This window comes from Natrix helvetica (genome assembly GCF_964273705.1).
Source record: "Natrix helvetica genome assembly, chromosome: 2".
NCBI classification, from domain to species: domain Eukaryota; kingdom Metazoa; phylum Chordata; class Lepidosauria; order Squamata; family Natricidae; genus Natrix; species Natrix helvetica.
The window spans coordinates 184,136,471-184,197,606 of NC_138552.1; the positions used below are offsets into that span (position 1 = coordinate 184,136,471).

Consider the following 61,136-nt stretch of genomic DNA (forward strand, 5'->3'; position numbering starts at 1 on the left):
TTCCAGCTCCCTCCCCCCGCCCGTCCGCACCACGCTTGCCCCACCCGCCGCTCACTGATTGGCTGGCTCACCAATCGCCCCACCCGCCTCTAGGAGTTATATCTAAACCTTAAAGTCTTAAAACTGTCGTTTGAACATCCCTAAGGTTTTTTTTTCTAAAGGGTTAGGGGTGCAAGGGTCTTGTAACTTGACAGCTTTAAGACTTGCACATTTCAATGCCAGAGTTCCTGAGCCAACATGACTGGAGGAGGAATTCTGGGAGTTGAAGTCCACAAGTCTCAAAGCTGTCAACTTTGAACACCCCTGGGGTTTTTTTTTCTAAAGGTTTAGGGGTGCAAGGGTCTTGTAACTTGACAGCTTTAAGACTTGCACATTTCAATGCCAGAGTTCCTGAGCCAACATGACTGGAGGAGGAATTCTGGGAGTTGAAGTCCACAAGTCTTAAAGCTGTCAAGTTTGAACACCCCTGGGGGTTTTTTTCTAAAGGTTTAGGGGTGCAAGGGTCTTGTAACTTGACAGCTTTAACACTTGCGTGCTTCAAATGCCAGTTTCTGAGCCAACATTTTGGTTGCTAAGCAAGAGTGTTGTTAAGTGAGTTTCACCACATTTTACAAGTTGGCCACGCCCACCCAGTCACATGGCTGGCAAGCCACTCCCACCCGGTCACATGGCCAGAAAGCCACTCCCACAAAGCAGGCCACACCTACAGAAGAGGTTCTAAAAAAAATTGAAACCCACCACTGTCCTTACAGTACCATCTACAAAGTTATTTACAACAAAGCAAGCGTCACTGTTATGTGATTTCTCACTTAGTGACCAATTGCAGTCACTAAACAAAGATTACCTGTAAGTGTTCCTTTGGGTTGTACTGCAATAGGCATTTTCAATCTTCCTGCTGTTTCCTACTATCCTTGCTTCCTTCCCTAATATTTCATGCTACAGCAAAAATTCTCCAATAATTAAGGCATCCCAATTTTGCCCTACAGTGAATTTCTCTGGGGAGTAGCTTTTTAAATTTATGGAGTAAGAGGGAGGCTTTCCTCCTTTACTATGTACAGACATTCAGAACAGCCTGGTCCAGATTTTGAAGGGGAATACAAGTAGTAGGAAATATTTGCTTAGTGACCATTGGGGACTGGAAATACATTTGTTTAGTAAAGTCACTAAGAGAAATAATGACACTGCTTCCTATCTCACCACCTTTCCTTTGCTTTTATAGACCTACAAAGGTTGCAGATGTGAAGAATGATTGCAAAGTGACTTTTTCATCGTAGCCATGAACAGAATAGAATAGAATAGAATAGAATTCTTTATTGGCCGAGTGTGACTGGACACACAAGGAATTTGTCTTTGGTGAAAGGTAGCTAAATGAGGCCGTTGCTAAATGAGGATTATTGTAGCAGGCAAAAAAAGAACCTTTTGCTCCAGTGTAGCATTTCTCAAATCTTAGCAACACTAAGATGTGTGGACTTCAACTCCCTAAATTCCGCAGCCAGCCAAATCACAAGATGATTTAATCACTCTTAATTAATTTGGGATAATCACAGATGCACAGTATATGGTGTATGTGTATGCTTACATTTATAGATTCTGAAGTGAATTCCAAGATCCACAGCTCCACATAAAAAACAACCCACAAATCAATATTGGTTGAAAAGATGTCATTCAAGGGCTAACATTGCATGGAAGAAAGCTGCATTTCCAGCATTTCAAGCCTTTGTTTAATAAAGTCTGCATTGCATTCTACATCCCATTTGAATCTTCTGGCTTTTGCCTTGAAATGTTGATCGTTTGGAGCTTATTATTATAGGAAATTTCTGTACTCTTCAACCAAGACTGATAGGAAAACTATGTCATCATTGGGCAGCGGTTAATGTTTTGTTTTGCTTTTCTAAACAAAATAGAAACCAACACTAAACTTGCAGTCTTAATTCTAGTTTATTTCACCAAGCTGAATAAAGAATATCTGAATTGTTAATTTGTGATAAGAATTAAATGTTTTTAGAAGAAGCTTCTGCTTCTCCAGCTTATTGATTACTCATAATACACCAAAAAGCTTTCTAGAAGAAAATATTGCTATATGTCACTGTTTCACAGTAGAAAAATGGTAGAAATTATATATGAAAACTTAAGTTATTCAAGGGTAAGTAACAAATGCATTAAAAAATTACACAGACACTAATTAATTATTGGGTGTTACTGTTCAATGTTTTCTTTGCATCTCAAAATCATTTCACAGAATATTCTATAAACTAAACCTTTTAGGGGTCTTTTTCCTTCCCCTGAAGTGTTTAAAATTCAAGTAGACAGTAGCAATTTTCTTTTAATCTAAGCAAACTGATGTGTCAAAGGCAATCAGAATACCAAAGCTATCTCCAGAGAATCCTAATAATCTTGATGAATAGCTGTGCTCTCTGGAAAACTCATCCACTGAACTCTTGACATCGAATGTCACAAATACTTACAGTTGTGATAGGTAGAGCAGCAGAGGTCTCATACCCATAATCTGAAAGACTCACTATGTATTTTTTAAAAAAATAAAGAGATTTGCAAGAGTTCTGCACCAGTCCAACATCAGCTTGTTTGGGGAATTCTTGCCATCATGTTTTGTGAAATGAAGATGCACAAATATTAGTTTATTTTTCCATGCCTTATTATGAGTGTGTCCAAAACATCTTTTTCTGCACTATATAGGTAGCAGTAAAAAACAAATAAACCCTGGGCTATGTGGCAAGAACACACATTTTAGAACTAACATCTATTATCTGGAGAGCTAAATCACAATAACCAGAGAAAGAAACCTGGTGTTATTAGGTTAATTTCATGCAGCCAAGATGTCACATCCTATCCTCTGAACAGGCACATGGTACAATATAGTTTCTCTTGAACCAAAAAGCTTATACGAGGGGCCCTATTAACACATTTGTAGTGTCCAGAAATACATGTAACCTAATTCAAGGGGTTTTGTACATATTCCCCAACCATGCAAATTAGCTAATGACTGAATGTGGTGGCTCGGTGACTAAGACGCTGAGCTTGTCGATCAGAAAGTTTGGCAGTTTGTGCCATGTAACGGAGTGAGTTCCCATTACTTGTCCCAGCTTCTGCCAACCTAGACGGAGATGAGCACCGCCCCCTAGAGTCAGGAACAACTAGCACATATGTGCGAGAGGAACCTTTATCTTTTACCTTATTTATAATTATGTAACATGCTATTCAATTAATACATTATTTTTCTTCGTTCAAGTTTTTACTACTGGTCCCTTAATCGGTTTAAAATTTTCTTACATTTGAGTTCTTATTCAGCCTTTTGCCACTTGTTTTATATTCTTTCAGTTCTTCAAACTGCTAATTAATTTTTCTTCTATTTTGTGATGTTTTACTCACCAGGTGTTTCAAATTGTGGTTTTCCAAAAGGCAATTGGACTTCCTTTGGTTTTTTTTTTTTTTTTTGTCCTTGAAAATGTTTTGTTTCTCATCCAAGAAGCTTCTTCAGTTCAGAACTTTTTCAAGGAAAAAAATCAAGAAAGTCCAGTTGGAAAAGCACCTTTGGGACAACCCTATCCTGGATGATTGAGAATCTCCATGGATATTTGGATACTCATCAGCTATTTTTCAAACTTCTTGTTTCAAAGATTTCTTTTAACTGTAAAATAATTGTAAATCCAAAGTTGATTAGAAAATGAAGTTGAGTGACCCAGTGTTCTGAAAATCCTGTGGTTGAGAGCTTGATGGCTTCCCTTGTCTCCTGATGCTCAGATCAGAAGGATGAGCCCTTTCCAGCTATTTCTCATGAAAAGCAGCCATCCAGAGCACAAGTGGGCAATCTTTCACCCTCTCCTTATCCAAAAAGGTACCACTGGACCAAAATTGCTGCTAATCCATTGGATATTGGCCCAACAGCATCTCTGCACATTTCAGAGACATCTAGTTGATCATTTTCCTCTTACATACCTTATTTTTCGGAATATAGGACGCAGCAAGGTTTTGAAGAGGAAAATTTTTAAAAAGAGGTTTTTGCACTCTGCAAACCTCCCCAAAACAAACCGTTTTTCACAAAAACAAGGCCGTTTTCTTCAAAGGGCAAATCTTAGGAGGTTGAAGAATGGTCCCGGGAGGGGGGGGGCAAAAACAAGCAAAAAAAGGGCATGGATGGCCTTTTGGAAGCTGAGGGCTAAAATAGTTTCTAACCTACAAGAATTCCAAAACACACCAAAGCAAGCATGTTTCAATGGACATTGGCCATTATATTAACTCAACGGGTGTCAAACTCAATTGCGTCACTTGACATATTGACATTTTTTGCCTTTGCAGAGCCAGGGTGGGTGAAGCCTGCACATGACACATCTGGCCCAAGGGTTAGCAATTTGACAGGTCTGTCTTAACTGAAAAGGGGCTTTCATGTATTTGTTTTTATTATTTATTTTTATTACGCATATATGGTTTAGTGCATTTCTTTGTGGACAGTTGTACATTTTACATTGATGATGAGCTATAAATATTGTAAAATTGAATGAATGAATAAATAAAACGGGGAAAATGTATCAAACCTGTTCTACCATATAACCCATTCACATCTTCTTGATTAATGAGGTAAATGTTTGTAATGTGCTATTAGAACAAGCCCAAAAACACTGATCAACGCTAGTATTGATAAACACAACTAACCAATGGTAATTTACAAATAAAATATTTCACTTTAATGAATATTTTTCTCAAAGTTCAGGCACCAAAAAATGACTCCTTCTCCACTAAAGGAAAACGCTCCTTTAAAATAAATGTACATGTTTTTCAAAGGTCATGAAATTGTAAATAGTTCAGTTGTGACTATGTTGTGCATTTTAAATGTGCAATACAGGTTTTTTTTTTAATTTCCAGAAATTTATTTATTTTTTGGCCAATAAACCTTTTAAATGTTTAGATATTAAATAACTACAAAAATAAAAAAGTATTTAAACTGAGCAGGAAAAAAATAAATCACATTTGCTATTTTGCTCTCTAATTTTGTTCAATGTCCCCTGAAGAAAAAAATAAATAAATATGTGTCACTTTTTTGCATGCAAGAAAATACGTGGTCCAAAGTATACATTATTTCTAACATGCTCAGTATTTATGTCATCTTACAGCAATGAACAAACAAGCCCTTGGAAGTTAAAGACAGAGTTTCTCAGATCTCACACTAATCATGGAGCAGAATAGCATCTCTTTGCCTATATAACACGGTCAACTAGTGTTACAGTGCTTGACCGCAACCCTTACTAATGGCGAAGTTAGGGTGGAAAGGCAAACACATTTCACATCTGTTACAACTAGAACAGCTTCAGGGTGTCCCGATAAAAAATGCAGGTTAGAGAGATGCACTGGGATATCTGCTGTGTTCAATGGAGAAATATCATTTAAAAACTGAGTCTCAGAACAATGTGTAAAAATGCTTAACGGCATAGAAGAAGGAGATGCCCTGTATCTTTTGCAACTTGTAAAAACCGATGCTATCTATGGACTACAAACCAAGACTTCTTCCTAACTGCCACCATCTCCCTCCTGCTGACAGGTTGCTCAATTATTTTGGCCACGAAGAATTGTGCCTCAGCCTTCAGAGGCGTTGTCCCGCTTCATTATGCCATTGTATACCCATAGCTTCCACAATGCAAAGCCACAAGAAGTCTGTCCTTAAGGATTTCTTTCTTAGGATATTCAGGCAACTTCAGCATATTGATACTGAAACAGAAAAAAAGAAGAATTCCCCATTAAAACATGCCATCTGAAAGGAGAAATTTGTTTTGCATGAGGTAATTAATGTGACACCACACTTTCAAATCAGCATCCAAATTCCTTCTCGCCTGAAATAAAGTAGAAAAGAACGAATGCACTGCATTGCAGTTCCCTTTAGTATTCCAATGTTATCTAGCCAAACCAAAAAAAAAATAAAAAAAAATCTTTTACGAAATGAAAAAGCAACAGAGCAATTTTAAATGAAGGATCCTTTAGTGATTCTGTACTGCTGCCCATTAATACTCCATTGCAAGAGGTACGTTTTTCCCAACAAAGTGGAAGACATAATTTAAATACCTATATTTTTTGACAAGAATAAATTCTACATAAAAATGATCAGAAGCGACTGTTTTATTAAGTTATGCAAGAGGGTACCTAGGCAAATAAATTCTTTTCTGGGATCCCAAAGAGAAAGAATTTAAGGAAAACCTTCTGTCTTTAATGTATTTCAATAACCTACCATGTACTTGATGTGGGTAGCAGATTTGGTGTATATGGCACAGCAGCAATTGTGAAATTTTGCAATCCACTCCCACCCATTATATGGGCAAAGCCACCATGGGGTACTCTAGAACTGAAAAACATTGAGGATAAGAAGTTTAAGGAAAAACAACAAGCATCCTTAATACATGAACCCTGCAATGACTTTTTAGAGAAGATCTAGAACTGAAAACAAGTTGAACTGATTTTTTTTAAAAAAACATGCAATACCGTGCCAATTTCCCCTCAAAGCTTTCACTGGAAGACCCACGGAATAGAAGTGTTACATACTTTCATCAGCTGTTCAGAGAGGAGAAGGGAAAAATATACAAGATTAATTACTTCTATTATTATCCCTATGTTCTTTATTACATTTAGGTTAAATACGGATTTTTTTTTACATTACAGCAATGATATTTTCAGTTCTAAATCATCTAAGCAGTACATCTTTGTTTTTATGAAACTAACATTTTCATTTAGGCAATGAAGCTATTGCAGTATATGAATGTGAAGCTAACCAATGCAAACCAACCTAAAATGCACTAGTATGCTGCAAGGTGAAATAGTAACTTAAAAGCCATATAATATACAAATTCTTTATGAATAACAGAAATAAATTGTTAAGATTTCTACATTTCTGATATAAAGAGTAACTGCTAAAAGTTCCAACTTCTTTTAAGTAATTATAGAACAAAAGTAATGGCTTTAGGGTAAAAAAATGAAGTTGCCTTCCTTTTAATATTGTTTTGTGAAATAGTATCCTTTGCAGAACTGTATTTCATTACATAACACTCTAAATAACAATATTAGACACTTGTTTTGCTTCAGAAATGTTTTATCTTAATTGGGCCAGAAATACCACAACAAAGGAAAATCCTTCATTAAGTATTTTACAAGCTTCTATTAAAAAGGCTTAAAAGTAACAACGCCATGTTCATATTTCTTCAGAAGCCAGACAGATTTAGATTTTTATTGTGAGCCAACCTAAATTTCTGCAAAGGTCCAGCCTTCTTCCAGAGGAGACATTCCTAGATTTCCAAAACAATTTTTAGTGGAGCATGAAGAATGAGAGAAAGGAGCCATAAAAGTTGGATTTCCCATCTTGTATAGCCATTGAAAGAAACAACTCAACATGTCTACACTACTTTTCCAAAAGTCAAGTAATCACTTTCCCATTTCACATCACAAGAATTACAGCATAAAAGGCCATGTAATTAATGATCTTATTGATTTTCCAAAAGCTTTTCTTATCTCATCTATTCTGCTTTTAACGTTTCAGTTTTGTCAGAAGAAAGCAATGGCTCCATTATAATTGTAGTGGAAATATACTTTGCAAAAAGAATACCAGGGCAAAAAACCCCACTCTATCCATGGTTTCAGTCTGTGGTAGGGTACATTGCAAGGTAATTTTAATCTGACGAGGAAGAGTCCACTGCATTGGATTAATCCACATTGCATTAAATCTGGGCCAGCATCAGCATCCAATCTATTTCCCCTTGACAGAAGAAAGAATTTTGCCTGTCTGTCATTTGTCAGAGGCCAACACAGTGCTACTTGGTTTGGGATTCGCTTCCAGACTGGCTCAAACTACCTGGCCCATCATGAACAAACCCCACCACCTGAGGTAAGAGGTTCCTGATTACCTCCACTCAACAGGTCAGCAGAATTGCCTTCTGTATACTGACATGTCCAGGTCATTTTGTAAATTCTATGTCAAGATTGAATTCATTTATGCTTCCTGTGAATATCATCGCTTTGCAACTTGCCAAAGAATTGGGGGGGGGGAGGGGAAGATGGCTGCAGACTTCAACTATGACAACCCAGGCCCCACCAAGGACATTTCTAAAGGTTATGAGCCAAAACATGAACTGTTCTCAGAACAAAATAACAATTCATAATTGGACAATATGACCTGTCCAGTGGGAGAAGGGGAGAACTCTATTCTACAACTATGCAATATTGTGTGGAAAAGTTAGAGCTGGTTTTGCTTTCTTCAGTCCCGAAATGATGTAGTTAATAAAGTTTTGTTTTTGGAATTTCAAAGTTCCTGAGAGTGTCTATGTTTGTTAGGGCTGTTAGTCAAACTGATGACACTCTATGGAAAACAAGCCACAGGACTGGCACAGATCTCAGATGACAACTAAGCTTCATCAGAAGCAGAAATTGCCCAATGTGATCTCTTCAAAAACGTTTACTGAATGCTACTTTCAGCTGCTGCCTGCTGGCAAAAATTCCACAAAGGACATTTATTTTCTGCTGGGAGACACACCTAAAGCATCGCAACCCTATTATTATTTTCTTGACTCCTTGTCAGCATGTAAAAACAGCAACATGGAAGAAGATTCAGTCAGCAAGCTTCTATCCACACTGCCTTGTTCTCATGTTTTTGTGTTTCTGGTGGGACCTGGTCATCTGTACAATACAATGGTTAGGGGGGGGGGGAACCCTGAATTATAGCATTATGTAATGATTCTATAATTATGTAATTATGGTTGCAATCTTTTATATTTGCTTCTATTTCAAGCATCAAGCATCGCTGTCCCCAAGAATTGTAAAATGCTCTAATTCATTAAGAATATATTTATCCAAACTTTTAAAACTTAACATTTTCAGAAATTTCTCTCAAGAGCAAAATAAAATAGTAAACAAACAACTTACTGTATCTAGAACTAGCAACAATTAAATAAAATCTGATTTGTTAATGCTTTAAAGCAGGGGTGTCAAACTGGATTTCTTCGAGGGCTGGATCAGCATTGTAGTTTTCCTCTGTGGGCCAGCCAAGGAGTGGGGGAGATGGGACAGAGGCCTCCTGCAGCACCCTGCCAGCCAAAACTGGGTGCAGGTGTTAGGGTTACCACCACCACCACGTGCCCCGTTTTGGCTGCCAGGGGAAACCTTTGCTATTTCCAGGCCAGCCCCACGGGCCAGATTTAAGTACCCAGCACGCCGGATCTGGCCCATGGATCTTGAGTTTGACACCCCTGCTTTAAAGATTAGAAAAAAAGCATTATTAACTTTTACTAAAGGTAATCCTTGATTTATTACCACAATTAAGAACATAATTTCTGTTGCTAAGTGAGATAGTTGCCCAGGTTTGTGACCTTTTTTGCAACAGTTAAGTGAATCTCCGAAGTTGCTAAGTGAAGTACATGATCATTAAATGAATTTGGCTTCCCCCGTTGACTTTGCTTGTCGAAAGCCAGCTTGGGAAGTCGCAAATGGTGACCCCAGGATGCTACAAACATTATAAATATATGTCTTTATTTATTCATTAAATTTATTTGCCAGCCACCTCAAAGTGACTCTGGGCAGCTGACAAGGTTAAAAAGAGCAAGACTATACAAAAAATGTGTACACAATAAGAATAAAATACTATAAAAATACAAATTATCAGATATAACTAAAAGATGAGTAGGTTGAGTGGGGGAGGGGGGTCTGTTGTTAATCTATCTACTACCATCAGTGTGATACTCCCCCAGGCCAAATATATGCCGATTGCCAAGGGCCTGAATTCAGATCATGTGACTATTGGGCTGCCATGACAGTTGTTGTTAGTGTGTGTACTAGTCCTCAGTCACTTCTCAGTGCTGTTGTAACTTAAAATGGTTGCTAAATGAATGGTTGTAAGTCAAGAACTAGTTGTTCTACATAACAACAAAAACGATGTCTTTCACCAAGACTAAAGCTTCCCATTTTGTACCATGCATCTGCTACACTCTCGGTCCATCTGCTGAACAGCTCAATTCAGTATTCTGTAATGGCTATATAAATGCTTAATTATTATACACACTGGCAAAATCAAATTACCAGGTGATGTCCCTCCTGGTACATTACTACTTGAGAGTTTTATATAAATTTTCCCTCTGGAAATCTGTACACTTATCCCCTGCCCCCCCCCCCCCCCATTATATACATACATTATCTAATGTTTAATAAATGGGCTAGAGAAAGAGAATGGCATGGGGAAATGAAAGCATCAATCAGTTTGTCTCTGCACCCATATCACAGAAATCTTTCCTTAGCCTTTCCTCAGTCATTAACATTTCTAATTAAAAACACAACTGTGAAGTTAGAAGAAAACTGCAAGAGATGGGAATGAAAAAGCAAACAAGGTTGGCAAGAGAATGAAAACAAAGAGGTGGCTATTATGCTGCATAGATTTTACCTATAGGGCAGCTACTGCATTTAAGTTCCATTCAGGTTGAGGGATCAAAATACCCCATCATAATTCAATCAATGAAAAAAAAAATCCAGTTGGTGAAACAAGTTGGCTAAATTCAGTTGGAACAAGCTGGCCAAAACCGGTTCCAAAAATTTGAACTACATCATATCAAAAACAAAACAACTCCTTTCAGTTTTTATGAATGTATAATTAAAATATCAATTAGTAATTAATGTTAGCCAAAAATTCTCACATTTTATACCCACTAGATGACATGGTATGTGTAGTTGAAAGTAACAAGTTTGCAGCCAAGTTTAACAGGGAAATCAAATAATAATCTTTAAAATCACAGTTATATACATAAGACTCTTAATTTGGGGGGAAAATCCATACTCAGAATAATGAATGATAGTAATTCAAGGAAGCCTTCTTCATTTGTTCTAAACATAACACTAAATTATATCAGTTAAGAATTAGCATAAATATATGGTTAAATAGCCATTGACCTTATGCAGAAGGATAAATATCACAAAAGTGAATACAAAACATATACTCACATAAAATAGGAGAATATATATGAAAATTATTTTTAAGTCAACACAGCTACAGTTATAGATGAGACTGATATAAATATATAAAGAAAAATCCCTACATTTTCTTTCTTTCTCTAAGATATGGCTATATTATAATAGGGAGGTTTAATTTTCACAGATTTTTTAGCTTTATAATTGGGGATATGCATTCACTTTAATTTCTCCATGGAATACAGTGATCAATTTTTTTAAAAAATGATCTGATTTTTTTAAAAAGAAAAAGAAATACAATTGTTAGATATCCAAAAATGACAAACTACAAATCTTCTAAAATTCATAGATTTGCTGAAAATGTCTTGTTCTTATCTGGAACAGCACATTTTCTGAATATTTTTCTACAAGTAAAAACAAAATATATTCACCTGCCCGTGACAAACTGCAATAGTAGCACCCTTTCTTCTTGAGTCAATTCTTCTACAATGTCCCAAAACCACTAGATTAAAAAAAATCCAATCAATTTGGTTTCTTTAAATCAATTTTCTTCAATTTTAGCGGCTAGATGCAACTTAAAGGTGAATGTGTTTCAAATTATAAACAAGAGTCTTCAAAACAAAACTTAATACCTAGTTTGTCGATGTAACTCAATGGTGTTTATCCTATCCTATTTCCCCCAAAATAAGACCTCCCCGGATAATAAGTCCAATTGGGCTTTTGAAAGGGCGCTAAAATAAGCCCTCCCCCGAAAATAAGTCCTCCCCAAAAATTTTGCAACACAGGAGCAGCCATGAGGTGACCACGCTCGCCGCCTCCTGCACCTCAAAAATAATAAGACCTCCCCGAAAATAAAACCAAACCCTTACTTCCGGGGTCAAAAGAAAATAAGACTCTGTCTTATTTTGGGGGAAACACAGTATTCTTGAGGAGATATTACTTTCTTACATGATGACATAATTAATTACAATACAACTATATATCATATGCTACATAACTATATAAACTTTATATATTATAATTATATAGTGATCTTAATATAATTAAGACAACATTCTTCAGGGGCATGAATGCAGCTTGGAGTGCTCCTAGACATCTTCCATTATCATTGGAAGAACAGCATTCTCAATTTTTAGGAACTCTTAATCAGTTCAACTGCAATTCTTTCTGGGCAAGCAGAACTGGCAGTTTCTTTATATGAAGCATGATAGTTTTGTACCTAGCTTGAAAATGTCATGTAATCATATATAGCTTCTAAGGTACTTATTTCAGTAACCAATACAAATATGTGATACCATGTTTTTGTAAAGCAGCCCAGTTTTTTAATGCAATTCAGGCCAAATTCATTGTACTGCATATGGCTTTTCAAATCCTGAACTACTTGCAAAATGAAAATATGTAAGTGAGAGGGCTCTCTCTACTATAATGCTAAAATATTATTTGGGGGAATTTTTATTCTTAATATTTGATTGTAATTGTCCGTATTACACTAAGAAAGTAACGATGTAGATATATGCACACATAGACAGACATATTTCATTTTTCATTTTTTCACTGTGCTAATATGAGTTTCTTTCTATGTTTTACTCCTCTAAAACAGTTTTGAATTCTGTCCTACAAATTCTCATTAATAAGCAGATACAAATATAACTTACATTATGATAATTGGTAAATTCAAACCAATCTGACTATGCCTCATTTCCAAAAAACTTAAAACAGCCTGGAAAGACTGGTAATATATTAAAAGCAGGGGGGGGGGAGCAACTGGTTGCAATACATAGCAATTAGACACAGACATACACCGCTTCATAGTACTTTACAGCCCTCTCTAAACAGTTTACAGAGTCAGCATACTGCCCCCAACAATCTGGGTCCTCATTTTACTGACCTCAGAAGGATGGAAGGCTGAGTCAACCTTGAGCCAGTCAGAATCGAGTCAGCAGAGTTGGCCTGAAATACTGCAATTTAACCACTGCACCATCATAGCTCTAGCAATCCATCCCATGTGTGTGTGTGTGTGTGTGTGTGTGTGTGTGTGTGTGTGTATACTCTACCTGAACAACTGGATCATCTCTTTCATAGCCACTTGTATATTCTGTATTTTTAATCCAGTCATTCACATCAATTTCTGGCATGCCTGAAAGCAACAATTCCTTTTAAAAAAGGGAGAAACCAAATTTTGATTATGAATATGACAGGTTAAACTGGTCACATTTTTAATTGTAAAATGGTTTGTTTTCCAGAAGAATATTCATTTTTGAAAAGATATCACCTTCTATATTGTGACAGAGAATAATAGGATTTCTAAATCAACATGGGATCATTCAACAAACGGAGAACTACAGTACCAGCATGTGCCTGGTTCCTTGGCATTTAGACTACAAAATAAAATTAAAGCACATAAAATATTCTACCCACTTTCAACACAATAAAGTGAAACTCTTGTGCAAATTAATACCTTGAGTGTTCCAAAGTTGCTACATTCTGTACCACTAACTATAAAAATCATAGGTTGCTCAACCACACAATATAATTTTACTTACCAATTCATATTCATCAAAGAGTTGTACCAAAGAAGGAGGGATGAACATATGGAAGCCTTGAAGAAAAGCATTTATCTGAGGCTGAATGGCTCTCGTCATTCGAAGCTCAGTAACAAGTTGGACATATTCAGCCTGAAAATTGTGAAAGTATTTTTTAAAATTACTATGTTTAATCTAATTAAATCAAATTTTATCTTTGTCCTGGTTCCATTTACCTCCACATTGGGTGCCATCCTTTGGAAATGCCTTCCCTACTTATACCTTTATATTAAACAGTTCTGGTAAAGGTTCAGTGTCTAAGAAAAAAATTATTAGAGAACATTCTTAGTATCAATTTTGAAAGCCGTTGGGTAAGGACTTCTAATGGCCCTGAACAATGCAGGGTTATTTGCAATCTACAGTTCTCTTGCAGATTATTCCTTGACTGAAAGAAGCATTTCATTCATTTTTTGGAATGAATGTACATAGAAAACTATTTTCTAATGTGCTGTAAGTCTTTAAAATATATAAGTTATAATAAGGAGAGATTTTCCTTGGGCACACTTTGCTCAAACATCAATTTCACTTGTCAAAAGAAAAATAAACTTCACATTCTTATTTATTTTTGCACCATATAGCCTTAACACTTTTAACATTCATTCACATGTATATTTTTTTTAATTCACATAAAATATTTATATAAAATGAAGCTAAATTAACACTTCTCTCCAGTATGGCTTCTTGTAGAAAAGGAAGCTTATTTGTCAATTACAAAATCATGTTTCTACAATCAGAAGGATCACATTATGATTTGCTTGATGTACAGAGTAAGATGAGGAAATCACAGCTGCCCAAATTTGTGGCAAGGATCTAAAGTTTGCCAGAATATCACTGCTAAAATTTGGCAAAGTAGTGATTTTACGCTGTACAATTTCTTCATCTTTCTGAAAAAAAATCATGCAAGCTTTCAAATATGTAAGTTAAATTCACCTTAACACATATTCAGATAAAAAGAAAAAAAAATCTCCCAAAACAAAAAACTTCTCATTTTAATGCTACATCACGATTGCCTGCAGTATTTAGAGGCAAAGAATAGCTTTTATTTAAAAAAAAAGGAAGAAGGAAGTGCCCCCTACTCAAAAATGTGGCACAGTAATTCTTGTACAGCTGAGAGGGAGGTAATTCAACCAGGCTGAACTATATATACATGAACTATATACTGCCTCAATAATTTGAGGAATGTCTAGATTGAAAACTGTAACAGTAGACACTTTCTGGAATTCAAACTACTAAGGAAAAGAAATCCTCAGATAAGCTTATATTAACTTACAAATATAATATAGTTGATTAAAAACAAAATAAACTAATATATTTAGTTTCAGGCCCCAACATCTCCAGTGATTTTTTGGGGGCAAGCGATTGTAAGGACTATAAATCAGCACCTGTGAATGTTATAAACTATCTATTCTGGTATTAATTATACTCATATCTTAAACCATAGAGTTTAAGGCCCTAGAGGCTAACCTCCTGCTCAGTACTGAAATCTAAATTAAAGCATCCCAGACAGATGGCTGTCTAGCAATAAAATAAAGCCAAAATAGCATTTGGCTTTCTTTTTGCAGCCATATCATATTGTGGAATCATATTCAGTTGGTAATCAAATGCTATTCCAAAATCTCTTCCACAAATACCATTACCAAGCCAAATGTAACACATTAACCGCTAATTGATTTTGCTTTCTGTCAAACTGAGGAATTGATGCAATGATCCTCTTTTCTCCTCTACTTTCCCAAGGTCTTTTAGATGTCCCATCACATTTTTTGTATTTGTCTCTTTTAAGTTTCATTCGTTGAGATGAGTAAAATAAAAATAGCATATAGAAAGGAGGCTGAACCCTTGTCCTTTAGACATGGTCAGTGTCAAACACAGCTTCTTTATTTGCCTAATCTCATAAAGCTCAAACTGACCCTCCTTGCCCTCAGATAAAAACCCCTGCAATCACATCTAGACCAAAAACTAGGAGCCCCATCACCAACTTCCAGTACATTTGCAAGGCCTAAGAAGAGACCTACAACTATCCATCCTCCATCAGCTGATGACCTCAACATTCCATCACATTTAATAATGGACTTAACTCAGCTCCGCTGCACTCCTTAAAAACCTACTTGGCCGTAAAAATTGAAATAACTCCAGTTACACTGACAAGGATCTGCCTAGCTTCCCCAAACTGACCAGCAAATCAGACTGTTAGGATTTCCCATCTTCTAGTCCCCAATATCTATAAAACTCTTTGTTTTGATCCCTTTTTCTTGCAAAGCAGGCACTCAACCAATAAACATGGTTTCTCTTCCTTGTTGTTGTACTCTTTTACTTCTGGATTCTCCATGGCAAATTGTTTTTCAACCCACTTCTCTAATCTATCAAGCACATTCTGCTTTTTATTTCTGTCTTCTAGGATATTTGTCATTCCACACAATGTTGTGCTATTAGTAAGTGTGGTGAATATACCTTCCACTTCCTCATTCAAATAATTGAACCTTGGTTAGTACAGGTACTAGTATTGAAACTGAGGCACTCCACTTAACAACACACACTTCACAACAGGAACAACTGATAAAGCATTTACAATACATTGTCAAGCTTAATGATCATGACATCCAGCCCACACTTCACTGGCTTGTTATTCAGAACATTGTGGGGTATTTTTTCAAATGCATTGCTGAAACAAAGATACATAGATTCAATATTTAAAGATATTGAAATCAGTTACATGGACGAGGTCATTGCAAGAGTCTCAAAAATATTTTCTTTGACTTATTAGTAATCAAATATTGCAATCTATATGGATCATTTCTCCACTGAGCAAAGTTACTTTTGCTGTTCTCAACATGAAAATAAACATTTAATAAGTGTTAAATATATTAAAAAGCAAGAGGGAATAAATCTAGAGTGATTCTTTTTCTGTATTAACCCCACTTTCAATATGCTCTTCTTATCACACACTCTTCTTATAAACTGTTTATGTCAATGCAGATATATTTATCTAGACCATCTGGATGTTCCTTACTTTCTCCATAAAGGTGTCTGAGCCATAAGGCAATAAGATCATTCTGATCCAAGTCAAGTTCCTAGATTGGTAATACAATTCACAGTTTGGAGCTGCCAATCCACCTACCTGTTTTTGAGCAATGAAGAATATTAAAATCAATGCTTGGTTTTACACCATATGTGATTTGTTACTTGTTTATGTCAATCATTTAATCATTTGTTCTCAATATTTATTGGAATTGTTCAGAACAGAAAGTTAAGTCTTAATAGAATTTTAACAGCTGCTATCAATTCCTCCAAACCAAAACAACTTAAATTGCCTCCACTCTTAAAAGTCTACCATTATATTTGTGTAAATACCAGACCCACACTTGAAGAGTTCAATTAGCTAGTTAATTGCTCCAGCTATACACAGGAATCTTCTCCGACTGATAGTTTGCACCTGAAACTAGATAAGGTTCAATCAAGGGGAATCAGACTTCACCCTCTTGTCTCCACATAAGGATTCTAGAACAAGTCCCCATTTGATTCCTCCCTCTAGGTCAGTCAGTTTCTCTCCTATATTATTCTTCTAAATATGTAAATAATTATTTTTATAACAGTTTTATCAAACCAATTCATAAATTGTTTCATCTGTTTTGCAGTGATGTTTTAGGTATAAATGTTGTCTTTTTCCCGTTTTTAATTCAGCATTTGAATTTTATTGTTGTTGATCTGAAAATCTGATATATGTATGTGTATGTGTGCGTGTATATATGTGTATACATGTAAAAAAAAATAGAGCCATGATTCATCTTTTTTAAAACCGAAAGCATGAAAGATCATTCCAAATTATCAGAATCGTTCTCTGAATCAAGAAGAATTATAGTCACATTCTGATTTGAAAATTCATGTTTTGGTAGTATCAGATATCAGATTTTCTTATGTATCTCTTATGTAACAAATCTAGCCTGATCAGAGTATATCACCATTTCAAAAAAACATTTATGCTCTTTGTAAGCATTGCCATAAAAAGCTTATAATCTACATTCAATCAAGAAATAAGACATATGACTCTGGATGGATCAAAAAATTTCATTATGTTTAATCAAAAACATGAAAAGTTCTCTCTGACTCTCATTGCCTAATTGTTTAACCAAATATTCTTGAAAGATTTCATAATATATTGCAGAAATACCAATAAGTTCTAGAACATTATTCAGTTTCATTTTTTATTGCTTCTTTCAGTTATATATTGATTATGAGCTGCTTGTTGTTGATATGTAAATCTTGTAAGCAATGTTTTGTTCAGATATTTTCAACCTTTCCCAGATGATACTTTACAATATAATCTAAAATAATAAATGTTCCACATCTCCTTTGTTATATAAACATGTCAGGTTTAATCCCAGATAGTTCTGAAATCATTTTAGTATTTTCTCTAGAAACTTTTGTGAGTGATGTACAATTCACTAGGTTTCCCCCCCCCCCCCAGCCTTCACTATTTTGATGACAGGCACAGCAACCCTTTCACTTCAGTTGATACCTCATATATTCTCCAGAAACTATCAAAAATAACACATAAAGGCATCCTCTCACACCTTAAGTGTAATTTATATGGCCAAGTAAGCAGATGTTTCCTGAACATCAGACCTCAAACTGCAAGTCTTGCTCCCTTCATCGTGCTCTTCAGAGTTGCCTGATAAACACAGACTCTCTTCTCAGAGAAGGTTAAACCAGAGTAGGATTTTTCAAAGTCAACACCTACATCTCCTCTGATATAAGCAGAGCAATTGCTTATGTCTAATGAATATGTACTCTCATTCTACCTGCAAAGTTGTTTTCAGTGAAAATTTTCCAGTAGTAAGCAGGATTATGCGACATGAAAAAAAAATTTCACTGCGCTTTCAAATATTCTTTCATGATGAAATCACTTGCTACATACATAAAATGGTAACACTGCTATTGTATAATCAGAAAATGTGGAAGCTTCATAGAATAACCTATGTATAAATGCCAAAAACCTTATTATTCAAGTTCTAAATGAAACAGAAAGAAAAGGAAGAAATAAAAGAATTCAGAAGAAGGTATTAATATGTTCAAGGTGGCCTTTTCAATACATTCACAATATTCAACTGAGCTGTGCTAGTAAGGGAAGATAAGAGTTTCTGCTTCTGTAGTCTAAAAGTAAATCTCCATAATTAACTTCTACAATTGTAATCGATCCTCTTTTTTTCTGACAGATAGGATATGTAGGCAGTAGCACAAGGATAAATTTATTGCCACAAGTCACATTTAAATTTTATCCAAGGCTAGGAAAAGAATGTAAATTCAGAATTAGGAAATACTGTTGCACCATTTGAGGGTACACGGATAATGTGTTTTGTGCAATAGCACAATAATGTTGATTTGGGAATGAGATAAAGTAAGTTTAATTATTTTTCTCTGTTATTGGTATATAAATATCCAGATCCTGTACAGGTAGTAACCAATAAGCCTGACAAACAATTGGAAAATTGGAGATGGGCATCTTAGTGATAGCGTATTTAAAATTCTAATTTATCAGCCGACCTCCTCCTTGTGTGTGTCTCGGTATATGTCTCTGTTATATGTTTGTTTTGTCCACAAATTTATTTCATATGTTTCATTGTACGCCGCCCCGAGTCCTTCGGGAGAGGGTGCGGCTAAGAAATATTTATTATTATTATTATTATTATTATTATTATTATTATTATTATTATTATTATTATTATTATTATTATTATTATTATTATTATTATTATTATTATTATTATTAATTATTATTATTATTATTATTATTATTATTATTATTATTATTATTATTATTATTATTATTATTAATTTTAGAAAAAGCATTATGTGCCAATACGTTTTGATTTACTGCAGAATTAAATCATGTTTCTGGGGAAAGGATTTAACATCTTTCCTCCAAAGCTCTCTTCCATTGAAGAGGTCATAACAGACTACTCTGCAATCTCCACATTCCTCCCCAGTTTGAAGCAGCTTTCTGCACTGCTCAAAAATACTCACAAAATATTGTTTCAGTTTCATTACATGGACATGCCACAAAATGGGAGGATTTAACCTGAACATCAAATCTAAATAGATTTGAGTCTCAAGTTGAGAAAAACCATACTGCATGTATGGAATCATGTAATACCTTTTTACCCTTTCTTTTTCAAGATCTCATCAACTCCATCCAATAACAACTTTCTTTATCTCCCCTTCCTCTCAGCCCATTCACTTGTGCCTCCTCCTCATTCTCACCTGATTCTCATTCCTTCTCTCTATATAATAAATCTTCATTCATTTCTTTGATATTCAGTGTAGATTCATTCAACAGTCATATCTTCTTGCCCTCTCCTTGCTTTACAACACACTCAACTTAAAGATATAATTCAGGTGGCTACTTTTGTTGTTCCTGACATTCTCAACTCACACTTCCAAGTGAAGCTGGCCCAAATTCCTATGTACTGTTGTTTTTGCTTCTTTCAGCAAACATTTATCCCTTTTAAAACATTACTCACAACATTCTACCAACATTTGCCAACATCATAAAAGTTCACTTTCCTCATTTTAGTAAATATTTAGTAAAAATTCATCTACTTGCTCTAGTTTTTCTATTAGTATGATTTGAGATTTTTCAACCAGGGTGAAAATTGCTAGCTCCCCACCACGAGACAACAGCTACAATACTAAAGATGGAACATCTCTACACAGATGTCCCCAATTTGCAGGGGAAACTGCATTTTATAGCTGTGTGTTGCAATGAAAATGTTTGAAATCTCTCTATATCTCTCTAGCCACATAAATCATTGAGTAACTTTTCTCTCAGAATCAAACTGGCACTAAAGATATTTCAAAGTTCCCTCAATAACTTAAACTAATAAAGAAAGGGAAAGTCAAGAGACATGAGATAAGGAAGAGGGGATTTTTATTTTCAAATCCATAGTTTAATGAAATCATGCAGGGATAAAAGGCATGTCTACTCATCTTTCAATGTAGAATTCCAGGTTTTTTGCATATTTTAGTAATTGCAAATAATTATTAGTATATAAGGACAACTATGAATTCTAGTTGTGGCTGAGGTTTTCTTTTATAATTTCTCACAAACCTCCACATAAACAATCAAGATGCAACTTCAGGGTGTATTTATTCTCCTATATGCCTACTCCAACACATTTCTTCAAACACCTGAATCTATACTTCTGCATCACCTGCAGAATATGGAACTAGCTCCCATAAATCACTCTCGCTAATCAAGATCAACTTACAAAATAAACGAAAAATAAATGCTTCTGAAGTTATGAAAGTGCTAAAAGTGAGGACACCAAGTGGTCACCAACTAACATGGCAGCTGCTTATTTTAACAAGATGCAGTATTACACAAAAGACAAAATGGAAAAGAAACGTCAGATTGTGAAAGATCCCTTTGCAAATACTTGATAATAGTGCCAAATGTATTGGCCTAAAAACTTTACAGAAATAGAACTGTGTTACTTATATTTAATCTATACCAGGGGTGTCCAAACTTGGGAACTTTAAGACTTGTGGACTTCAATTCCCAGAATTCCCCAGCCAGCATGGCTGGCTGGGGAATTCTGGGAGTTGAAGTCCACAAGTCTTAAAGTTCCCAAGTTTGGACACCCCTGATCTATACTATGGTAATCCAGACTGTTCAAAAACATACTAATAATTTTATTTGAATAATAATAATTTTATTTGATTAGCCGCAACCCTCTCCCGAAGGACTCGGGGCGGCGTACAATCAAAACGGATAAAAATGCACATAAGACAAACATATATACAAAAAGAACAGAGACATATACATATGTGCATGGAGGAGAGTTGACTTATAAGTGAAAGACAATTAAAAACACAATTTAAAATCCCCTAAATAAAATTACTAAATTAAAAAACCCATCAGGAGCGTTACGAAGTTATGGTTGAGCCAGGCCAGCTATTTGGAAAAGGTGGGTCTTGAGCTTAACACGGAAGGAGCGGAGGTCAGTAGTGGTCCTAATATCCGGGGGAAGGTCATTCCACAGGGCTGGGCCCGCCACAGAGAAGGCTCTGCTCCTAGGCACCGCCCCATGGCACTGTCTGGTGGACGGCACCTGGAGAAGTCCCTCTCTGTGCGAGCGGAAGGGTCGTAGGGATGTATGGGGCAGAATACGATCACGCAGGTAACTAGGTCCTGAGCCATGGAGCGCTTTAAAGATCGTAATCAAGACCTTGAAACGCACTCGATAGACCACAGGAAGCCAGTGCAGCTCGCGCAGGAGAGGTGTCACATGGGAGTACTTAGTACTCCCCATAATCACCCGCGCGGCCGTATTCTGGACCAACTGCAGTCTCCGAGTGCATTTCAAGGGAAGCCCCATGTAGAGAGCGTTACAGTAGTCCAGGCGAGACGTCACCAGCGCATGGGTGACTGTGCGTAGGGCGTCCCGGTCCAATAGGGGGCGCAATTGGCGCACCAGGCGAACCTGGTGGAACGCCCCCCTGGCCACGGCTGTCACATGTTCATCCATGGACAGCCTGGCATCCAGGAGGACGCCCAAATTGCGCGCCTGCTCCACGGGGGCGAGTTGAATGCCCCCAATGGCCAGAGATGGAATTATCTGGTTGAACCGGGGAGCCGGAACCCACAGCCACTCCGTCTTGGAAGGGTTGAGCCTGAGTCGGTTGTCATCCATCCAGACCCGTACGGCTTCCACACACCGGGACATCACTTCGACGGCCTCGTTGGGGTGGTTCGGGGTGGAAATGTACAGCTGAGTATCATCAGCGTACAGATGATATCCCACCCCAAAACCACGGATGATCTCACCCAGCGGCTTCATGTATGTGTTGAACAGGAGTGGCGAGAGGACCGACCCCTGTGGCACCCCACAAGTAAGGGGGCTTAGGGTCGACCTCTGCTCCCCTGCCAACACACGTTGCGTCCAGCCGGAGAGGTAGGAGCCGAACCACCGCAAAACGGTGCCCCGGACCCCCAACCCCTCCAGTCGGTGCAACAGGATACCATGGTCGATGGTATCAAAAGCCGCCGAGAGGTCTAATAGGACCAGGATAGAGGAACAGCCCCTATCTCTGGCCCTCCAGAGATCATCTACCAACGCGACCAAGGCCGTCTCTGTGCTGTGCCCAGGGCGAAAGCCGGACTGGCGCGGGTCTAGATAATCATTCTCCTCCAGATGTCGTGGAAACTGAGAAGCCACCACACTCTCTACAACCTTCGCCAAAAAGGGAAGGTTGGAGACAGGACGATAATTGGCCAGCTCCGTAGGGTCCAGGGAAGGCTTCTTGAGCAAGGGTCTCACCACCGCCTCTTTCAAGGCGGCCGGGAGAGACCCCTCACCCAACGAAGCGTTCACTAGGCCCAGGAGCCAGTCGCGTGTAACCTCCCAGAATGCCAGTACAATCCAGGAGGGACACGGGTCCAGCAAACATGTGGTAGGTCGTAGTCGTCCACGCAATCTGTCCAAATCCTCGATGACAACCAAGTCAAACTCCTCCCAAAAAGGTTTCTCAAGACTCACCACTGGCGTCTCGACTGGGCCACTGAAGGGGACCCAATCCTTCCGGATTTGAGCGACTTTATCCTGCAGATATTTCCCAAACTCCTCTGCCCTACCCTGTAAAGGGGCCTCCCGCGGCCTCTGAAACAGAAGGGAGCCGGACACCCGAAACAGGGCGGCAGGACGGTTCTCTGCGGATGCAATGAGAGCGGCACAATATTGACGTTTGGCCGTTCTCAATGCCACTAGGTACGTCCTTAAATGGGCTCGTACCTGTGCTCGGTCAAATTCGGATCGGGAGGATCTCCAACGACTCTCTAGGCATCTCTTGCGGCGCTTCATCACCCTTAGCTCCTCGGTGAACCAAGGAGCCAGGGTGGATCGTTGCCGCCAGAGAGGCCGCAAAGGCGCCACCCGGTTCAAGGCCCCGGTAGTCGCATTATTCCACGCGGCCACCAGGTCCTCTACCCGAGGGCGGGTCAGGGCTGCAGGAGGTGGCCCAAGCTCCGTCTGGAACCTGTCTGGTTCCATCAAGCGCCTGGGGCGGAACCATCTAGTGTTTTCCGGTTCCGCCTCCCCGCAGCGGGGGGTAGCACCAGGGAAGTCAAGACGGAGGAGTGAGTGATCTGACCATGACAGAGGAGTGATGGTTAAATTCACTCCTCCCAGATCACTCAACCACTGGCGAGAGACAAAAACAAGGTCCAAGGTGTGACCTCCCTCGTGTGTCGGGCCCTGAATCATTTGAGTCAGGTCCATGGCTATCATGGAAGCCATGAACTCCCGAACCCCCTCTGATGCTTCTCCCACCGACAGCAGGTTAAAATCCCCCATCACTAAAAGTTTGGGGGTCTCAACCGCCACCGATGAGATCAGCTCGAGAAGCTCAGGCAGGGTCGCTGATGTATGGCGGGGAGCCAGGTATACTATCAGCAGGCCCAACTGCCTCCCAGGGCCCCATTTCATAACAAGGGATTCACATCCGGACGTCTGTGGCACAGTGGACTCCCTCGGCTCTAAGTCCTCCCGAATAATCACTGCTACCCCACCGCCCCTTCCCTGGGCCCGGGGCTAGTGAAATGCTTGGTAACCTGGTGGGCACATTTCCACGAGCGGTAACCCTCCCTCGTGGCCCAACCAGGTTTCCGTTATTCCCGCGAGGTCCGGCTCCCCCTCCAAAATTAGATCATGAATGAGGGGGGCCTTATTGACAATGGACCTCGCATTGCATAACAACAGCCTCAGGCCCTGGGCCTGCAGATCCTGACCACCTAGAACGCGGGGGTTGGTACAAGCGACCGGGTGTAACCAGCATCCCCGGTCTCCCAACCGACTGCGAAACCATACCTTTTCTATACATCCTTAATAAAATAAAAATGAAATGTCTGTTTTATTATATGTTGCATTCATCAAGGCTAAGGTTGGATCCAGATCAGTCAATCTTGGATTAGACTCCCGAAAAGCTACAGGAGTTTAAATTAGCTATTATGCACTTATTCCACATCATTGCATGGATTTAATCTAAGCAAAACTCATTCTAATTTTGACCCACTGGACTCATATTGTATTATATGCGTCTTCCTGACAGACATACAACGAGATCTGGCAACCTGCAGAAATGTACATAGGGATTTTTAGTTTTATATCTGATAAATCTATTGAAAATGGAATATGATCAAAACTTTTCAGCAATGCCTTTGCCATTGAAATCAATGGAAATAAGATTACTACGCACTGAATCCTAGGAAGCAGACAATGGCAAACCACTTCTGAAATCTTGCCAAGAAAACTGTAGCACATGTCCACGCAGTCACCAGAAGTCAACATTGACTTAAAGGCACAAATAAATAAAAAAACTACACTATAAAAGTTTCTAAAGGCTTTAAAAAGGCTAACAATATTGCATGAAAATAAAAGTTGCATGAAGCAGTTCCATGTAAACAGAAATCTAGGAGTGAATTGCTTCTCAAAAGCATAGTTAAGAAAGGGGAATCGGAGTACTGTTAAATAAGTGCCGTAGAAGAAAGCTATATATGTTTTATGATTTTATTATACCATTGCTCCTTCAGAACTGGTGAAGGAATATGCCTGATGTTTCAAACAGACTCTGTATGGTACCTAATAATAACTGATAGCCATGGCTGCTTATTTCTGATATAATTTCTCAATGCACTAGTAAATGCTGCCCATTAGACCCAATTTTGCAGATAGGAGGTGGGGGGGGGGGTAATTTTCAGAATCGCCCCAGAAAAACATAATCCCAAGTGACTCACTTTGTTCTCCTGTGTGACAATTATGCCTGCACCACCCGGCTTCAAAGGCACCTCTTCCATTGCTCCAAATACATCCGTTTCCACAGAGAAGGTCAGCTCTAACCCCAAGTCATTGATATCATTGTCTAGAATCCATTGCAAGTTCTTTGCATACTCTGGATCAATAGATGCCACATCCTGATAGTTTACAGGAATACCTTGGAGACAATGCAAACAAAATTCAGTTCCGTCTAAGACCCACTCTGCAGAAATGGTTTCATTCATGGTCAACGTCTGCCCTCTGCAGACTTTCTGAAATAACACAGGGCGAAAGAAGAAAGGGAACTGGATACGGCTGCTTAAAAAACACAGATTACCTTCAGGAAAGTGATTTATTACAAGCACTTCTGTTGCCATGAAATTATTGTTAACTGGTTGACAACTAAAGCTACATTATATGTGCTACTGCTGTGGCTAAGAGCGAGAATACAGGAAAATGCCTCTTGTAAATCTTTCCTAAAGGATTCACTGAAGACAGAGCTTTTGCAGCTAGCCTGTCACTTTCAACTTCCAAGCCCATTTGTAAATATGTCCATGACATTAGCTAACTAGCCCTAATTGCTGTAATATCTACATAAATATTTTTACATGAAAAGTTTTTATAAAAGCACTACATTAATGCTAATTGGTATCATCAGATGTTTAGCTATTATTATACTCATATGGGAAGCTTAGAGATATATATCTATATCTATATATCTATGTAAAGGTAAAGGTTCCCCTTGTACATACAGTATGTGCTAATCGTTCCTGACTCTAGGGGGCGGTGCTCATCTCCGTTTCAAACCCGAAGAGCCAGCGCTGTCCAAAGACATCTCCATGGTCATGTGGCCAGCATGACTAAATGCTGAAGGCACATGGAACGCTGTTGCCTTCCCACCAAAGGCGATTCCTATTTTTCTACTTGCATTTTTACATGCTTTCGAACTGCTAGGTTGGCAGAAGCTGGGACAAGTAACAGGAGCTCACTCTATTACACAGTCCTAGGGATTCAAACCACTGAACCGCCGACCTTACTGATCGAAAAGTTCAGCGTCTTAGCCACTGAGCCCTATTTATTTATACACACATACAAATACATACACTGTTGTTTTTGTAGTAATGCTGCAGCTCTCATTAAGTACAGTAATAGAGCAGGAAAGAAGCTTAAATAACATAATACAATTAACTTTTAGAGGGCTTTATTATCCACTAGACATCTCAACAAAATCGTTAACACCTTAATAGAATCATACCAAGAATATGTTTGTAAAACGATCTTGTGAAGTAGATGTTGACTAGTTGTCTGTGATTAAGAGCTAAACCCAAGATTTGTCCAGCAAATCTAAAATAGTTCAAGTGATCAGGATTCACAGAAGAGTTGCTATTGGGCTGGAAAGTGGTTCCTTTAAAAAAAAATAGATTCAGTTTATGGCTTTTAAAACATCAGTCATTTTATATTACAAACTTTTTTTTTGTTTTTGAGATTCAGAATAATATACAAAATGAAGTGATGCTTTTCTTTAGAATGAAAAAATACAATAAAGAAGAAAACAAATATATTTCAGATGTACAGTCCTGGTTTCAAATAAAAATTGATTTTCATCAATAGATTTCTAATTATTCCAGTTGTAGCAATAAAAACAGATTTAAAAAGCATAGCAGACAATTTTGTGCACAAGAATTCCCTCATTATACACATAGAAGGTCATCCTCAATGGCAGATACATATCCAGACAATGTCAAAAGGCTATATAAGTAAATGGGATGCAAAATATAATTCTCACAGTAAATGGCTAAGTTTAAAATATCTAACATAATTAGGAAGAATTCATGAATCAATGTTGATAAACATTATGACATAATTAATTGATAAACATAATATAATCAAAGTCTCTTGTTCTACCTGAGGGTAGAACAAGAAGCAATGGGTGGAAACTAATCAAGGAGAGAAGAACTTAGAACTGAGGAGAAATTTCCTGACAGTTAGAACAATTAATCAGTGGAACAGCTTGCCTCCAGAAGTTGTGAATGCCCCAACACTGGAAGTCTTTAAGAAGATGTTGGATAGCCATTTGACTGAAATGGTATAGGGTTTCCTGCCTAGGCAGGGGGTTGGACTAGAAGACCTCCAAGGTCCCTTCCAACTTTGCTATTGTATTGTATTGTATTGTATTGTATTGTATTGTATTGTATTGTATCTCTTCAGTGCATTCTGCAGGTGACAGAATCTTAAAATTCAATTTTTTAAAGCACCACAGACTTTGTTGATTTTCTAATTTCACTTGTCACTATACAAATTACAATTGCCCTATTTAAGCATGCTAACAGTGGCAGACATCATTGTGACTCGTCTATAAAACTACCGAAACTCAAGACTGGAGAGAGGAAATTATTCCTTTAAAATATGCAATTTTGACTTTCTATTCAAAAACTTCTGATTTTGTCAACATCTTCAGATTCAATAAATTTTAACAGTTAAACAAAAGTTTGGGCTAGTAGTCTGGCAACTTGATTCTGAAACTAAAGGTCTGAAAGCAGCTATATAGGTAGTCCTCGACTTACAACAGTTCAATCAGTGACCATCTGAAGTTACAATGGTACTGAAAAAAGTGACTTATGACTGTTTTTCACACTTACAACTGCTGCAGCATCCCTATGGTCAGGTGATCAAAATTCAGATGCTTGGCAACTGACTCATATTTATGACGTTGCAATATCCTGGGACCATGTGATCACAGTTTGAAACCTTCTGACAAGCAAAGTCAATGGGGAAACCAGATTCATTTAACAACTATGTTACTAACTTGACTGCAATGATTCTCTATTAATTCTATTAATCAATAGCTAAAAACCACAGAACTAACCACTAGAACACATTTAAAACTTTTTTTTTTTGTATCAGGATTGGAACTTGTAAACTATAAGAAATATATTTAATACAATACAATAGCAGAGTTGGAAGGGACCTTGGAGGTCTTCTAGTCCAACCCCCTGCCTAGGCAGGAAACCCTATACCGTTCCAGACAAATGGCTATCCAACATCTTTTTAAAGACTTCCAGTGTTGGGGCATTCACAACTTCTGGAAGCAAGCTGTTCCATTGATTAATTGTTCTAACTGTCAGGAAATTTCTCCTCAGTTCTAAGTTGCTTCTCCCTTGATTAGTTTCCACCCATTTCTTCTTGTTCTACCCTCAGGTGCCTTGGAGAATAGTTTGACTCCCTCTTCTTTGTAGCAACCCCTGAGATATTAGAACACTGCTATCATGTCTCCCCTAGTCCTTCTTTTCATTAAACTGGGCTGCAGAGCGTACAACCATAAGCGTACTCCCAGAGCGGTATCCGTCCTCCGCTGCGGCTTCCAAAGCACAGAGGTAGGATATCGCTCTGGGAGTACGCTCTATGGTTGTACGCTACCAGAGTGTACTTCCAGAGCGGCATCCATCCTCCGTGCTTTGAAAACCACAAAAAAAAAAAACCAAGCGGCGGGCGGCGCCAGCAGCAGAGATGCCCTGGCTCTGCAGGTACTGTAGAGTTAACCAAAAGCATCGTGAGCCTGCGAGTCGCATGAGCAGGGAGCAGAAAAGCCGCTCACGCAACCCCCCTCTCCAGCCATGCTGAGCCTGATTCACTCACCTAGGGGCATTCCAAAGGTACTGAGTTGCGGGAGTCGGAGGGCGGTGAACAGGCGCTCGCATTGCTTGGTGCCTTCCGGGTACCGCTAGGTCAGTCAGCGGCGCTGTGCCCGGCTGGAAAGGGGGGTTGCTGGGCAGCTGCTCGTGAGCATGGTCACCTCATGGCTCCTGTGTTGCTGCTGCGACAGCGCAACACAGCCATTTGACCCTGAGGCTGTGCCCGGCTCTTTGGGAGCCCGGTCGCAAGGGAGCAGCCGGCCGGCAACCCAAAAACAATAAGCCCTCCCCTTTAATAAGCCCAAGGCCATATTTCATGGGTCAAAAAAATATAAGACCCCGTTGTATTTTCGGGGAAACACAGTGGGGTAGTGCTCACTTACCATTTTCTTCCCTATTTCAATTTGTGTTCCTAATCTGATTTTTGTGGTGCTGTTTTTGATAATTGGACTGTTTTACCCCTTTGTGTAAAGACAGATGCAAAAAATGAGTTAAATAGTTCTGCTTTCTCCCTGTTGCTTGTCACCTTCTTGCCACTTCCTCCCAGCAATGGACCAATTGTTTCCTTAACCTTTTTTTTGTTTTTAACATGTTGGAAGCTTTTTTTGTTATTTTTTTACTTTTGTGGCAAGCCTTTCTTCATTGTGAGCCTTAGCTTTCCTCACTTCATCTTTACAGGCTCGGGCTATTTGTTGATTTTCTGCCTTAGTTATGTCCCCTTTTCCACTTTTTATACTTAACTTTTTTGTCTTTCAACGTGTCAGAGAGTTCTTTATGCAGCCATGCTGGTTTCTTTTGGGAGCTGTTATTTTTCTTTTTCATTCGTATTGTGCTAGACTGAGCTTTTGTAATCTCATTTTTCAAAATTTTCCAAGCTTCTTGAGTTGTTTTCCCCTTGAGGATTCTCATCCATGGAATTCTTCCCAAGCTCTCTCTAAGTTTATTGAAATTAGCTTTCTTAAAGTCCAAGACTCTAGTTTGACTTTGTTCTACTACTTGTGTTTGGATAATGTTGAATTCCAATATTGCATGGTCACTTGCCCCCAGGGTTCCTATGGCTTCAACACCTTCTATCATTTCCTCTCTGTTAGTGAGAATTGTCTAATATGGCAGATCCCATTGTTCCCTTCTCTACTTTTTGGGAAACAAAGTTGTCTGCTAGGTTCGTTAGGAACCTGTTGGATCTTCCACTTGGTGCAGAGTTTGTTTCCCAGTTGATGTCAGGGTAGTTAAAATCCCCCACGACTATTGTGGTGTGCTTCCTACATACCTTAGTTAGCTGACTAGCAAAAAGTTCATCTACTTCCTCTGCTTGGTTGGGTGGCCTGTAGTATAGACCTATGGCAATGTCGTTTCCCCCACAACCTTTAATATTGACCCAAATGAATTCAAGGTAGTTCTCATCATTGTTGTGCTCTATTTCTGTAGAGATGTAGTTATTTCTTATATAAAGTGCATCTCCACCTCCTCTTTTATTTGGTCTATTTCTTTTAAATAATTTAAATCCTTCTAGCTGTATGTTCCATTTGTGTGTTTCATCCCACCAAGTTTATGTAATGGCAACAATATCATATCTGCCCTCTTTTACTTGAATTTCTAATTCGCCCTGTTTATTCCTCATACTCTGTGCATTGGTGTATAGACATTTGAGTCCATTTTGATTGACCCTGTGTTTACTGTCTACATAACCTGTGTTATGCCTGACTACCCCTATTTTCTTGCCACTTGTATGATTCATGCACATGGTATGGCACTCACTATTAAATGCTTGGTTTTGCTTGACAGCAGGAGTGATAATCTTACCCCACAAACATCTATGTTACATGCACTGATAACCCTATGAGTTTTAGACTGCTGGGGACAGAAATGTTCTGTATCAATTAATTCTCTGTCCCCGCTGTTCAGTTTAAATGTTTATCCAGAAAATCTGTGAATTTAATGCCAAGTAACTCAGTCCCTTTCTTGGATGGGTGCAAACCATCTCTTTTGTACAGTTTTTAATTGGACCAGCTGCAGGCATCATGACTAATAAAACCAAAACCTTCCCTTTTACACCACTCCTTTAGCCACACATTAAACTCTGCTACACGCTGGCCCTTCCCTTTTTGTTCCTTATGTGCTGGTAAAACCTCTGAAAAGATAAGCCTACAACCTACACTACTAAGTTCATACCCCAAGCTCTGGAAATCATTCTTCACAGAAAGTACATCTTTTTGGGACAGATCATTTGTGCCAAGATGTATAATAGCATCAAAGTCAGTCCTTACTTGCATTTTTGATTATCTTAAGAATACGCCTCTTGTTTCTGCTGGCAGTAGCACCTGGCAGACACCTGACCTCTTTTAAAACCTCCATATCGTTTCCTAAATTTACATGCCTTACAATTGAATCACCAACCAGAAGGTGACTTCTCTTTTTACATACCTTGATCTTCCTGTGCAACTGATGTGTGATACCTGCGTCCCCATTTCGCCTTTCCAAAGAAAGTTCTTCATTTTGGACCATGATCCCCTGCTTATTTGAGTCATCATTATCACAACTACCATGACTTGTCTCTTTAGTGTCCCATTAAGGTCAGCAAGGGCGCTATATATATTATGCTGGGTCACAGCAAAAGCTTTTATGTTTATGGTTCACAGCTCTCACCCTGCCAGATCCCACGGTTGTCCAGACTGTTCTTCTCCTGCAGGATCTTTGCGGTAGAGGGGTCTGATAGCGTGGACTCTCCATAATGTGGAATGGCCGAATTGGGCACCTAATTTCTGCTTGGAGAGCACACATAAGAGATTCTAGATAGATAATCTGTCTATGTAGACTAATAATTTGTTTACAAAGGGGACAGTATCCAAATTTGAAAAGAGTACTGCGAAAGACAGATGCAAAACAGCTATTACATTGAACTAAGCTGGTCATTTTGAAATAAAAGAAAATCACAATCTCAAGCGCACTAATCCAGAATGTATTATTGCTATTTTGGTTTATAGATACATGATTTGCTGGCAGGCTACTACCTAGTCCTCTTTGTCTCTCTGACTGCCCCCTTGTAGCCAGCAGCTCCAATCACCAGCCTCAGGAAGGTTCAAATTTCCGGGAAGAGATTCAGTTTACTATTTTAAATGAACTATAAGTATTGCAACCTGGAGAGAGACACCAACATACCATCAGCTGATTGAGTAAAAAGGGCATAATCTGGATTAACAATCTCATTGGAAAGGATATCAAACCACTCACGTACCACACCTTGACCCTAGAAGCAAAAATTTATATAGTATTACATATGCATAATTTGAATGTGCTAAGATGCTCATTATCAGTATAAAATGGATTGCATTTCATGTGATTGGCAACCAGCTCATATTTATGACCAGTTGTAATGACCCACGGAAACATGATCACAATTTACGTTTGTTGCTAATTTCCAGCAAAATAATAATAATAATTCAAAAGAATGGATTCACTTAACAATCACATGGTTCACTTAATGAATGCAGTAACTCAATTTATTACTGTTCTAACCACGTTCATAAAATCAAGTCCAGTCACCTAGTACCGGGCTACATTGTTGTTGTAAGTTGATCTGTCTTTGATAACTAGGGATAGGTCTAGAGCTGCCATGGAAGTTATAAACTTCTGATCTCTCTTAAGCAGGGGTGTCAAACCCAATCGCACTGCGGCCCATATCGTGACCTATTGTGATCTTTTATGCCCTTCTGGGGCAGGGGTGGGCATGGCCTACGTGGTCTCGATGTGGCCCATTGACTGCTTGTTTGACATGCCTGCTCTTAAGACGTTATGGCTCAAACCTGATTAACAGCTACATTTTTCTACCCAGTGCTTTTGGAATAAGAAACAATATGGAATAAGACAAAATATGGAGTAATAAACAACATTGGGCACAGATATAGCACCTAGTAAGTCAGAAGTAACAAAAAATTCTATCATTAATCTTTGCTCTCAGAAATATTTGTGTTTTGAAATATCCGCTTCAAGCCCATTTCGTATTTTCTCCTTCATTTAACACAAATTTTGTAACAATTTTTGAACAACTTCTATCATAAGGAAACTATGCTCCTAAAAACAATATTTGATAAGTTATTATTCTGTATGTAACGTTACTCACCATGCCTTCTTCACCATGGAAACGTACAGCAATTCCTTGCTTCAACTTTACACAATTTGCTTTAGAGACAACTTCACAGCTGCTCCTAAAAATAGAATCTAAATATGAAAAACATTAATTTCTCACTTTTGTTCAATAAGTAAAATATTCAGTGCAAAGAATATTGTACACATGAACGTCCCTACCTCTATCAACCAGCAGAATATCACTTTCACTGACAGGCCTATGAACCATGTCAGAATCCGGTTGTCCAGAATGCAAGTGTTCATAAAACCATTCACAGCGATCTTTAAATGGCTAAGGAGAATAGGCGAGAACAAATGTTTGATTTATCAGGCAGGGTAGAATTAGACGTAGGAACACTAAGGCATAGAACATGATGAATTCCATTCAAAAATTCAGCATAATATTTGTTTCTTAGGAGAAGAGATCCAACAACATATTACAAACTGCTTTGAAAGAATCCCATCGTGTGGAAGGATATATTTCACAATGGCTAATCTGCTTTGTAAAATATAAAAGTCCAAAGCTATCTTGGACATAGAGAATTAGCTAAATGGTTCTGTTGATTCATCTCACTGATTAAACACCAGGCAACCTTTTCAGACGAAACTGAAAAAAACTGGGAGAATCAAAGGCTGCAAAGCTGTCCTTGGTTTAAGGGTAAAAATAAAGGTTCCCCTCACACACGTGTGCTAGTCGTTCACAACTCTAGGGGGCGGTGCGCGTCTCCATTTCAAAGCCGAAGAGCCAGCGCTGTCCAAAGACGTCTCCATGGTCATGCGGCCAGCATGACTAAACGCCGAAGACACACGGAACGCTGTTACCTTCCCACCAATTTTTCTACTTGCATTTTTTACATGCTTTCAAACTGCTAGGTTGGCAGAAGCTGGGACAAGTAACGGGAGCTCACCCCATTACTTTGAGCAGGATTTTTTTCTGCAATCTCAATCAGAGGGATCCCAAAGGCTGCAAAGTGGGGGGAGGGTGGTTGGGAATAATTCCCAGTCTTGATAATATAGATCGTCCGTCTCCTGCTTAAAAACTTAGCCTAGGTGACAAATCATCCCTTGTTATTTGTTTATTATCCAAGAACTCTACCTGATATTATTCCATCAGTAATTGAATTTTAGTTTCTTGCTAAACCATTCCTAACTGTGAAAACACTGCCACTTCTTCTTTGATGTTCATGTCCTGAGAAATAAACAATGTGCTCTTCTGACTGAAAGCATCCAATTCCAGTTTATATCAACCCACTGATAGCTAAGATGCCAGTGAGTAATAGATACATTTCATCTTTCATTGTGTTAAATTTCCCATGCTCGTGCCTCTTGTGTTCCATATTCCCACTTTGATTTTCTCTTTACAGCTCTGGATTTTCTTTCCTCAGCTAACAAACATTGCAAAGGCTTTCATCTACCTGTGAAATAAATGCCACCTCAGTAGCATGTTGAGTGCCATCATGTTGAGAGGCACTGTATCATCAATCATTTTATATTTTCTATGCATGTGGTTTTCTTGACAAAAATACAGGGGTGGTTTGCCACTGCCTTCTTAATTCAACTCAGTATGAATGGATGCCTTTGCCATTGTCATTAAAGTGACTGTCTGCTTCAAACATCTTTCTGTAGAGCTCCTTCCCAATATTGGTGCTTGCTTCCTTTAGCTGGGCATCTGGGATTATCTTTATTCCTTCAGTTACCCTCCTAGAAATATGCATGAATATGGCATATACTGTACAAATGACATTCTTCATTCATCCCTCCCAGGAGAACCCCCACCACTATGAGGCTACAGAGCAGGACTCGTTGGGGAGGGGAATTTTAAATTAGGCTTTGAATATTTACCTGTGCTTTTATGATGTGCATAAATCTGGACATAAGTTCAGGACACTCAAGAAGGAAATGGAAGTGATCAAATATAATTTCAGGATTTCTGGAAAAATGAGAAAAATGGAACGTAGATCACTAATTCAAAAGAATATGGACAAAGTCAGAAGACTGTCAGGGTTCTTTCAATGAAAGAAAGCTCCGAGGCTTGAAGTTCCTCAAAGTTCCATTTTATTAGAGATGTCATATTGGCACATCTGGGAAAACCCGAATCTGAAAGCTTCTGGGTTTTCCCCACCCAAAATAAAGTTCAAGTCCCTGCCCAGCACCTCCATGTCCATCACATCCAATCAGGCACCACCTGAACCTGGAGTTGCCGCCCAGTCACCTCATTGCAGCTGCAGGACAAGATGGCCTTGACTTTCTGAGAAAGAATGTTGTTACGGCTATATATCACCCACTCTCTGTATAATCCTCCCTCCAATTTTCCCACAGTAGAAAATGTGGCAGGCCAGAAGCCCCAAAGGTGAAAGACTTGACAGAGACATTAGCTGCTTTAAATGAGAGAGCAATTACAGTGAACTTCAATGTTTAAGTCTAAGAAGGAGCGTGCATGAAATAGAAAACCTGCGTCAAACTCAAAATTAAACAAAAGATTGACAAAAGATTTTGTTGTAACACTAAGTTGACTGATTCTAATAGAGCAGTGATGGCGAACCTAAGGCACGTGTGCCACAGGTGGCACGCGGAGCCATTTGTCAGGGCAGCTGAGTTCACCCTTTTTTAAAGCCATTTTTCGCCCTCCCCAGGCTCGAGGCTTTATAGGAGCCTTGGGAGGGCGAAAAGAGCCCCCACCCTGCCCCCCCCCGGAGGTCCTCCAGAGGCTTCATGAGCTTCCCTGAAGTCTCCGGAGCCCAAAAAACCAGCCCTACAGGCAAACCGGAAGTTTGGAAACGCACTTCCAGTTTGCTCGGAGGGTAGCTTTGAGCGCTCCGAAAGCTTCAGGGAAGCCTCTTGAAGGTCCCTGAAGCCTTCGGAGCGCTTAAAACGACCCTCCGAGCAAACCAGAAGTGACTTCTGGTTTGCTCGGAGGGTCGTTTTGACTGCTTCGGGGGTTTCAGGGAAGCCTCCTGAAGGTCCCTGAAGCCTCCAGAGGGCTTTCCGGGGGGCAGGGAGGCTGTTTTCGCCCTCCCCATGCTCCTATAAAGCCTCTGGAGCCTGGGGAGGGTGAAAAAAGCATGAACAAATGGGGGGGTCGCGCCTATAGTGCGCACATGCGCACTGGGGGGTCGCACATTGCATTACGCCTTCACACGACCCCCCTGCGCTCCCCCCACTTATGGCACGCGAGCCAAAATAGGTTCGCCATCGCTGTAATAGAGCAACATTTGGAATCACTCAAGTTTTCCACCTACATAAAACAATAGCACCTCAGAACAAGCCCATTTCCCAAATTTTTTCCTCATGAGCACAAGAAGTGATGGGACAGTAGTCCGTACTGGCTATTTTGCTACCTAATCTGCACTGGTCCATTATATGATTTTTACGATCCCTCTCAGAGTTATTTTAGAAAAGTTTTAAAAGAATAAAAATGTTGCCAGACTCCTACTAAGAATCAGATATGTATTCCAACCAGATACTACTATTACATTCACTGAGCTACGTGCAACTTGTATGTGAGTTTATGGCAACATACCGATTTACAAAGCATTTAAGAACATTGTCGTGTCTGCAGACAAACTCTATGAAGCGAGGAGATGTCATTCTGCAAACAAAACAAAGGTCCAAACAGTTTAACAAAGTATCCAATGTAAAAATAATAATTCATTGCAATTTTTCAAGATATAAAAAAAACTACTCTTGAAGCAGCTTCATTAAGATTATCTGCTCTATATTAAACATTTTATCCATAAAAGTTTTTTAAAGGATAATTTAAAAAATATGCACAAATTCTTAACTTAAAAAAGTAGATGGGGGGGATGTTTTACAAAAACACTTGGCTTTGGAAGTGTAAATGCACTCCCAGGAGAAGGTTCAAACACCTTTAATGGTCTAATAATCTAATTTGAACACTTATTATACAACATGTTGTTTTAAAATAGAGCCTAGGGCACAATTACATATATGTAGATATCATATATATTATACATATTATCACTGTGAGAATACAAAGGCTGAAATTATGTACTGCACTTGTCCATAATTTGTTGTTATGATCCACTGTGGTGTGTGAACATCAATATGATGTATAAGTATAGTTAAACCACGGTGACTTAATGGCATGTGAACCTACCCAGAGTTAATCGCATGAGGTCATAAGAATTCTTTGGGGGATCCTAAATGTGTATAACCTCCCTGGCATCTGTCCACTGGCTTTGATGTTCAGACAGTTTTATTAATGTGCATTCATTCTTCAAAGTTTTCCTATTTGAACTACCTCCTGATAATTACGTGCATTCCCAAATAAATAAATGAGAAACTGTAAATTCCTCTTTGTGTTAAAATTTACTTCTGATAATTCTTTGAATTCCGCTGGGACCATATATGGGTTCTGGTCAGAGGACAGAAATAGAGATCTAGGATTCACAGATTGAATATTTAACTACTGTATAAGGTCAGTCTTGAATTACAATGGCAATTGGAACCAGGACTGCAGTTGCTAAGCATTGTGATAATGAAGTATGACGTAACCTAATCGCATCATTTAACAGCAGAAATCCAGGCAGTCCCGGTTATCATTGTAACCCCAAGACACATGGGTCATTAAGTGGGAAGCAGGGCAGAGAAAATCCCACATTTTGAATGATCTTGGAAGAAGGAAATGAAAAGGTCTGAAACTTACCCCTGAGGCATCTGACAAGAGCAACACATATAAAATGCTTGAATGACAGCACTCAGCCGGTTTGCTGTCACAGAAATAACATCTTGGCAGTCCACATAAGCTTCCTGAGCACTGCCAACTTCATACAGTTTAGATTCCTCTCTTTCTGCAGAAAGTACACTTATTTCAGTTGAAGCAACTTCAAAGATCGGTGCAGGAATGTTATCTTCTTGCTGATTGGGTCCTTTTGGCTTCAGCAGGATAGAAGAGATGTTGGTTTTGTCTTTCATTAATTCTGCAGATATCAGGGCTAGCCATTCATCTAATGAATGCCAGAGTAATTCCAAAGGCTATCAAATATAAGATAAGGGGATAAATTTTAGGTGAATGTACAATAGTTTGTGTGTGTGTGTGTGTGTGTGTGTGTGTACTTATGTGAACCTGAAAATATTACAATTCTAATGTATTTTTCTTTTTTAATTAAACAAGTAGGGAGGCCATTTCTCCTGGCATATCTGTCCATAAGGAAAATAACCATTTCCTGATAATTGATAAATAATATTAAAATAAAATATTAAAAATAAATAAATGAGAGCTGGTATGGTGTAGTTGTTAAGTTGCTGGCCTAGAAAACAGGAGACTGTGAGTTCAAGTCCCACCTTATGCATAAAAACTGGCTGGGTGACTTTGGACCAGTCATTCCCGGCGAGTGTTCAAATCAGGCATGTGACAATAATAGAGGTAAATAGTAAAAACATAACTTCAGGAAGAAAGTATTTTAAACCCATTTAAGTAACAAAGCCATAAATAAATGGAACAATTATTTAACTGCAAAAAGTGTCACTGCATCAGACAAATGAGAAACAGTCGTCATGCCTTTAGGTAAGTAAAAAATGTATGCACTGTATATGTATTAGAAGACGGTAGCCGTGGAAATAATGTGGAAAAGAGAAATAATTAACTAGAAACTATAAATATTAAGTCTTACACCAAGACCTATATGTAAACTATCTACTGCCTCATATACAAGAGATTTTCAAAAATAATAATAAAATATATAAAAATTCTAACCTTGTTTCCAGGTATTGTGCCAGATAAATTTGGATAAAAGTAATTAAACTAATCAACTAAAGGTATGCAATCTGCATAAACTTATTAACATTTTAAATAGAATGAACTTTAAATATATAAATAGAAAACAGTAATAGTTACAGGGAGAGACGGAAATCAAGGCGAGCCAACTTACCGTATTTTTCAGAGTATAAGACGCACCAAGGTTTTGAAGAGGCAATTTTTTAAAAAAAGTTTTGGCACTCTGCAAACCTCCCAAAAACGGCACGTTTTTCGCGAATATACCCCCCTCTTTTTTTTAAAGGACCTGAATAGCCTTTAGGAGGCTTGTAGAGTGATCCTGGGGGGTGGGGGAGCCAAAAATGAGCAAAAAATGGCCCATTTTTTTGCTAATTTCTGCCCTCCCCAGCCCCCAGAAGCTCTCTGAAAGCCTCCTAAAAGCTATGCATTTTGGTGAAGGGGACGGAGTTTCGGGAGACAAAAAATGCTGTATTCAGTGTATAAGACACACCCAGATTTTTCAGCCTCTTTTTTGAGGGAAAAAGGTGCATCTTATACTCCGAAAAATACGGTAAATAGGTATCAACCAAATTTACTTATTTTTCTCATGTGGATTAACATACACATATATTATAACATTCCTCTCTGTACTATCCATTTTTCTACTAATATCTAGTAGCATTACTTTTCTGACCTTGAACACTTGACTTCTTGGAGTTTTATTTCCATTGTAGCCCATATCATTTCCATTATTGGGAGTGGACGGGCCAAGACGAAAGACATGGCAAAAAATCCTCACTATCCTCAACAGACTCTTCATTTGTGCCTCATAATTACTTGACAAACTAAAATAAAGCATACACATTTGTTTTAATTAACAAAATGTACATAGGAAAATTATACTGCAGCAATGCAAATAACTCTAAGCTGGGGTGTCAAACTGGTGCCCCGCCGTCTGCATGTGTCATGCACAGGCCACACCCACCCCAGCTCCGCGAATGGGAAAAACATCATGAAACGTCATGTGACAGCAATGTGAAGCAGTGAGTTTGACACCCATGCTCTAAGCTGTCATATAATAAAGACTGAAGGCCCCATTCTCGAAATCCATTTACATTTTTAGCCATATCCAAACATCAAAATATAGATGAATCATTTCACAAATCTTCTTCTTACTTTTTGACAGAGACTTTAAATAATATAGATAAGCCATCCGATCAATTACTGTGTCATATTCCATTAGTTCTCAACTTTTTCTTCACCAAGATCCCCTTTAAACAACTTTTGTGGCCACGGAACAGGGCGACGGCCCCCAAAGACTTAAGATTTAAATCATAACATTTCTTCAAGCATTCATGGACACCCTGTGACAACATTGCACACACACCCCAGGGTCCGTGGACCACAGGTTGACAAATCACTGTCATATTCTATTTGCAGGAAATAAGAGTTCTATGCAGAAAATGATGCTAGTTCTGTATCCATCTCTTGTATCTCTGGTGGAACTAATCCAAGCATCTGAATGACACATGTTGCTTATTCTTTATCAGTATAAATATCACTAAACCGTTTTCACATTCAAAGCCATATTTTAGCTTTATTTCCTTTTTTCTGTTGTTGTTGTTTTTTTTGTTAAACAATACCCTTGTGACTGTTCAGAAAAATCCAGCTGCTTCACTATTATCTTTGAATCTATGTACCTTCATCTTGAATGGCAATCAGAATATCCCATCTGAGGAAGAGGAGGAGGAGAAATAACAATAACTATGTTACCTAAGCAATTTATGGCCATTCGTAGTAGCTACTTCAGCAAGACCTGTTAAGATTCTAAGGTACTGGTTTTCATTCTGCTGAGATAAGTGTTCTAGGACTTGGCGCAACTGTATATAAAAAGAGAAGCCATTAAGATGTATTATCACATTAGTTAACATAAGACTTAACATTTCTGCTACTAATAAGAGTTAGTTTATGTATGCAGAGCTATACTGATACAAACTCCACTTGAGTTTAAAGGAGGTTGCAGGCTATCAGGATAACACTATGAAAATGTATACTTAAATTAGAATAAATTTCACTGAGATGTCTTTCCAGATAAACATATATAGAATCTGACTATAAGTATGATTCATTTAGAATTTCATAGAAGAGACAATACATTTACTTAAAGGAAGCACTTACACATCAATTTGTAGGTTTAACACAAGAGGAAAACTGAATTTACCATGTTTTCTTTAAGATCTTCATTTTGTGTCATTTGAATAATGGTTTGAAAAAGTCTAGGATGGTGTTGTATTAGAACTTCACAGGTCTCTCCATAACCACCCTGAAAAAAAACAAGTGTTTTCACATAAGCAGACATTTCTACACCTCCAGAAATTGTTTCTTAAATGTTGAAGATAACTGAAATATTTGATGAGATCACACACAGGTGCAAATTTAAAAGGGCTCATTGCTAGGGAGGCAAGGCCATTTTATTTCAAAAACTTAGAACTCATTGTCATGAAAGTGCTTTAGCACACATCTCAAAGTAAAAAAAAAAATGATTTTTTTTGAATTTTTAAATAAAGATACATTATTCTACACAATAATGAATAGTAACGACTAGAGAAATTTATTTTCCACAATTTTACAATATAAAAGAGAGTACCAACATTATGCCAATTCCAGTCAAATTACTGGAAGGAATGACTATGAATTTAGGCCTTTTCTTTGAAAAAACATAGATATGAATATGCCCTGGCCTGGGGTTCCAAGTGTGTGAAGGGCCTCATTTCCTGGTTATGCTAATAATATATTAGGACTATAATATTTGTTGGCTGCTATATGTATTTATTTATTTTTTGCACTATGTTTTAATTGGCTTTATTAAATTGTATGGTTATTTGCTGCCCAGATTTACTTGTTTGAGATGGGTGCCATACAAATGAAGGAATGAGAGAAAAAAATAACCCAAAATATCTTATGGAATTTCACCCTTTCTTTATATTATTTTAATTGAATATCTGGCAGTTACTAGCATGTTTTTTGGAGGTGATACCTGAACTATATATGTCTTGTGGGCACCATGTTGGCGGCCTCTATAGTAACTGTTCTTAGATCATCTATCAGCACCTTCATAAAATGTTAAACACCTATGTTCCCATGATTAATGATTACAATGGAAATTAACAGGTACATTTAAATTGTCCATATAAAGTTGAAACCAATGTATACCTGTACACAAAGATCAAGTGGGGTTACTCCATTTTTATCTGGCAAGTATTTGGCTCCTCTCAACAGAAGAATCTGTGCAGTGTCTCTTTGGCCATGGCTATATAAAACATAGAAACCTGGTAAGAACTGGTTAATAGAGGCTTTGCTGTCATCCATTCTCTTCTACAATCCATAAAACATGTGATAAATAATATGCACCCTTGTAAGGAAGTCTGACTGAGAACGGATTAGGATATCCTTCACACAGAGGTTAGAAGAAAACATTTACTGTACTTGCATTACTGTTAAAATCACAGATGAACTTAATTGTATTACAATGATTACATAATCAATTTCATACATATATTTAATGAAGCAAACAGAAAAGCAACTGTGAGGAAAGCATTTTCACTAAATTATTTGCATGGACCTACTGTGAAAAATTGGTCTAATTTGGCACAAGACACTTTCTTAAGTCCAAGAGTGCAGTTAGGTCAAGACGGTTGACGCAGTTAATTAAGAACAGAGGTGAGAAGGGCAAAGCCAGCATTATACCCACTTGTCCAGTTGGCTCATGGCAATTTTAACACAGAACACATTTCATGTAATGTTTTAAACTACAGAACAAGTCATACCTGCAAGCAAAGTAGAGAGAAGTTGCTCCTGAAACATTGGGCCTGTTAATATCTGCACCGCTATCTAAAAGACACTGAACAGTCTTTGGGAAAGAAAATAATAATAATGAAATAAATTTTCAAATATGATTTAAGCTTCAGTCCTATGCCCACTCACTTTGAGGCACCTTTGCTAATCTCAATGGAATTTATTTCTGTTGCATGCAGAAATCTACAATATTATGTTATGTATAATATCAAAAACATGTTCTCCAATAAAAAAAGCCTTATGTTCTGAAATTAAAATTAAAACTTAATTTTTCTACCTTAGCTCTACATTTTAGACTTTGTCACATAATTGTCAGAGTCACTGAGAGTGAGTTAAGTGGCATATACGGTAAATTTAGTAATAAATAAAAATAATTGTTGCAGATCTTCTGATTTATGTGGGATTAATTGTTTATTTGGTGCCATGAAGTCTAACACTTCTGAGTGTGATGTAAACAAGGGCACTAAGGAATTTCTCGAAGATAACATTTTATTTATGGCCCCCATAAAAAAGGGGCTCATAGATAAACATTCCATCCCTTACTGTCACGGTGATATCTCTGACTGTCTAATCAATGATATATGTACATGTGAAGTTTTCCATACATGAAATTGTATCTTTTCATTACGTAGTTTTCTTGTTTATGAATGTGTATCCACCCACCCTATTGAAACCAATAAAAGAGAGCCACGGAGTCAGATCTGGGCTCTCATCCCGAGAAAGCAGCCTCTGCCTCTTTCATGATCCGGCCCCCCATGAGAAGCCCACCGGACATTCGCAACTGGTGACCCCGACGTGATAGTTCTGAGACTATACGTCCCCCGACGTGATGGCTTCGGCTGTACGTCTCTTGACTTTCTTTGCTTACTGCCTGGAAGAGGCTATGCATACATCCCGTCTGAAGCAAGACTACGGATCCCCTCGTGAGTATAAGAAAGAAGGTTAACCAAGAAGCAGGTGCGACCTGCAAAAACTTGGTAAACCAATCAAGGTTTAAATTATTATTTTAAAAAAGAATAATGGAAAAAATTTACAAAAACCAAGCAAATTTAATTTGGCCTTTTTATATTTGGAAATCCGGAAAAGGGCTGTGTAAAAATGTCTATGTGGAAAAGATTGGGAATTTATTTCCACAAGACACAAAGAACCCCTGCAAAAGTGTTATCTTAAAAATTCTTTCTCTAAAATCATCTTCGATTGGTCTCTTAACTCCTCATGGTGATGTTAATTTTTCTGCTTCTCCACTGTTAGAGGAACAATTAGCAACAGAGGAGGGGAATAAACATATGTTTTCTGCCTCTCCACCTAAATTGATTCCACAAGATCATGAAGTAATTAGTTTAAAGGATTGCTTTTTTCTATCCTTTCTTTCCCTGCTTCGTAAGAAAAGTTTAACTCTGTAAGTCTGCTTCTTATCTCCCCACACCTCCCCCTCTTCGGGATGTCTGCTGCCTTCCTCCCCCCCCCCACTTTCTTTTCTTTAGAAGGAGTTTGTCCTGTCCCCCACCTTCACCCCCCTTTTTCTTTTTTTGGAAGAGCCTGTGTGGTTAGGGTTAGGGTTGCAGGAAAACAACAGAGAGATAATTTTGAGGCTCGAATGAAGCTTTTGATGAAATTAGCAAAGGGAAATGTTACGTTTGAATGCCGGAGGGCATTTCTTGGACTTGGGAACGATCTTGATCTGGTAGATATGATTATATATTTATTTAGTTTTTTTTTAATTTAGATTTATGTTGCAGAATTGAATTTTTTGTATAAGTGCTATTTATTGGCTTTGGTAAATCATTATATGGATATTTTAATTGGAGCCCCAAAGATATAACCTAATTGGCTTTTAAAAAATAAATAAATGATTTTTTACTGGAAGGAGTAGGGGAGACATGATGGCATTGTTCCAATGTCTCAGGGGTTGCCACGGAGAGGAGGGAGTCAGTCTGCACCTGAGGGTGGAACAAGAGACGATGGGTGGGGGCTGGTCAAGGAGAGAAACGGCTTGGAGCTGGGGAGAGATTTCCTAACAGTTAGAGCAGTTGGTCAGTGGAACGGCTTGTTTCCAGGGGTTGTAAATGCCCCAACATTGAAGATTTTTGAGAGGATGTTGGATGGTTATTTGTTTGAAACGGTATAGGGTTTCCTGCTTAGGCAGGGGGGTTGGCCTGGAGAACCTCTAGGGTCCCTTCCAACTCTGCTATTGTATTGTATTGTATGAATTGCAGATTGTTCCAGTAAAGCATAACTGCATGAAATGTTACAATCTTTTTTGCTCCAAATTTTTCTTTGTTTAAATGAACACGGAGTTATTTTGCTAATTAATTTATGGCAGCTATTGGGGAATCTTTATTTGGGTTCGTCCCTCTGTGTCTGCTGCTACTTAAAGTTTTTTATTTGATTTTTTTTTCTTTTTCGTGCCCTTGCCACAGTTGAAAAGATTAATGAGATTTTGAGCATTCCATTCGTGGTTTGCGTAACTTGTTAGCTAATTCTTTTGATTTTTTTTTAAAGATAAAAAGGCTCCGTTTTTAAAATGTTTTGTCATTATTATTAATTTTTTAGGCAGTTGTGAATTAATAACCTTGGGTTTGTTGTAGAAATTGGACTGATTTAATTAACATTATTTTTTTTTTATTCCAAAATTTGATTTTTTATTTTATTTTCAAAATAACTTCTTTTTTCAGTGTCTTTTAACTGACTATGTGGTCTGTATGACTTTCCTGCTTGCCTATTGTTCTCGATTCTTTGCTTTCATAAGACTGTTTTTTTTGGATGGAGAATGAAATTGCTTATAAGTACTCTCATGAAAGTTTCCTACCTTGCAATACTGTTGTTCTTGCAACACTGAAAATTGTCTGTTGCTATTTTAATTTTTCACATCTTTTCTTAACAAGCTTTTTAACTATATTTCTGACTTTCATTATGTGTGTTAATTTATTTTTAATTTTCTAGGTATTTTTTTTTAACTTGTTTTTTTTCTTCAGATTTATTTTTGATTTTTTTATCAAAATGCCTGGGGACTGGCACAATTTTGCCATATGCCACTCAACCAGGCCAAACAAATTGTTTTATTTTGTTCCCAGTGTTTTGGGGCATTCCCCTCTGGGGACAAAGAAGTTAATTTTTATGATTTGGCCTTTAATTATTATGGCAAATGGATACTTATGTTTTCTTTTTTTTGGCTCCTTAGAAGTAAATTTATTTATCTAGGCAGCGGGTTGGACTAGAAGACCTCCAAGGTCCCTTCCAACTCTATTATTGTATTATTATTGTATTATCTAATTTTTAATTTTTGGCCACATTTTCTCATTTTTTTTTTCAGCCTTTATTGCCTTGGGCAAACTTTTCCTTTTAAAGACTGACCATGGCCTGGCCTATTTTTTATTGGCCTTTTTGTAATTTTGTATTAATTGGAACATTGTTTTAAAATTTTGGGTTTTTTTTAATTCCACAGGTTAAGCCATTGTGGAACGTGTTCATTGGTACTTTAAGGACTGTTTTTCCAAACAAATAAAAAAGAGGGATTTTGGGTACCTAACAATTTGGTGTACCCCAATTTGGCTAATTTGGCATTCCATTCAATAGCCAGGGACAGGCTATTGTGGAAAGGGCAAATTCGACCCTCAAACAAGCCCTGGACAGACATTTGGGGTCCAAAGGCATAAGCCCCCCGTCACTCCCGGCGTTACAAAATGTATTAAATGTTTGTTTGTATTCTTTGAATTTTCTTAATTTAACCGGATCCCCAGCCTCTACTGCCGCCTCTAGACATTTCTCCACTCCTCCCCTCCCCTCTTCTCGTCCTCTTGTTTATTATAGGCACCTTCCTGATCCAGCTTGGAGAGGTCCTGTTCAATTGATCACTTGGGGAAAAGGCTACGCAGCAGTACAATTACAAGATCGAGTTCTGTGGGTTCCAGCTCGCTGCGTTCGTCCTTGCCATCTCGACCAATTAAAAAAGCAACATTATCCTTTTGTTGATTCTGTCTTTGATCTCTCTTGTCTCTTCTGTCTCTAACCTTTTTTCCTCTGCGTCTCCTATTCCTCCTGATCTACGTGTCTCACTCCCTAAATGTACACTTTTTGAACGTTTGAGTGCCTACATTAGAGTTCCACATTGTCGAGTACAAACCCCTTCCGGGGGTCGTGCGGAGCTTATTTGTAGACAACGCCATCCCTTGCTGCATCCAGCTCAGTGGACATGGCTAAGGGATGGAGATCCGATCCATCCCTCTAACAACACTTATATAATATCTTCTCCTTGTTCTACTTCCTTGTTAATTCTTAACGTTTCCTCTGAGGACTATGGCACTTATGTGTGTTCCCTGTTCTTCCTAAAGCAAAAAAGATCTTTTGTCATGAAAGTTTCCCTTCTTTCCGCTATCCATTTTTCCCCTGGCGTATTTCGCTCCTTGCCCTCTTCCCATGTTTTTGCTCCTGCAGCTCCCCGTTTGCGGCGCTCCTTGTCCGATGCACAACGGAATCAGCACCGTCCCGTAAACTATATCTGGACTATTTTGGACTTTCAAGGAAACATCCTTTATTCCATTTCTAATCGAACTCTGTGGCCTTGGTTTCCTGTGCTTTCCTTTGACTTTGCTGAAATGCTGGTCGGTGCTCATGGATTTAAACATAAGACTAAATGTGACCCTTCCCCTCGACAGATCTGGAACACTGGCCCAGGCCTGTATATTTGCCCAGGACATCTTACAGAACTCTCCCACCTGGATAAATGTGGAACCACCCCTGATTGGTATTGTAAGTCCTGGCAATGTGTGTCAACCGGAAAGATTTGGTGGACGGCTCCCTATACCTCGGACTATATCAAAGCAGTACTAGGCCCTGATAACAATTTGCCTTGGAATTCCTGTACCAATTGGGCCTGCTGCGGTGTTCGCCTTAACCCCATGACTGTTACCTTTACATCATATGGCAGGAATCTTCCAATTACTGAATGGTTTGCAGGGAAAAAATGGGGGGGAAGGTCAAATGATAACTCCAAAAACAGTCACCCAGGTAATATCTTCACAATTCGTCTTACCATGTCTTTAGAAACATCTCCACCTGTAGGCCCAAACCTGCAACTTAGTTCGCCCTTTTTACAGCCCTTGACAAAAAACAATAATCCATTGGTGACTTTGGTTTCCTCTGCGCGTGATGCCCTCGAGGCAGCCCGTACTTTTCCTCGCAATGATACTAGGTGTTGGTTGTGTATGTCTTCCCAACCCCCTTTTTATGAAGCCATAGGTTCTGCCTTACCTTTTGCCAATAGTACCTCAGATACCACTTGCCGGTGGTCTAATTCTTCTATAACAGTGTGCTCAATTGAAGGTCAAGGTTGTTGCCTTGGGTATGTACCCTCTAACTTTTCTCACTTTTGTATTAATGCTTCTTCTGATGCTTATCACCTTTGCCAATTGTGGTTGCCTGGTGCAAGACTAGGGCTTCCCACAGGTGGATGGACTACTATGCACACCCTCCTTCCCACAGCCGATCTCTCCCGACGGTACAAAGGTCAATTTTTTGTCCCCTCCAATGGCTCTATTTGGGCCTGCTCCACTGGCGCTACTGCATGTGTCAGTGGAGACATTTTATATACACAAAAAGCTTTTTGTATTCAGATTTATCTTCTCCCTAAAATGTCTGTTTTTTCTAATGAGTTCCTTTCTCGTATGGAAACACCCCAATACCTCTTACGAACAAAACGTGAAATGGTTACTACTATGACTCTGACCCTTCTCCTGGGCCTAGGAGCCACCGGTGCGGCAACAGGCATCGCAGGAATGGTTGTGGCTGACCAAAACATCCGCAGGCTCAGTGTTGAAATTGATGCCGATCTCGAACGCATTGAACAATCTATGATTGCTCTCCAGAATTCTCTTACTTCACTATCTGAAGTTGTTTTACAGAATAGAAGGGGTTTGGATTTGCTACTTTTAAAACAGGGCGGTCTGTGTGTAGCTTTGAAAGAGGAATGTTGTTTTTATACCGACAGTTCGGGCATCGTGCTTGACTCTATGGCAGAATTAAATACCCGATTGAAAGACAGAGAGAGAGAACGCTCCCAATCTCACACATGGTATCAAGGAATGTTTAATCTCTCCCCCTGGTTGACTACTCTCCTTTCGGCCCTAGCCGGTCCTTTGATTTTATTGCTCCTTGCATGTATAATTGGCCCATGCATCATGGGGAGACTTTTGGCATTCTTGAAACAGCGACTAAACAGTATTGGAGATGATGTCCTCTTGCTGAAGCACACTGTTGAAAACGAATGTAAAAAACCTCTTTTAGAATTTGCCTCTGAGGCTGATGAGGACTCCGAATCAGAAAGCATTCCTTTGGAAAGGTGTATTGGCTCCCTAAGGGCTCTCCCGGAGGGGGGATCCACTGGGGATGTCATAGCTTTAGAGGAATTTTGACCATCTTAAAAAAAAAAAAAAAAACAGAGGTGATGTTGCAGATCTTCTGATTTATGTGGGATTAATTGTTTATTTGGTGCCATGAAGTCTAACACTTCTGAGTGTGATGTAAACAAGGGCACTAAGGAATTTCTCGAAGATAACATTTTATTTATGGCCCCCATAAAAAAGGGGCTCATAGATAAACATTCCATCCCTTACTGTCACGGTGATATCTCTGACTGTCTAATCAATGATATATGTACATGTGAAGTTTTCCATACATGAAATTGTATCTTTTCATTACGTAGTTTTCTTGTTTATGAATGTGTATCCACCCACCCTATTGAAACCAATAAAAGAGAGCCACGGAGTCAGATCTGGGCTCTCATCCCGAGAAAGCAGCCTCTGCCTCTTTCATGATCCGGCCCCCCATGAGAAGCCCACCGGACATTCGCAAATAATAACAATCTTCATTAAAATTGAGAGATCAGTTAGATTACCAAGAACTAAATAATATCTTCCCAAGGAATTAAGCCCCTTGTAAATAAGTATGTGTATAAATACTGTAAAATATTTAACTAAAACTAAGAATGTAGTGTACAGGTTACATAAGCCTTATTAGTACAATGTACCAGATTTCAAGGATATGTTGTCTCTAAAGATGACAGACAGACATATAAACAGATGAGAGAGAGTGGGACAAAAACGCATCACTGCCAACAACAACACCACAAATCATCAAAAAGTGCAACCAATGCTGTCACTGTTTCAGCCTAATACCTGAATAAAACAGCTAAATGTCTAAAACAGGCCTGTCCAACCTTAGTAACTTTTAGATTTGTGGATTTCAACTCCCAGAATTCCCTTGGGTGGCTGTGGAATTCTGGATGTTGAAGTCCACAAGTCTAAAAGTTGTCAAGTTGGACACCCCTGACCTAAAAGATCTAAAAATTTTAATGTTATGCTGAACTGAGGAGTCCATCGTTTTCAAAATCAGCTGTTATTTCATAACAATATTACCTGCTTAGAGTCAATACATAATCTTGGGATTTCCTAGGATCGGAGCCCTTGCATATAAAATGTTTACAATCTAAAGCCAGAGCATTGAGGTTCAAGCTATCTTCCTCAACTTACCGTCTTATGGCCATTTTGACAAGCAACGTGAAGGGCTGTCTGTCCCATTGCATCTTCAACATCTACATTGGAAACGTGCTGAACAAGATCATGAAGCAGTTCTGTTCGTCCATTAACAGCAAGCCAATGGATCTGGGTCAAAAGATAACAAGAGCACACATTCAGCAAGGAAATTTACAGCTTACTCAAGTACATTTCATTGCCAAACAAAGGTCTAATGTTCATGGAAACAGAATACTTAAGATCTCTCCATTAATTTAGAAATTTTAGAAAAGTATATAAAAGTACAGCTAGTCCTTGACTTATGACCAGTCGCTTAACAAATGTTCAAAGTTACAACAGTTTAAAAAAAAAAGTTAGTTACAACCCATCCTCAAAGTTACAACTGCCACACCACCAACCCAGTCACATGATCTTTTGAGCACTTGGAAACCAACCATTTATGACTGATGGTTACAGCATCCGATGGTCAGGTGTATGGCAGGAATAAAATTATAGCACTTACTGCTGTCAGACCTTCATTGTTACAAATGTTGACATCAGCACTGTACTCCAGTAGCTTGCTCATACATTTTTTCTGGCTGCATAGAAAAATAAATTAAATATCAGTCATATGTCTAATAACCTTTTTTGTTTTAATCATATATGAATATATATACCCCTCAATCCCACTGGACATTAGGAGGTTTATAACGTATCTAACCAAATGAAGTAACTATTAGTTATTAAAGGTAAAGGTAAAGGTTCCCTTCGCACATATGTGCTAGTCATTTCTGGCTCTAGGAGGCAGTGCTAATCTCCGTTGCAAAGCCGAAGAGCCAGGGCTGTCCGAAGACATCTCCCTGGTCATGTGGCCGCCATGACTAAACGCCAAAGGTGCACGGAATGCTGTTACCTTCCCACCAAAGGTGGTCTCTATTTTTCTACTTGCATTTTTACATGTTTTCAAACTGCTAGGTTGGCAGAAGTTGGGACAAATAAGGGGAGCTCATTCCGTTACACAGAACCACCAAACTGCCGACCTTTCTGATCGACAAGCTCAGCATCTTAGCCACTGAGCCACTATTATTACATTAATAATAATAATAATAATAATAATAATAATAATAATAATAATAATAATAATAATAATAATAATAACAACAACAATAATAATAATTAAAATAATAATAAACATTATTAGTATTCGTAAAGAAGAATGGGCTAGTAGGTTAATGGAAACTAACTATATAAATATATTTAAAATTACTTGACAATACTGTAACCATGTCCTCAGTTCAGTTGGACTGAAAATGAAATACTGAGCTAAGCATGTTATTATAAACTTGATTATATTTAAATATACCCTATACATTATTCCTAATTTTTTGGGGGGCAGGGAGAGAATGAAATGAGATGTAATTAAAATTAAAGCTAAGAAACATGTATATATTATTTGAACATTTTTAATGCAGGTTATCGGTTTCCTTGGATTTAAACAATCATTTTGCATGATTACCTTTAAATCTCAAAACATGCAACATAATTTGGCAATATTTGCATCGATCACATCCAGAAGATGAACAAAAATATAGCTTCTTATAGTTCTTAAGTATTACTTAGCAGCCTGAACAATCCTCAAATCTGACTAATATTAGTATCACTATATTTCAACAAAGATTCCATTAGGCCTCTTAAAAAGGCTCACTAAAAGATCAAAGATTTACATTGCTTAGCTATTTTTGTTACAGCTACTATTCAAATAGCTAACTCCACTAGAACTTACCCATTCCGAGCAGCTAAATGAAGTGGAGTGCACCCAGAAATATCCTGGTAATTAGGATTTGCACCTTTTTTTAGCAACAGAATTAGACATTCAACTGATCCACAGCTATGGGAGAAAGTTTAGAAACATCTTTTCTTTAAAAAAAACAGTAGAAAAATTTTCACAAATAAAGAAACAACACGATGATATATTAAATTTAAAAGTTATGACTTTCATTTCAGCATCATTTCAACAAAAATTGAGCTGAAAATTAAGATGATCGGCTAGGATAAAAAAATGTTGTTTACTACAGAGTAACTAAAATACTGAAACTGAAGACAAAGCTGAACATGTTAAATAAGTTAGCAAGTACTTAAATTAGGGATTCTTTATGTCTTTAAAAATTACTAGTCTGGTGTATAAAATATGACACAAAGACTTGTCCTCAAATAAAAGAACTTTCAGTATTTCAAATTATAGCTCAAAAACAAACATTGCTTCCAAGAATGGGCAAATCCTACAGATTTCTCAACATACTATTAATACATTCTATGCCTCAAAGGCACCTGAGTTATTTTGATATTTGACTGAATGAAATACATGACAAAAATAAAACCTGTAGTGCATCTCTATCAGAAGCTCAAGAACATTTTTAAAATTGACATTTCTGGGATATTTCAAACATGTAAATAACAAAGTAGAATTTCCATAAGGCCACATTTATGGGTTCATTGAATATTCCGTAAGAAATTTAAAGTATATTTGAAATTAATCAAAAAATTAAATTTGCAGTGTATTAGAAAGAATACATTCAAAGAATGTACTAAAAAAGGACGAACATCAACTTTCCTATGCTAGAGATGCAAAAACGTTTGAGGGCTCATTGATCAATTATCACCTGCCCATATCATATAGGGCATAATGTATTGATGTTTGCTAGTAGATTTACAGGAAAAAATTTAAATATGAAAGATGTTAATGTGATGTTGCATTATATACTAAAGTTTTGGAATTTATCAGGAATGGTGGATGTACAGAGCAAGCAGCAGACTGAAAGGAAGAAATACACTATATTGCCAAAAGTATTTGCTCACCAGCCTTTACTCGCATATGAACTTACTGTAAGTGACATCCCATTCCTAATCCATAGGGTTCAATATGACGTTGGTTCACCCTTTGCAGCTATAACAGCTTCAACTCTTCTGGGAAGGCTGTCCACAAGGTTTAGGAGTGTGTTTATGGGAATTTGTGACCATTCTTCCAGAAGCGCATTTGTGAGGTCACACATTGATGTTGGACGAGTTTACGTGGCCTACCACTTCGTGGCTGAGTTGCTGTCATTCCCAAACACTTTCACGTTCTTATAATACAGCTGACAGTTGACTGTGGAATATTTAGGAGCGAGGAAATTTCATGACTGGATTTGTTGCACAGGTGGCACCCCACGATGGAATACACTGAGCTCCTGAGAGCGACCCATTCTTTCACAAATGTTTGTCAAAACAGTCTGCATGCCTAGGTACTTGATTTTATACACCTGTGGCCATGGAAGTGATTGGAACACCTGATTCTGATTATTTGGATGGGTGAGCGAATACTTTTGGCAATATGGTCTATATTAACGAATTGAAAAATTGATATTGGTCAATTGGTCAAGGAATAGTTGTTGAAAATTTATGATTTATCTGCATCGGAAAACACAATATTCTCTACTAATCAAAAGATAGGGTGTGTGTGTCTGTGTCTGTGTTTATGAGAGCAGTGTGTTGTAGTGGTTAAGACATCAGACTAGAAACTTGGAGATGGTGAGTTCTGCCTTAGATACAAAACCAGCTGAATAATTTTGGGACAGTCACACTCTTTCAAACCTGGAAAGGAAGCAATAGCAAACCACTCTGAAGTCTTGTCCATAAAACTGCAGGGAATTGCCAAGAGCCAACTGGAAGGCATTCACTCGATGATAAAACAACAATTTGTATTTTTAGCCTGCATTTTTATTTTTTACATTTTATTTTTTCTTTAAGTTTAATGATTGTTTTATTTAAAAAATGAAAAACATTTTAAAATGTAATCATCAAACAAATTTTTTAAAAAATAATATGTACTAAAAATAAAAATAGAATTCGGAAAATTTGAGCCTATAATGAATGATTATTAACACATTTCACAACATTCTGAGGATTGTCTTACTTAGCTGCAATATGAAGCAAGCTCCTCTTCACACGTCCAAATGCATAATTGACATCAAATTTTGAATTTGACAGCAACTCTGAAACAGATCTAAGACATATTTTGTTAGTGAGAGGGCTGCATTTTCAGCTACTTTTAATAGGGAACAGATGGCTGTTGTGTATGACACATCACTGCAAGTCAAAGAAAACAGGAACTCCACCTTACTGCTCAGTTTAAAATTGAATACCCAGTTGAATATTAATTGCATCAGTGGAATATTTAAAAGCAGGACATGCAAGTGTTCCTTTAATTGTTCCACAGCAAATTTTAAGAGGCGTTGATTGCCATTAAATATACCCACCTACATAATTATTCTCAGCCACCCTGTAATCCAGACAGCCTCAATATTTTCAGAAATTGTGACACACACCATTAGTTCTTGATATTAAATATATAGTTAGAATAGGTGTTCAAACAAGGCTTGATGAATAGCCACAGCATAAGATCAAGGTAAGGAACATATTCAATACACTTAAATGACTATGAATCTGAGAAATAATGAAAGGAGATAAGGGATAGTATGAAAACCAAAGGAGAAAAAAACTCCCCAAATTTCAAGTAAGATTGAGGTCATTTTCAGAATAAGCTATCGTAACAGCAAGAATGAAAGTATATGGCACAAAAAGAAAGCACAATGGAATATAGATTTTCAATGGCAGCGAAGAAAGGACACCTCCTAATCAACAAAAGGAAAAATATAACCAAAAAAATGGGTGATCTTTTAAGAACATCAGAAGAATAATCACAGAAGGGAACAGGCAATTGGAAGTTTAAAGGAAGATAAAGCACTTTTATTAAAATCCTTTAAAAGAGGATTATACATCCTAAAGAATGATGTATCGGTAAAGAATATATTTGGGAAGTGATTTAATTGTACAGGAAAAAGAACAGCTAGCAAGAGAACAGCACGGACACAGTTAAAACACCTACTGAACTGTTTAAGGACTTCAGAGGCAGCACCTGATGTACTAACTTTCTATGTTAATAAATAAAGAACAAGACTCTGTGGCCAGAAAATTTAAAAGACCAGCCAATATAACTGTACTGGAAAAAACAAATGCAACAGCATGTACAGATTATTGAACTCGTTAAACAAATAAGGCTTTTGCTTAAGATATAAAAAAAAGACCAATAAAGACATACATGGAAAGAAAAATGCCAAATGAACATGTGTGTGATGTTAACAAATGATGAAGTAGAAAAAAGTGATTGTACTTGGCAAGGCTGAAGAAACAGAAGAGAAAGAAAATAGATAAGGTAGATATATTCAAAGGGGTTATGAGAATGTCCTTGAAAAAACCTACAATATGTATATCACTGGAGATAGGCTAATAGAGCAGGCATTTATTCATGCAGTCACTAGGAAATGAACCCAACCTAATGGCATAGTTATAAAATATTTTTCATTTGCTTTCCTCTCTGTTTCACTAATAGTGCTTAAAACAGTTCTACATTTTTTCTACTTTATATAGGAAACATCTTTATAAAAAGTTCTAGTTTACATTTATTGATGGGAAAGATTACTATATCCAAAACAATAGTATATATATTTTTAGAAAATCTACCGAGTTTAAAATTTATGTATACATTGAGCAAATAAGAGCAATGTGGTTCTAGCTTGCTTACCAGCAACTTTATTACCAGCACCTTCAACCATCCGGCTGTGAACAATTGCTTCATTTTTAAAAAAATGAAATGAGAAAATATAATTTATTCAACACTGACATTTTCTTCATATTTTGGCTAAAGTTCTTGTAACACTTAACTGGATCGCAAGCAAGAAACATTTAAAAACTATCACTTTTGTCAACTCTGTCATGATTAGGATGGAAACATTTCATAATTTTAAAAAATAAAAAATAAGCTTCAAATGACATCAAATGAAAAACAGCAGTAGACATAAATATTGCACCTCCATTATGTTAAAAAAACAGTTCTTCCTGTGATCCAATATGCAAAGCCTGAACATTTTTTCTTAAAGAGATGCTTGTGAAGACTCACCTGTGTTGATCAGCCATAACCATTGGCATTAATGTGTAAACAGCAGTTTCACTATCTGTGTAGAAAATAAATGATAGCTGTAAGAAATTTTGAAGCATAAAATGACCTTACTGCTTTGACAATGTTGTAGAAGCATCAACAAAAATTTTCTGGTACTGACATTTTCCTTTTACAGTCAGTAAACACATATGTGTTAATCAGAATAGTATGTACAGGATATTTGCACATTCTTCGTTACATAGTATTTGTCAAAGAAGTGGAGCTTCTTTCCCATTAGGTACCCAGGGAATTCTTTCAATAGCATTAATACATTTGAAGCTACTTCACACAGCAACTAAACAACATCCTTATCTCGAAATACTGTATTTCTGAAGAAGCAGTGGATAAAATGATAATATTAATAAAAAAATAGAAGCAAATGTGCTTCAGCTGTTTATCAACACAAATAATTGGAGTACAAACAGTAACATTAAAATTATTCCCTAGTAATGAATAAGTATTTTTTAAAAATAAATTTAAAATGAAAATTACACAGAAAGAGGATGTAAGGTTGACTCAGCCTTCCATCCTTCCGAGGTCAGTAAAATGAGCAAGTTGCATATAAGTCTAAGTGCTATTGCTATGTAAATTGCAAGTTAAAATGACTTGTGAATACAAAAAAAAAAAAAAACCTGAAATGTCCAGACCACACATAAACATTTTGATGGCTCTCTGGGCCTGGGAGAATTTTCAGTCATGTCTCCTGCACGATTTAAAGGCACACTTGCTGCTGATCTTCAGAAATAATTTAATATTGATTTATCCCAGAGGCATCTGGGAAATGATGCAATCCCCATACTGCTTATGGTACTATTGTTTTTATATTTAGTGCCCATTTGCGATTATCTGCTGTGTATGTTCATTTTCTATTATGAACACTGAGAATTGCTTGGAATAAAAATACAACAAATAAATAAAATTTTGATATGGTGTTATCTGCTACATCTTAGTCTTGCTCCATGAAAGATAATGACCAGCACTTTCAATTGGGCCAAGAAGCTGCCTGCTAACCAACGCAGCAACTATAACGTTGGTAAAATTCTACATGGATCAGATTGTTCTATCCATAATTGGGTTCCCCTATTTGCACCAACTACAATTTCCAAGCCCTTGCAAAGTGCACAACAGTATCCATGAGTAGTGACCAGGGCTTAAGTTACCATTGCCAAGGCATCTTAGAACAAGTAAGAGCATAAATAGAGCATGTACAAAATGCATTCTGGCCAGTTTCCACCCACTGCTTGGGCAGCAGCCAAAAGTCCAAGTCACAAGCTATCTCCTTGAGGAGAAGTTCAACCCTGTCCAAAGTGCAAGGACAAAGGTTATTGAATTGTCTGGTAGTTTACTGCCAAATACCAGGCCTGTCTTGGTTGATTTGAATGTGATCCTGTTTCACTCCTACCAGATCTTCACAGGCTCTAGATACTGGTGCAGGATTTCCACAGCATCTCTGGCTTGGTCCAGAGTGACAAAGCCTAACTAGGGGTCATCAGCTTATTGATAACACTCACTCCAAACTGATGCGATGATCACGCCCAGCAACCCCTTTAAATTTGCAAATTAGACTAAGGAGAAACATGATAACACATTATCCGAACATTCAAAGGGTTCCAAGTAGGAGCACGGCTACCTATTCTCTCTAGAAAGATAATAGAAATCAAGAGCAGGACAAAAGGGAAGAGGTTGAAATTTGAAGTAACGTTCAGGCATCATATCAGAAATAGTCTGAAAATTGAGTCAGTACAGTAATAGCTACTTAAATGAGCAAATGAATTCCAGTGGCTTGAGGTTTTTCTAAGGAGATCCAGGTAGCCACTATTTTGAATAATTAGTAGATTCCCGCTGCAAGCAAAGCATTAGACTACATAGACAGAAGATCCTTTCCAATTCATCCACTCTTTGACACAAATTCTGAACTTAATGCCTATGGAGAGTCTCAGTCATCCAGGTCATGGTTGTCCCAAAGGTGCTTTTACTAGAAGCAACTGGACTTTCTGGTTTTTCTTTGAAGATGTTTTGCTTCTTCACCCAAGCTCTGACTGGATGGTGGGGAAGAAATGAATAAGCTTCTTGGATGAAAAGCGAAACATCTTCAAAGAAAAACCAGAAAACCCTCTTGAAAAAGTACCTTTGGAACAAGTTCTGAACTTCAGCACACTTAGTTCTCACTTTGCCTAGCTGAGAAGAAATTCCTGATATATTTGATTATTAAGTGGAAGAAAAGGAAAGGAAAAAGCTTGAAGTCAACCACTCCTCCCCACCAAAAAAAAAAACCTTTCTGCAACATAAGAAGGCGTCTCTAGTTTTAGAAGGAAGTATTTTTCCTTCTAGATCTCCACACCCCACTTTAAGACTTTCCTTTTCACTCCTTCCTGTGATCCGTCGACCTGCAAGCTGCAGCTCTTCGGACGAGCAGACCCATCTCGCATCCACGGTCCCCGTAGCGCGCGCTCTTACCCTCCGGCAGCTCGATAGTGCGGGCACGGCGCAGGGACCTGGTGAGACGGTTCAGCTGCTCCATGGCTCTCTCCATCCTCGGAGCCAGGCCTCCTCCAACGCCCTCACTGCGGCCGCCTTATGCCCAGCCTGTCACGCCGAAATCCCGGAGCCCGTCAAGCTCAGCCCATGGCCAGCGGCGCCACTAAGGTTAAACACAACCATGCTCGCCCGCCGCCGGTTCCTGGAACTCGAGTGCCTCTCTTCTTCGCAATACGCATGCGCCGAACGCCTACAGAATGGACGCCATAGAGCTAAGTCAAAATAAACGGGACCGCTCTGGAGAGGCGCATGCTCAGATAAGATCATGGCATCAGGAAGGCTTCCGCCCTCAGTTCGTTCCTACCTCTCTAAATTCTTGGGCGGGGCGTGCTACATCATGACGTATCTAAGCAGAGTGTGCCAAGTGATGTTAAGGAAATCATCATTTACCAAAGGAATCATCATAATTGCAGAGTGTACTAAACCGGTATTTTTCAAACTTGGCAACTTTATGTGGACTTTGAACCTCAAAATTCCTCAGCTAGTTGGCTTTGTGCAAGATTATCCGCTAGACTTATCACCCGACAGAGAACAAGTAGATGTTAGCAAGGAGTTTTGGAGTTTCCATATGGTTTTGTTGTCATCTAGTGGGGGTCCAGATTTCTGCAGCCAAATTCATTGTGTGAGAAAGGAGTTCATTGTTTTTACAGAAATTGTAGCAGGACATACTAACCTTCGAAAAGAATACACTGTGTACTTATCTCATAAATGTTGCTTGAGCTTAATGCGTAGAAACAAAGGGATGAGAGGCCCTTGGCCTGTTCAAAAACTGGTTTTATCTAGAATGTGTTGGCAACTAGAGACAAACCCTAGAAACTAATTATTATTAGAGATGAATTGTAAATAAAGGGTAGGGGAAAATGTATTCATTTTAGGCGTCTTGGATAGATTGTGACGGCTTGAGTACTCAGCCAGTGAGGAAAGGGTGGGAGGAAAACCTGTGACGGCGATAGGGAATATAAAGAAAGTATATTGATGGCTTAAGCTGTGTCCACTGTACCTGCGTGTACGTGATACATACTCTTTGCAAAGTAGTAAAATAAAAATTACCATTGTTTGTTACATAGTTTTGGCTGTTAATCATTTCAAAACCTAGACAACAAATCCCGCAATTGTCTACTTCAAGTTGTTATGATGATGTAAGGTGACTGAGAGGACTTACACTACTGAAGACGTATCAGAACACTTTAAAATTGTATTAGTAATTCATTTAAAAAATAGGAAAATATATTACTTTTAAAGTCTAAGACAGTGGTTCTCAACCTGTGGGTCGGGACTCCTTTGAGGGTTGAACGACCCTTTCACAGGGGTCGCCTAAGACCATCGGAAAACACATATTTTCAAAAAAAATAAGGAAAACAGAAAATAATTTTATGGTTGGGGGTCACCACAACATGAGGAACTGTATTAAAGGGTTGCGGCATTGGGAAGGTTGAGACCCACTGGTCTAAGAACTTTAAGAGCTGTGGAGAGGAAGACCAGTCCATTCCTTTTTAATAATATGACTAGGAAATAAGGGCAGCTTTTAAGTATATAGGTGTAATGGCGAACCTATGGCATGCATGCCAGAGGTGGCACACACAGCCCTCTCTGCTGGCATGCATGCTGTCGCCCCAGGTCAGATCTCCATGGCGTTTCTTTCATGGGCATCTGTTTCCCTGCAAACGACGAAACAGAAGCTCACGAAAGAAAAAGATCTTACCTCTTGCCCTGTTGCTAGTGTTGGAATGCCCCACCTCCCACTGGCACAGCTGGTCTCCAGGTCTCTGCTGTGTGCATGTCCATGCATGTGCGCATGCATATGCACACCTTTCAGTTTGGGCATGTGCGCTCAGTTTGGACACTCAGTGTCTAAAAGGTTCTCCGTCATTGATATATAGCAAGTGATTAATATTTTCACATTGCCGCTAACTACTAGAATGCTATATATTCAATTGTATATGGGCATCATATATTCTTTGTGTTACATACTAGTGGTAGTTTTCTAATGCTTAGGAATAGAGTACAACATCTATCTATCTATCTATCTATCTATCTATCTATCTATCTATCTATCTATCTATCTATCAATTTATCTATCTATTTATTTATCTATCCATTTATCTATCTATTTATCAATCAATCTATCTATTTATCTATTTATCTATTTATCTATCTATCTATCTATCTATCTATCTGCTGCCAATCTCACAGTTCAGGCAACTCTGAGTGGTTTGCATCAAGATAAAGCAAGATGAAATAACAGTTATCAATATCAAATGGACTAAAATTACTAAATTAAATTAAAAACAATGGTTTGGGGAGAGAGGTGGGGTACTTTTTCTCTTAGTACAACCACGTCCAACCAGCAGCTTCTCCTTCAGGATGCCATGCCAGCCAGCATAACCAGGTTTGAAGAGCTTTC

The 61,136-nt window shown here is 38.2% G+C and overlaps 1 protein-coding gene across 2 annotated transcripts; it reads right to left on the minus strand.

The window, feature by feature from the left end:
* Window positions 1–4,674: 4,674 nt before the first annotated feature.
* Window positions 4,675–58,954, minus strand: HACE1 (HECT domain and ankyrin repeat containing E3 ubiquitin protein ligase 1). 2 transcript variants are annotated; one of them, XM_081943652.1, is made up of 24 exons: window positions 58,652–58,954; window positions 56,156–56,210; window positions 54,113–54,202; window positions 51,944–52,048; window positions 50,684–50,759; window positions 50,179–50,310; window positions 42,625–42,707; window positions 42,011–42,107; window positions 41,019–41,120; window positions 40,571–40,677; window positions 39,492–39,642; window positions 37,748–38,076; window positions 36,602–36,670; window positions 34,924–35,011; window positions 33,262–33,373; window positions 33,077–33,174; window positions 32,116–32,203; window positions 26,580–26,729; window positions 25,306–25,502; window positions 13,482–13,613; window positions 12,993–13,091; window positions 11,370–11,440; window positions 6,233–6,346; window positions 4,675–5,718 (listed from the first exon to the last, which is right to left on the minus strand). In XM_081943652.1, the coding sequence occupies exons 1-24, from the start codon at window positions 58,725–58,727 to the stop codon at window positions 5,616–5,618; spliced, it is 2,724 nt and encodes a 907-aa protein (XP_081799778.1). In that variant the 5' UTR covers window positions 58,728–58,954; the 3' UTR covers window positions 4,675–5,615. The 2 variants fall into 2 exon arrangements, with proteins under 2 accessions (XP_081799778.1, XP_081799779.1); XM_081943653.1 differs by lacking the exons at window positions 4,675–5,718; window positions 6,233–6,346; window positions 11,370–11,440; window positions 12,993–13,091 and adding an exon at window positions 13,697–13,777 and having other exon boundaries at window positions 13,485–13,613.
* Between the last annotated feature and the right edge of the window lie 2,182 nt (window positions 58,955–61,136).

What these genes read in the sequence shown, in the direction of transcription:
- HACE1 (XM_081943652.1), bottom strand. Translation starts at nt 58,727, where the DNA reads ATGGAGAGAGCCATGGAGCAGCTGAACCGTCTCACCAGGTCCCTGCGC. An exon ending in CACTTGATCTTTGTGTACAG is followed by an intron (nt 41,121 to 42,010) that starts GTATACATTGGT and finishes GTTTTTTTTCAG; the next exon opens with GGTGGTTATGGAGAGACCTG. An exon ending in TTGCAGTTTGTCACGGGCAG is followed by an intron (nt 6,347 to 11,369) that starts GTGAATATATTT and finishes AATGTTTTTCAG; the next exon opens with TTCTAGAGTACCCCATGGTG.